This window comes from Staurois parvus, unplaced genomic scaffold (genome assembly GCF_062004578.1).
Source record: "Staurois parvus isolate SC_StPar_1 unplaced genomic scaffold, SC_StPar_1.0 ptg000365l, whole genome shotgun sequence".
Lineage (NCBI taxonomy): Eukaryota > Metazoa > Chordata > Amphibia > Anura > Ranidae > Staurois > Staurois parvus.
In genome coordinates, this window is record NW_028318161.1 from 5,085,011 (window position 1) to 5,152,293 (window position 67,283).

The 67,283-nt window shown below is 43.2% G+C and overlaps 3 protein-coding genes across 3 annotated transcripts in view; 2 read left to right on the forward strand and 1 right to left on the reverse strand.

Annotated features, from left to right (window-relative positions):
- Positions 1–2,111, forward strand: part of LOC149456299 (sulfotransferase 1C1-like) — an 11,718-nt gene extending 9,607 nt beyond the window's left edge. The window contains exons 6-7 of the mRNA XM_089685223.1: positions 466–646; positions 1,398–2,111. Coding sequence (XP_089541349.1) covers positions 466–646; positions 1,398–1,510 — 294 coding nt within the window. The 3' untranslated portion in view covers positions 1,511–2,111. The remainder of the gene's footprint in view (positions 1–465; positions 647–1,397) is intronic.
- Positions 2,112–8,434: 6,323 nt separating this feature from the next.
- SURF1 (SURF1 cytochrome c oxidase assembly factor) lies at positions 8,435–34,993 on the reverse strand. The gene is made up of 9 exons (XM_089685224.1): positions 34,875–34,993; positions 29,765–29,846; positions 17,715–17,839; positions 16,334–16,416; positions 15,496–15,687; positions 11,065–11,137; positions 10,623–10,785; positions 10,075–10,156; positions 8,435–8,758 (listed from the first exon to the last, which is right to left on the reverse strand). Exons 1-9 carry the CDS (start codon positions 34,968–34,970, stop codon positions 8,692–8,694), a joined length of 963 nt encoding a protein of 320 aa, XP_089541350.1. The 5' UTR covers positions 34,971–34,993; the 3' UTR covers positions 8,435–8,691.
- Positions 34,994–34,995: 2 nt separating this feature from the next.
- On the forward strand, positions 34,996–45,786 carry SURF2 (surfeit 2). The gene is made up of 7 exons (XM_089685225.1): positions 34,996–35,133; positions 36,022–36,170; positions 37,629–37,732; positions 40,953–41,126; positions 43,212–43,327; positions 43,408–43,531; positions 45,155–45,786. Exons 1-6 carry the CDS (start codon positions 35,059–35,061, stop codon positions 43,486–43,488), a joined length of 699 nt encoding a protein of 232 aa, XP_089541351.1. The 5' UTR covers positions 34,996–35,058; the 3' UTR covers positions 43,489–43,531; positions 45,155–45,786.
- The last annotated feature ends 21,497 nt before the right edge of the window (positions 45,787–67,283 follow it).

Below are 67,283 nucleotides of genomic sequence, written 5' to 3' on the forward strand. Positions count from 1 at the left end.
GATAGTCTGATGGATTGGGGTAGGGAGTTCCAGAGGATGGGTGATGCCCTAGAGAAGTCCTGGAGGTGGGCATGGGATGAGGAGACCAGGGAACTAGAGAGAAGGAGGTCTTGTGAGGAGCGGAGAGTGAGTTTTGGGTGGTATTTGGATATTAGGTCGGTGATGTAGTTTGGGGCAGAGTTATGGACAGCTTTGTACGTCAGTGTTAGCATTTTGAATTTGATCCGTTGGGCAATCGGAAGCCAGTGGAGCGATTGTCAGAGGGGGGTGGCGGAAAATCATGCAACATTTTATTTACCTTTTTGGCCTCATTGATTTGGGCATTACAACCAACAGGTTAAAGGCTCATATCTAAGAAACCTTTTTCCTACTGATAGTAAAATCATCCCTATTCAAGATAATACTGATATCTTGTTCTTTGCACAGCATTATCATTCATTTTCTTCATATATTCTGATTACGCAGAACCCCTCACAGGAGATTCGGAAAGTGGCAAAATTTCTCGGTAAAGAATTGTCAGATGATTTAGTAACCAAAATTGTAAAACTCAGTTCCTTTGAACACATGAAGAACAACCCCATGGCCAATTATTCTGAATTCCCTAAGGAACTTCTTGACCAGTCAGATAAAGGCTTCATGAGAAAAGGTAGGTTGTGGCTTTGATAAATGGGTGCTAAGTGTAAGGGTTTTTGTTTACATAAAAAAAATATTCTGTTTGGTGGCCTTAATAATTTTATCCATTCTAACTTCAGGACTTTGTTGAGCCACAAACAATTTTTTACCTATAATTTGTATTACATTTAATTTCACCATGAATACCAAATAAGAGACTGCCCTGACTGCTGTTTCTGTAATGGTACTGCATGCAGTCAAGAGGAAGATAACCAGCAGAGATATCCATTCTCATAATGCCAAAAGCACCTGGGGATAGCCAAGGCCCAGCTCAGACACCAGCAGCCTACTTGTCTGCTAGAATTTCTGGCTACTGTCAGCTCTTCATAACACTGGAAAACCTAAAATTGTGTTGATGCAGAAAACATGCACAGGACAGTTCACTTCCCAAAATACACATTAGATATTTATAATTACAGAAACAAATTGTATTGAAAGGGAAGTAGTAGGAAACATAGTTGAATTCAGTCAATGGGTGGGTGAGAATTCCAGAAGTGGATATCAGGGAAATTATTTTCAGCTGCTGGACCCTTCATGTATGTGTAATTATGGTTTTCTGAGTGCAGCTATCAATGAAGAACAGAAGCTGGGGGCTAGGTGGACTGTTCCCTCTGCATTGTATGGACTTACTTATTTTCTACCAGAGTGTTAAACCGGGTGAGGGGGTGTGGTACAAATAAAATTGTTACTGGCTTTTCAAAAATTTTGTCTTTCTGGGTTGGCAGGTAAAGTTGGAGATTGGAAGACATTGTTCACCATCCAGCAAAATGAGATCTTCCAATTAGATTATGAACGTCAGATGAGTGACACCACTCTGCAATTCCCAGATAAGAAGTGAAGAATCAGTATGGATGCTGCTAACAGTTAGGATGAGTCCTTGTTTTAGGCCTGCCTATCGGTTGCCTTCAATGCATTTCTTCCCACTTCATTTAGTAAATTCATTTATGTTCTTTCATATCTCATACAATGGAAATAAGACAATAGTTATTATTTTAAAAATGTGTCTCTGGTTTTATTAAAACAAACTGTAATGTAATGGCAAAGAGAGAGAATAGGTTAATTCTGTACTCGACACCTTCACAAATGATATATTTTCACCCAGCTCCAGCTCTTCTGTTGGTTCAAGGTTGCTCAGCTGTCACATGCTGTGAAGGAGGATGACACAATAAATGGTGACCTTATGTGACTAATACACGCAATGCTGTTCACCTCTTCTGTAACCTTGGAACATTTAGGGCCTAAGCCAAAATGAAAATCTGTGGGGAGGATCCAGGGTATTCATACAATCTGTAAACAAAAATCTCTGTAATTTCTCAATGGTTTCCTGACAATAGGAGATAATGTGCAAATCCGCAGCTCTGACTCCTCACTTTATCCTACCTGTCACATGCTACGTAAAGCATATACAGCAAAATTATTAAAAAATTATTAAATAAAAATGACACTGTGTGTTAGTCTGTCTGTAGCATTAAAAAAAAAATTTTTGTTTTGCCCCCCAATAACGGTTTTATGACCTGTTGATCCTACTTGTACATCTGTTACTTTTCCACTACCTGTAATAGGGTGCCAAACTTCGGTTGACATCGACTAAATACATTTTAGGTACAAAGTCTGTCCCCTGCCAGCAGCTGCAGAGTGGGACCCCTTCTCCCTTGTTGGAACATAGTGATCTCAATGAAAATGTCTGATACAACCAGGCCTTTTTTTTCAGCTGGAACTTGGTGGAATTCAGTTTCTCTGCTTCTGGCTCAGGCCCTCTGCTCCCTTCTCACCACAGAAGCCAGGCAGAAGTCCGGCTTCTGTGTTTACATGTGACATCTTTTCTCCCAATAGCTCCCACAGATCTGATCTCCTGCTCGGCCAAACACTATACAATCGAACTGTACAATCTCCTTTAGATTTACCAAAATTATATAGGACAATACAACTATCTATACAATCACACTGTATCCAGTCAGGCAGACCTTGCAGTATATGTTGATGGTAAAGCCAAAGGACATTGTACAATCAGATTATATGCTGTGAAGGTGAGTGTCTTTCTCTCACTGGGAAGGGGGATTGTATGTTAGTGGAAGGCTCTGTCGGGTGGGGTGGTGTGTTGGTCAATGTCAGGCTTTCTCCATGTGTGGGGGGTGGTGTGTTGGTCAATGTCAGGCTCTCTCCATGTGTGGGGGGTGGGGTGTTGGTTGGTGGCAGGCTCTCTCTACGGGGAAGGGGGGGGGGGGGGGGTTTGCTGGTCGGTGGCAGGCTCTCTCTCCAGGCAGGGGGGAGGGTTGCATCTGATTTTTTTTTTCTTGCTTAGGGTAGCACAAAACCAAAATACACCACTGATGTCAGTACAGAGGTGGGTGAGAGCAATTTCCTGGAGGGAGGAGGCCATGTGCGGGGTATGCGCTAATGAAGTAAGCTGGTGAATTACTTCCTGTGTCTTAACAGTTTTCACTTCCTAAATCTACATACCAGGAAGTCCTGAGCTTTTCTATGGATCAAGCTGGAGGCTGAGGTAATGCCATCTTAAAATAGTAAGAAAGCTTTATCTTTTCTACAAAAGAAGTACATTACTGGTTTATTGGTACATAGGAAAGCTGGAATTTAGGGAAAAAAGGTGAACTCAGCCTTTACTTAGAACAGGTGTGTTTGTGCAGGTGAAGACAATACAGTCATGTAAAAAATAAGTACTTTCCATGTTCCATATTTGAACAGGTAAGCATTGGATCTTCATTCAAACCATTCCTACTGTCACGAGTTCCTCCCACACGCCACGCCCACAGCGACTAGCTAACCGAGGCGCGCACGTGCAGCCATGACTTGGGGTAAGAGGGAATAAAGGGGACTTAACTTTGAATATATAAAACCGTATATAAGACCAGCCATGATGTACTTCCACAGCCCGCACTACCTTTTGGCCACCACCAGAGGGAGACTCCACTCCAATCCAGATGGCTGACCACACACTGGCAGATACAAATCTTCTATACAATTTGGTGCACTAATTAGAGTTGAGGAGCAGCCTAGCAATCACACACCCTTCTAGGGTTCCTCCAGCTATCCTACAAGCCAGAACCCCGGTGTTAATCACTCTCCCACTGTCCACACACCCCCACACCAGACACACCACAAAAGGTAGCCTGCCACCACCCAGCAGTTTATCTGCAGAACGGTCTACTGAGACACCCCACACACACAGATCTCCGTCTGGCAGATCTGTTACCTTTTACAATCTGCACGCAATCTGCCCACACGCAGTGCAATTGCATACAGACTGGCAATGAGCTTAACTGAGCGTATAAAGGCACTAAAATACAATATAATCTAATCTCTCCAATCCAATCTCTCCGAAGATAGGAGCCCGTGCTTAAATACACAGAAGTCGCTAATTAATTTTAAGATGTAATATCCCAAAAGTGGGCAGTGCATAAAATATAAAAAGTTACAGAAATACAAAAAATACAAGACACACAAATGACTATTCACTATAAAATAAAAGGGAATAAAACAGAATAAAACTTTACCAAGATTTACCCTGCGACTGGAGCAAGGCGGGGAGAGTCAGCAATCCGTCAGTCAAATACAACCGACTCCATACGAATTACCCTGTCCCATCATCCGGGTACTCAATTTATGGGGATATGGACGTAGGCGGGATATTAGTCCTCGGCCAATTGACCCTGGGGGGTATTCCTGTACCCGCCCACAGGATGTTCTGGGTGCTGACCTGCCCAAATTCAATCAGACCAAGACCGGCTTGAATCACCAAGTCGGGGATTGGATTTCCGACACCAGCGCATCAGTCCGATCGCGACAGTACCAATCACTGTTCGACTGCAATCCAGCGCCACCTAACCATTTCCTGCACTTTCCTGGCATTCTACCTAAGCCACAAATATGGTTTTAATATGTCAGTGTAACCCACAGAGTGCCCCGTCAGAGGGAAGTATTTTCATCTCTCTGCAACTAATATTTTAGCTTTTATGAGAGATGAAACATTTCCTTTGATGTAGGTATATTCTTTTAGAGCTCCCCAGACAGATCAAAGACCCCCTGGTGTCATGAAGCCGAAATGTCTGTGTTTCTCTTTTCAGCTTCAGGAAGGAGGCCAAGTCTGATTATGTATAGGTGACAAAATCTTATTAGCATCCAGGTGCCACTTCCAGCCTGAGGAAGCTGCTCTGTCTTTTCAGATGTTAATTGATGACCATCTGTGTCTGAACACCTCTGACTGAATATTTCTTTAATAACAAGGAATGAACTAGATTTACATGGTCATATTCTCTATAGGTCACATCTTGTCTACTCAAATCTGTACATTCATGTCACATGTATGTCACACCTACAAAAAAAGTGACTTACCTAAATAATTTTTTCAACAAAAATATTGATAGATGTAATGATGTACCCATTTAGCCAGTATTGTCCCCTTAAGCAGAAATTAAATCTCTTGCATAAATTGCCCAACAGTCTCTGACATCGACAGTGAAAGTTCCAAGATGTTTGATTTCCTTCAATCAAATGGCCCTTTCTAATTACCCCATCCCCACCCACCCATTTAATTTAAAATCAGGGATTTTACTAGAGCAGTCAATAACATTTAATTTCTTCTTTTTAGCCATTTCTTGATGGATTTGCTAGTGTGTTTTGGATCATTATCATGTTGAAAGATCAATTTCCGGTTTAACTTCAAGTTTCAGACAGATGGCCTCACATTCTCATGTGGAACACTTTGATATTATGCAGAATGTATAGCTGACTCAGTGACTGCAAGCTGACCAGGCCCTGAAACAGCAAAACACCTCAAACATTCAGTTTGTGAAAAACATTTCTACTTTTACTGTGGCCAAATGACACTATGTTTGAATCATTGGTCCAAAACACGTTGTTCCAGACTGGTTTTTGGTCTCGTGTATTTGCCCTTCTTTGCACATTTTTCCATCTTCCCATTTGTTTTTGTCGGCCACTAGAACAATTGCTCAGGCCTGGAATAGCCTGTCTGTCCCTCTTCAGGGGGGTGTGGGACCGTATTACCTCTTTGATGCTCAATGAACAGATGTCAAGTATCCGTAATGACTCCCAACGGAAATTCTTGAAAAAATGGGAGCCGTGGTTGACATATGCTTTTCCCACGCTCCACCCGGCTAGTTTGGGTTCATGATGCTGTACGGTATTGGCGTTCCCGAGATTCCTGCTTCGGGTCTTGTTTTCGTCTTTACTCCTTTTTTCTCTTTCTTTTCTGTTTGAATCTGTGAGGCAGTAGATACTTGCATTTGACTGGTATCTTGTTGGTGTTATATCACTGTTCTTGTATTTTATGTGCCTTTACTGGCCAATATGTGGGCATTTTACATTGTTGGTGTTACAGCACTGTTCTCTTTATTTTTTATGTGCCATTGATAGCCCCTGCGCAGGCATGTCTTTTGCTCTAGTTTTCCTTTGTTAAATTGTTTAAAAGAGTTAATAAAAATCATTGACATACAAAACACGTTGTTCCAGAAGGCCTGGTCTATGCCCATATGTTCAATAGCAAACTGTGGTCTTGCTCTAATGTTCTTTTTGGACAAAAAAAAAAAAGCTTCTTCCTGGCACACTTCCCATGCAGGTTAAATTGGCATGGCCTTTGATTATGGACGCATTCACTTTGATACTATTGCAAGCATTATCTCCGAACTTTGTTACAATAAACTGAATTCTGGGTTTTTTTTGAGCGTTAATGTAGTATCAAATGGCTACCTTTTGGATTCAATTTGCAGGGCCAGTTAGACCTAGACCATAAAGCAGTTTGAAAATGTTTCCGCGAAATTATTTTCTTTACATTGTAATGAATTATTTAAAAACTGCTGTACTTACGTTAGTGACAGACTTTGCCCATAATTTGATTTTATCTATTAGAATGTATCAAGATCAGCAAAATATGGAAATATTTGAACTCATCCCATCACCCCTCTGCACACACTGACAGTCTCTCACCCCTCTACCCTATGCACACAAAACAATGACGGTCTGGTCTCTACCACCATCACCTTTTTGCTATATGGACAGACTGTCTGTCTCTAACGCTATCAGTTTCCCACTGCCACGTGTACAGATGGGCAATCTCTACCGCCATATCCTCTCTGCCATGGTTGCACACTATCCCCTTTTCTGTATGTACTGGTGTAACAACAGGGGTCGCAGAAGTTGCAGTTGCGACTCGGCCCCTGCTCCAGGGGGCCCTGGGGACTGCCTTTCAACTCCTGTTCTTTAAAGCAGAATCCTCCTGTGTATGATGAATGTGCTTGTTTCCTTCTACTTTGCTGAAAGAGTTAAAATCCACATCCTGTATAGAAAAATTGTCTGATGAAATATATTCTCTCCCTTTGTGCAGCCCCCTCCTCACATGCATTGTGATATCTTATCTAGAACTGAACACAAGAAGAAAAGAGAACAGGACAAGTTGCAGCTATTCAGAGGCCGAGAGCCCATCTCTCTGTGTCTGTCCAGTCAGTGCTCAGTGTAGGGCAGACAAGGAATTGCCCTTGGCAGACTCTGTAGTCCAAACCCTGTACAGACAGGTAAAATGTGTTAATGTAACCACTGTTCACCAGACAGCAGCATTAACTTTCCCATGATGGATACTAAAGTCTTGCCTGCAAAATGCACTGGGAATGATTAGGACACTGACTGCCTGTATTATTTGAGCATGTGTAATGGAAATGTCCTTCAGTGTGCATTAAGCCAAACTTTTATTTATTTATTTTTTTTTGCATACAGACAAAAGAGAGAGATGAACACCTAAAGAAACCAGGGCTGGTTCACACCATGCCTGCAATGGAATTGCATGGGAACGCGCTGTGCGTTCCTGTTCAATTCACACTGCATGCAAAACACACTCCATTTGCAATCTGCAGTGAGTGTTGAGAATAAGTTAATGACACCCCAAACACAGGTCGCAAGTGCGGTGTGTTTGCCCACACCAGATCGTATAGTACTTTTATTGCAGTGCATTTTAAAAAGTTGTGCATGTAATACTTGTGGTGCGGTGCAATTTCTGTCCATTCAAAATGAATGGGCTGAGATCGCACTGTGCAAAACTGCATGTGAATTGCACAGGAAGTGCAGAGTGTCATATGAAGTTTCTAGTGTGAACTGACACTGAACTAATGGAGTGAGATTAAATGAAGATGAAAAAAGAGGGAAAGAGAAAATGAGAGAGAGATAAATAGAAAGAGAAAAAGAGAGAGAGATGGGGGAGAGAAAGATGGAAAGAGAGAATGAATGATAGAAGTAAAGTTTGAGAATTTGAGAGATAGAGACAGCAAGAAAGGAGTAGAGAGCAAGAAGAAAAGAGGGAGAGGAAATAGAATAGGAGAGAAGAAAGAGTTTAATTATTTCACTGGGGGGGATGGAAATAAAACGTTGTAATATATTCTTGCAAGCGTTTTTACATTCTACAGTGGGGTCTGCTTACAAGTATTCAAAATAATTGGAGAAGTATATCTAAATATGGACAGCTTCTGCAAAAACTTTTGAATTACCCTCTCAATATGTAAACAAAGATCTGAAATAACTTTGAGTATGTTGGCGCACGGTGGGTGGTAGTGGGGGGGCCCCAGATCAATTTTTACATCGGGGCGCACAAGCTTCAAGTTACGCATCTGGCCGAATGTACACTTTGTCAGTCTCAACCACCATAAACTTTTTGAACTGTACACCTTTTCATGGGAAACGGTGAAAACACTTTAAGAAATGTGCATGCTCATTTCACACACTGTGAAAATTAAGGCTGATATTGTAGCTTACCCATGTTTATACATGTTTACTGTTTTCTGAAACCCAAAATGATCACAATGTTATGTCTTAATCAGCACAAAGTCAATAATGACAGAATATATAATTTAGGATGTACAGGAATGATACATAGTGGTAATTCTCTGTCACCTTCCAATAATCAGTCCTTTTCCATTCTAACTACGCATCAGAGATCTATGCCAGTTCACAGCCACATCCTGTATTGTATTTACAATTGTTTTTTACAATATTCAACAGCTAGAGTGGAACCTTCTGTATGAATTTCTTGAACCACAAGTATGTAGTGGCAGCACAGAGACCATACCTGTAAAAGAAAAGAATCATTCCACAATTAATGAGCTTGGCTGGGCTCAAACGAATAAATAAAGCCTTCCATAATATTAAGCTGCTGAGGAAAAATCCTTTCTATTCTGATACAATGGACAAGTTGGGGGGGGGGGGGAGGTGGGGACACTTTTTTTTATTATTATTATTATAACTAGTACATAAGCTGCACTGGCTGGATGCCAGGGCTTTGCACCAGTACAGTAGTTCTTAAAGCCGTAGTAAACTCAGTGGCAAAAAAAAAAAAAACAGAACCCTGAAAGCTAATGTCATATGTCAGTATGCATTGTATACTAGCACATTATGACAGACTTACCTTAAAATGAAGCCCTCCAGCGGCACACTGTCACCGCTAGCAGGGCTTCAGTTTCCATCTTCACATAGCCTTCATTCCGGGTTCAAGTGTATGCGCATGGGAGCCATAGCCGTGGCACAGCACTCTGAATGGATGGCATGCTGTCCCTTGAAAGTGCAGTGCACATGTGCCGGTGACGTCACTAGCTGCCAAAGTAGTGAATATCTCTTAAATGGTGCATGTTTAGGAAATATTACAGGAACCTACAGGTAAGCTTTATTATAAGCTTACCTGTAAGTACGAGTAAGCTGTGTTTACTACTGCTTTATCAGTTCTGGATAAAACATATACTCCCAGTTGTCAGTGCTTTTACAGATTTACATCTGGCACCTGACATTTCTGATGTTGTCAATGGAAGAAGCCTTCTTTACGGTTATGACATTGGGCTAACTGACTCCATGAATTTGTTTCATTTCAGCAGAGTGGCTAAATAGTTAGAACTTCCGCTTGGCGGTACAGGGTCATTGGTTCAAATCAAAACCACGGCAAATCAAAATCACTAATCTATCACCTTACGGAATATTTAGTACCAATGCATATAGTCTGATAAGTTCAGCTATTGGAAGACTTTTATCTGGGACTATCTTTTAACTGATGAACATTTCTATAAACGTACATGGATCATTGTCTTGTATGTTAACATTTAGCGCTGCATACCCAATATTTGAATTCACGGCACCACCTGCCTGAAGTTTGCATGTTCTCCCTGTGCAGGCGCGGGTTTCCTCTGGATACTCCGGTTTCCTCCCATACTCCAAAGACATGCTGGTAGGTTAATTGGATCCTGTCTAAATTGGCCCTAGTATCTGTATGTATGAATGTAAGTTAGGGACCTTAGATTGAGGGTTAGGGACTGATGTGAATGTACAATATATATGTAAACCGTTGCGTAAATTGATGGTTATAAGTTATAAGTAACTGAAAAAAAGGGATATACTTACCATGTAATAATGTACTGCATGTGCTCATTCCTCAGCGTTACCCTAGTCTGTCCTCCAATGGGTCCACTGGGAACTGTGCTGGCTGTGATAAGACACAAATAGTAGTTCATTGCACACTCTCAAATATATGTATAAATAAATGTGTGAGGGCAGATGTTAGTTATCTAGTTACAGGTGTGAAAACACCTTTTTCTGATTAACATAATCCAATCATTATGATGCGTGAAGTCAACTCACACCTACAACTATTTGATTCAAGCAATGAACACAAGGCCCAAATCCAAATACCATGATAATTGGATTTTGTTAATATTTAATGAAATGTTGTTGCATAAGAAGCTTTCCTTAAGCAGAGTACACACTAAAAGGTTTTTTTTCATTCAACCCGTTCAACAAGCAATGTTAGTGCAGCAATCTCCCCCGCTGTGCCTTTGTGTTCTGACAGAGGACTCATTGTGCAATGTCTCTGCTTCCAGCATGTTGGGGGGCATTCTCTGTGATGACACAACAAGGATTAATCTCACCACATCAAATCTTGTTGATCTTACCAAAATTGGCATCAATAATTATTGGCTCTGCCCCAGTCAGTTTTGCCATGGCTTCCACATCTCGGTAATACCATCTGTTTCTCTCAGGATCATTTTGCGGAACAAATGGCTGGCGCTTCTCTGAATGTCTCACAATACCAACCAAATCCACTTCTCCTTCTACCTAGAGGAAAACAGACAGAGGACCGCATCTTACTATCCTCCTGCTTTGTATATATGGAAAATACTTTATTGTATATTGTACAAGACACTTCTTCCTGCCTCCTTCATTGTATAGTGTAAAGGACACTTGTACCTTCTTCCTGTATTGTATACTGAACTCATACTGTAAGCTCCCCCTCTCCTTTCCTACTTCACTGCATACTGTGCACCACTCCTGTCACCTCCCTCTGCAAAGTATCCTGTACTCCTTTTCTTATGCATTGCATATTGTGTTCCTCACCTGCCCCTTTTTCCGTGTCTCAGGATTAATCTTCTTTTTGGGAACAAAACCTCGATTAACCAAGATTGTAACTCTGGAAGAAGAGAAGGAGAAACAATTTGAATCTCTAGACTCCTAACTCAGTGTATCAGAAGTTATCATTTATTTAGCTGTAATAATATAATGCAAGTGGCTGTGTAGCACTCCTATGCGAAACACAATATTTTGAGCCCCTATTAAAAAAGAAAAAAAAACAACAAGCTTTGCTCATCTGCTTCAAGCTCTATCACTGCCCTGTGAGTCTTCCGTAGTGGTCAAGCATCAGTCCTCTTCAGAACTGAATGGTGCCCAGCATCATTCTACCCTCTTCCTGTGAGCCTTGCTTGTCAAGGACAACTCCTGGGGTAGCATCACCAAAGCACCCTAAGGGGAAAGCTACAGAAAACATTAGGAAAAACATGTCAGCTTTTTATCCTCTCATTTGATACATTTTTGTTTATCCAAGATCCCAGATTTAAAACATTTTAAAAATTCCTAAAGCCACTTGCACACGGGCGTCAATTTAATGAAGTTTACTCATGAACTTGTTGACAAAGTCCTTGAGTAAAATCTGTGTGTAAAGACCTGAGTAATGTTGAGTACAGCTGAGTAAAGGTGTGTAAGCATATAGACGAGTAAAATTCTTCATTGCCAGTGTTGTAATAATTGGATTTTTTCTACATACTTACCTCTAAAATCCATTTCTTGGAGTGCATCACGGGACACATAGCAGGCTATTCATGACTATGTGGGTTATAGGCCACCTATAGGTGAATGGACACTGGGCAACCAATCAGAGAGGAGGTCCTCCCCTATATAACCGCTCCTATACAGGAAGTACTTCAGTTTTTGTAGCAAGCAATGAAAATTCCAGAAAGAGGGGCGGGACCTCTGTGTCCCCTGATGTACTCCAAGAAGTGGATTTTACAGGTAAATATGTAGAAAAAAATCCAATTTTCTTTATAGTACATCATGGGACACAGAACAGGCTATTCATGTGGGATGTCTCAAAGCAATAAGAAATTTGAGGGGAGGGTGACACCATGATAGCCACCATCAACAATCCATCAGGACCTACTCAGCCCTCCGTAAAACACTTCGGCCAAAGGCAGAATCCTCTGCGGCTCTGACATCCACTTGGTAGACACTTCTGAATGTGTGAACTAAAGACCATGTAGCGGCCTTGCAAACCTGAGCCACTGACGCCTGATGGCAGATTGCCCAAGATGCCCCCTAAATCCTGGAACAGTGTGCCTTCACCTGAAAGGGTGGAACATTACACTTTAAACCATAGGCTTGAATAATCAATTGATGGATCCAAAGAGATATAGTCACGTTGGATGCCGCCTGACCCTTTCCTAGGCCCCTCTAGCAGCACAAATAGAGCATCTGACCTCCTGACCTTTGCTGTCATCTTCAAGACCCTTGAAGACCGAACCACATCCAAGGTTTGCAGAGATCTTTCTCTTGCTGACTGATGCCTATTAAGGCAGAATTATGTCCTGGTTGAGATGAAATGTAGAAACCACCACCAAAATCACGGATGAGGTTGCAACACCACTTTATCCTGACGCAAAACCAGAAATGGTTCTCTGCAAATAAGAGCTGTCAGCTCCAACACCCTTTTCGCAGAAGTGATTGCCACTAGAAACAACAGTCAACAGGACCAGCGGAATCTAATAGGTTCAAATGGTGGCTTTTGCAAAACCTCCAAAACCAATATCAGGTCCCAAGGACACACAGGCAACTTGACAGGAGGAGCCATAAGCATCACTCCTTGTTAAAAAGTGCAGACCAAAGAATGAGATCAGAGTGGATCAGAGGAAAGGCACACATCAGTGAGAATTAGTTCCAAGGAATCACTAAGGTGTCTACCCCTGGGCCCGAGTGACGCGCAAAAAACCGACCTTGTTGTTGAACCTGGATGCCAATAGATCTACATCTGTGCAACCCCATCGCTGGCAGATTTCCTTGAAAACATCGGGATGCAAAGCCCATACCTCTGAAATCAACTGCCAGCGACTGAGATAATCCACCTGCCAATCTTCCACACCTGAAATGAACATTGCTGACAGATTTGGAACATATCTCTCTGCCCAGGTCAGAATGTATACAAATGGAGAAACAGAAAAAGGGCGCACCGACCTAGTGCATTATCGTTTAAAATAATTTATTAAAGAAACAAAAATAGGTATCATACTGACAATGGACATAATAACACAGGCATGTCAAACTGAACAAGATGTATGATCCAAACAACATCTGAGTCCATACGATAGAACCCTGGATGACCAACTGGCTAACGCGTTTCGAGGACACAACCTCTTCCTCAGAGCCCTGTATGATACCTATTTTTTGTTTCTTTAATAAATTATTTTAAACGATAATGCACTAGGTCGGTGCGCCCTTTTTCTGTTTCTCCATTTGTATCCAGTGTATTCGGACCACCCCGGTCTGTTGAGGGCAGCAAGCAGTGCATATTCCAGAAAATTCCAGAACATTCCTATTGGGTCTACTGAGTCCTTTCCTAGCGCAGGAGTAAAGTGTTTGTTGTTTTGGATTTGCCAGGTCAGAATGTCTTGGTGGTTGATGTATGCAACTGTTGTGAGATTGTCGGACTGAATCCTTACAGGCCATCCCTGAAGCCTGGATGTCCAATACCTCAGAGCCAGCCTCACTGCTTGAAGTTCCAGGACACTGATGGGAAGAACCCTTTCCCTGCACTGTGGCCTACTCCAGAATGGCCCCCCAACCTGAAAGGCTGGCATCAGTGGTTACCAACTTCCACACCACTGGCCAAGAGGATCTTCCCTTCTCAAATTCTGAGTTATCAACCACCAATTCAGGCTCTGCTGCACTTCTGGAGACAGAGATATGCAGTAATCCAGGGCGGTGATCTTTTTGTTTGAATCAGACAGAATATACCTTTGCAGTGGTCGGGAGTGGAATTTAGCATAAGGAATAGCCTAGAACGAGGACCACCTTCCCCAACAACCTCATACAGAGACGAATTGAAGTATACCTCTTGGCCTTCAAACTACAAACCTCGTTCCTCAGGGCGCAACGTTTCCCTGGAGGCAGAAATACCTTTTCCTGAACCATGTCTAATTACTCCTGTATTCAATTATATTGTAACTGTACTGTTTGCCCTCACATTGTAAAGTGCTGTGAAAACTGTTGGCGCTATACAAATCCTGTATACTACTACTACAACCCAACCCCATATATAACCACATCCCTATCAATATATCCCCACCACATTTATAACCAAATTCCTCAATATCATACCTTCACACCATATACCAACCAAATTCCCATTATTATACCCCCAACCGATATATAATGACATTCCTATTACTATAGCCTCCCCACATATAATCAAATTCTCATTACTACACCCTCCATCCTGTATATAACCAAAATCCCATTATTATAATCCCCACCCAATATACAACAATCAGCCATAACATTTCCACTGACAGGTAAAGTGAATACCATTGATTACCTTGTGACAATGGAATCTGAAAGTGGGTGGGATATATTAGGCATCAAGTGAACATGTTGTCCCTGAAGTTGATATGTTGAAAGCAGAAAAAATAGGCAAGCTTAAGGATTTGAGCGACTTTGACAAGAGCCAAATTGTAATGGCTAGATGACTGGGACAGAGCCAACTCAGGAACTGCAGCTCTTGTGGGATGTTCCTGGTCTGCAGTGATCAGGACCTACCAAACATGGTCCAAGGAAGGGAAACTGGCCAACTGACAACAGAGTCATGGGTGGCCAAGACTCACTGATGCACATGGGAAGTGAACACTGGCCCATGTAGTCTGATCCAAAAGAAGAGCTACTGTAGCTCAAATTGCTGAAAAACATAATGCTAGTTTTGAAAGAAAAGTGTCAGAACACACAGTGCATCACAGTTTGTTGTGTATGAGGCTGCATAATTGCAGACTGGTCAGGGTGCCCATGCTTACCCGTTTCCACAACCAAAAGCGCCTCCAATGGGCACGGGAGCATCAGAGGTAGACCAAGGAGCAATGGAAGAAGGTGCTTTCTAAGTATCGACTTGGCCTCCAAATTCTGTAGATCTCAATCAAATTGAGCATCTGTGGGAAGTGCTGGAAAAACAAGTCCAGTCCATGGAGGCCCCACCTCGCGAGTTAGGATCTGCTATTGACAGCATGGTGCCAGATACTACAGCATACCTTTATAGGTCTAGTGAAGTACATACTGCGCAGGGGTAGTTCTGTTTTGGCAGAAAAAGGGGACCTACTAAATATTAAGTGGATGGTCATAATGTTATGGTTGAATGGTGTATAATCCCGGTATTATACCCCTTAGCATGAAATTGATGAAAATCCGTCATCTTCCCCTGGCATGTCAAACCTCTGGCAGAGCTATAAAATGACTTACCCGAGGTCAGTACAGTAAAATGGAGTGACCACATGGGCCCCACTCTCAGTGTTTGATGTGATCTGCCCAGCTTCTCGAGCCTCCTTTTCTGGGTCCATGAGTGTGCGGGGCTGTATATATAGCTCCTTGGAGTGATCAAAGTAACCTCTAACTGTCACAGGACGATACTCCAATCTTTTCAGTTCTGCTGCACTAAAAAGACACATGAAAGTGAGCCAATAACAGAAGCAGATAAAATTATTTAAAGCCCTTCTTATTGCATTGCTACCTGGAGGTCTGGAATAAATCACCTGTTACTAATTTCAGCTATGCTACCTGCCAGTATAGTGAATATCATCTGTTACAAATCTCAGACATGCTACTATTTTGAGGTTTGACAACATCCCCCTTTACTATTTATTACAGTGGTCCTGCTACCTGGAAGTCGGAAGGACACCACTTGCTACTAATTATCACAGTTGTCCTGCTGCCTGGAGATTTGAAAAACATTATGTGTTACTAACTATCTCAGTTGTGTGTCTACATGGAAGTCTAAAGAATATCATCCCTTAATAATTATCACAATCATGCTGCTATCTGAAGATCATTATCTGTTACTGATTGTCTTAGCTATTTTGCTACCTAAAAGTCTGAAGAACCTCACCCGTGTTTGGTCCCTGTGGGCCAGAGTCTGGGAGACTCTGCATCTTATAGATGCTAGGAGTTGTCAAGGAGCATACACTGCACTCTCTCTGGGAGACACTGGCCTAGATGAAGCATGTGAAAGGATAGTAATAATCCTTTTAGCATCATCAGGCCAGCCATACTTAACTATGTATGCAAAGTCAAGAAGACTCACTCAGTGGAAAGAGGGATCGGTATAGCGTTAACTTGAGACTCTAGCTGGTCTATGAGTTTCAGCTTCCACTTCCGTCGCTGAACCTGGAACAGACAGAAAGGAGCATCATGATAATGTGATACAGTGGCCAATCACCTTTTTTCCTTTCATTTTCTCAAACTGCAGTATAGGAAAACAGTGCATCCAGTGAAATAGAACATCTCAGTAACTGTGACTTTTTTGAAGCCCAACTCCAGGAAAACTATAAGTCCTTCCTTTCACACACAATGCAAGGGTAAACTGCTTATTTTTGTGGTATTATACCAAAGTGGAAGCAACTGGGAACAACAGCAACGCCATGTAAAATGACAGAGCGGTGTAAGCACATGCTGAAGCACACAGTGCGCAGAAGTCACCAACTGTCTGCAGAGTCAATAGCTAAAAACCTCCAAAGTTCGTGTGGCCTTCAGATTAGCACAACAGTGCTTAGAGAGCTTCATGGAATGGTTTTCCATGGCCGAACAGCATTAGAACCGTACGTCACCAAGTGCAATGCAAAGCGTCGGATGCAGTGATGTAAAGCACACCGCCACTGGACTCTAGAGCAGTGGAGACGTGATCTCTGAAGTGACAAATCACGCTTCTCTGTCAATCCGATGGACATGTCTGGGTTTGGCGGTTGCCAGGAGAACGATAATTGCATGACTGCATTGTGCCAAGTGTAAAGTTTGGTGGAGGGGGATTATGGTGTGGGGTTGTTATTCACGGGTTGGGCTTGGCCGCTTAGTTCCAGCGAAGGGAACTCTTAAGGCATCAGTATACCAAGACATTTTGGACAAATTCATGCTTTGTGGGAACAGTTTGGGGGTGGCCCCTTCCTGTTCCAACATGACTACGCACCAGTGCACAAAGCAAGGTCCATAAAGACAAGGATGAGCAAGTTTGGGGTGGAGGAACTAGACTGGCCTGCACAGAGTCCTGCTCTCAACCCAATAGAACACCTTTGGGATTAATTAGAGCGGAGACTGTGAGCCAGGCTCTCTCATCTGACATCAGTGCCCTACCTCACAAATGTGCTTCTGGAAGAATGGTCAAACATTCCCATAGACACACTCCTAAACCTTGTGGACAGCCTTCCCAGAAGAGTTGAAGCTGTTATAGCTGCAAAGGGTGGGCCAACTCAATATTGAACCCTATGGACTAAGACTGGGGTGCCATTAAAGTTCATGTGCATGTAAAAGCAGGCGTCCCAATACTTTAGACAATATAGTGCATATCTGCTATACATTTTAGTAAAAACATATAATTATGTCTCTCTAAACACTTTGGAGCAGGTTTATAAAGGGTGCATTGAAAGGAGCTTGCTAGGAGTGTTGGTGTATTGTAAAGTCAGGCACGTTACCTGCCAGGTGCCCAGGCCAAAGGTGGCGACGGGTATAAGCAGCAGAAACCACTTAAAAAACTGGTCCTCACTGGATTCAGTTGATGCGGAGGAAGTGCAGAGTCTGTGCGATTGGGGCTCAGGACCTGGAGGACACACAGAAAATAAAATGGCTCTGTCCATAAAATTCTCATAAGGATCTGCACCTATACTCTCCAAACTGAAATCTTCAGCAGGGTGATTAATAATATCACACACAAATTTAAACCACATCCCATGGTGGAAAATATGTCAGAAGCCTTTTCTATTACAAAACATATTGTCCTTTCATTCTACCCTGCTGGCAATTATTGAGAATCAGACATTTAAGACTTGAATTTTCTTCATCTACAAAGCCAATGCTTATGTCTTCATATTAAACAAAGATTAGAGGTCCAAAGAAATAAAGTATGCTGTCAGACCACAACCTTTACAACACTTGCTCATTTTCTATGATGCCTGCACCTCACTTCCCCTAGCCTGTTCTTCTTGTCTTTTTATGGACTTAGAAACCACCTGCAGGAGAAAGGCCCTTTGACCCATTCTTATTTTAATTTTTTGTACAGTTGTTAATGTGTCCTCAAAAGGGACAATAGCCATCTTGCATAGCGAAATGAGAAGGAAACTTGAATCTTTAACCAAAACATTGAAAGTCCTCAGTCTGCAACAGGAAATTGGATTAAAAACTTCAACAAGGTTTATAAAAACCCCATACTCTTTTACTACACAAATCCAACTACTCCAAACCATTGTTGGAGAGGTGAAGCTGAGGAGAGAACATTACATCACATCCAGTGGGGGTTTACGAAGCTTGAAGTCTAAGTTCACCTTTTCAAAGAAAATGAAAAAGCGAACTAATACACCCTACATCCCACCAACCTCCTGGAGGCAACTGCACTAGCCTCCATGGGTGATTAGCTGTCACTGCTCAGACAGCAGCCTGGACATTTGAAATCCATGTTCTTCCTCCCTGTCCCTGGGGCTTCTGGGATCAGAGCATTTATGATTAGTCAAAGTGGTCAGGTGTCAACATGTGACCAATCAGAATCGCTCTGATTCATGCGCTAGGGAAATACAAGGAAGAAGAGTGGGGCTTTCAAATGCCCAGAATGCTGCACCACCTGCATGGGCAATTACAGCCAATCACCCATGGAGGTAAGCGCAGCAGGGCCCAGGGGTGTAGGGTGTTATTTCACCTTTTCATTTTTTGTAACATGGATCTGTAACAGGTCTTCTGCTCTTTCCATATTATGCTCGTATGCACAGCATACTTGCAAATTATGGCTCCTGCACTCACAGTTCCCAGCTATCCCTCATCCCTTCCGTCCACTGCCACCAACTTCTTCCAAGTTCTCATCTGCCCACCTCAACAATTAGGTGGCCACTGATGATCTAACTTCTGCATATATGCAGGTCATTGGACCCAGTTCAGTTCTAGATATGTTATAGATCACAAAGCATACACTGCACTGAGAATGCACAACAGCTAGTGTACAATTGAAAAAATTGCCACCAGAATTCCATTCCCAAGAAAATGTAAAGAAACTGCCTGCACCTGTTTCCCTGCAATATAAAAACAAAAATAATTTCCCTTGCTACAGATGAGGTTTTCCAAAACCATTAATTTAAAAAAAATGGCAAAATAAACCTCAGTAGTCAAAGGAACGTCTGATAAATTTAAAGCGGTTGTAAAGGCTCCAGGTTTTTTACCTTCATGCATTCTATGCATGAGGGTAAAAAAAACCTTTGGTGGGCAGCAGAACCCCCCCCCTCCCAATACTTACCTGAGCCCCATAATGATCCAGCAATCCTGGGACTCTCTCTCCTCATTGGCTGAGACTGCAGCAGGAGCCATTGGGTCCTGCTGCTGTCAGTCACAGCCAGTGAGCAAATTGGGGGTAGCCTCTGTGTATGAATAGACACGCAGAGCAGTGGCTCGGGAGCGAGCTTGCTTGGGTGACCCATTAGCAACCTGCTTGCTCTGGGGGCACTCAACAGGAGGGAGGGGCCAGGAGCACCGCAGGGGTACCCAAGTGGAGGATTGTGACAGGTCTGTGAAAAACTATTGCACAGAGCAGGTAAGTATAACGTTTGTTTTTTTTTTTTCTCTTTTTAAAGCCTGCCTTTAATTTCACTTTAAGGGATAGCTTTATCAGACTTTGTTAATGCTACAGAAATATGCCAGCAGAAAAAGATAAAGTGATTGATCAAGTCTGCCCCTTTGATATTTTTTTTTTCTTAAAGTGGAACTAAAGGTAACTGGTGAAAACCTACAAGCAGGCAGCTCTTGCAGAAGAGACACGTTGGCCCGGATTTGCGAAAGCACATATACAGCATCTGGGCGCACTTCCGTAGACTAAAGCCTACTTTTCATTGGAATCCGTCTACTTTTGGACGGCAAAGACATTTACTAAAGAAAGCGTCTAATAACTAGATACGAAAGCGAATTTACTAATGGACACAATAAAGGAATCCATCTAAAAAAAGCAGACATCCTAAAAGCACGTCTAAAGGAATGAAAAATCACCGTAGAAACATGTTCACATTGAAATTTGATTTACCAGTATCTGGACTTCACTTTAAAGAATATATTTCTTTTAAAAAATGTTTTCAGTGGATAAAAAAAATAGATTTTTTAGGGAATGATAGAAATGTGCATGTGCAGAACGAGCGAGCGCCCCCCTCCTGAACCATACCAGGCCACATGCGCTCAACATGGGGGGTCTTTGGGGGGTGGCTAGTGTGAAAAAAGACAGGAGACCGTCTTTGACAAGTCCTTTATTAAAAGAATGTCCCCTGAAGTAGATCCAACGTCAGTCACGATGCCCGCTAATGATTGTTGTATTTTCAGCAGAAAACATGTCCAATTCCTAGACACATTGAGGTACACAGCAGAGGCTCAAGGTATTCCATGATATCTAATAGGGCTGCTGTTAGATATCACGGGGCCCTGTACAATCTACCTGACAGGCCCCCCCCCCCCCCACCACCACCAGAGAAAATATCAAAATAATATTTATGGTAAAAATACACTAAAAACTTTATTAATGTACACAATCCCAACAAAATTCCTGTTAAATCTAAATGATAAAACTGTACTGAGTTAATAAATAAAGCTGTGTGTGTAGTTGAGGTCTTAGGGCTCATTCACATGGATATTGTGGCCTGTAGAGTGTGAATCAGTTGTTTGTTTTTGTGGCTGTCGCCGCTTGGAGCAGTTTGCAGGCAACCTATGTTACACTGTGGAGACACTGCAGGTCCTAATTTGACAGGCATATAGGTGCAGGTGTACAGCCCTGAACTAAGACAATGAGCATTCAGGGCCACTTCCCCACACCTGTTAGATTAAAACCTGTGTTCATACAGCTGCTGTGTCCTCATAGTGTAACAGGTGGCTCCAGCCACATGAACAACCCACTCATTCATGCTGTACAGGCCAGAGGATGTGTGTGAATGGGGCATTTTTTACTTTTTTTTCCTCAGCTCACTAATTTCAATGGGCTGCCGAACGTGTAGGAACATGCAAAAATACTGCAGGCATATTGTTTTAAAACTGTTGCACCTAACCGCACAGTGGTGTGGTGCCATGCATTTTGGTGGCTGTGAATGCATCTGTGTTTACCAGATGTGTGGAGGTGCAATTAAGTTTTCATCATGGTACCTGCGCACATCTGCAAAGGGAATTGGGTTTCTTTGCTATGCAGGAAAATGCATGCTCTTGCATGAGTTTCTGCACCACAAATGGTGTGAACAAGTCCTAAAGGCCAGATAACACTATAGAAACGCAGTCTAGATGTGTTCCAGATGTGTTTTTGCATGCATGTTTTTGAAGCATTTTTAGGGTGCTCCGGTGTGTTCTTGATGCATTTTTTATGTGTTCCAGTGCGTTTTTTTATGCATTCCAGTTAATCTTTCCCTTCTCTCTTTTTCTTCAATTTATTTAGGACATGTGTGTTCCAGTGCATTTTTGTTGTGTTCTGGTGCATTTTACCATGTTCCAGTACAGTTCTGTGCAGAAACAATGCAGCCTATTCTACTTTTTTTTCTGCACCCGGAACGCACTGGAACCGCAAGCACTGATGTGAACTAAGACATTGACAACCATATAACTTACTTTCTGTGCGTTTTGGATGCAGAAAAAAGCAACTGAAACGCATGTAGTGTGAACTGGCCCTAAAGGTTATTATAGGTAAGGGAATGGGACTGACCAGGAATTGTGAATTCAATCAGACTAGTGGTGAGATACAATTAGGAATCATATAATAATGCGAGATCTGAGCTGTAGGTGATAGGAAATGGGACACATTAACTAGATCAGTAAATAAATAGTTAAAAAAAAAAAATAGTCTGTATCGTCAAGGAGCTTACAATCTAAGGCCACAAATTCATACATACACTAGGCCCAATTAACCTAACAGCATGTCTTTGGAGTGTTGGCAGAAACACACCTGAACAGAGAAAGCATTCAAACTCCAGACAGGTGCCGCCATGACTGGGATTAGAACCCATGACTCAAGTGCTGCAAGCCATGAGTGCTAACCATTAAGCCACTGTAACAGAGTTTGAGCTGAAATGTACAATAGTAACATGATTAAAGAGAATGAAGATATATAATTAGATTGGGAAATTAGAACTAGACAATCAAATTATTTGAGATATAAGAATGAAAATGTTTGACATTCGAAAATAGAATGTATGACTTTGTAACATTCATTAGGAAATGCATTAGTTGGCTGATCATTTTTGGAGAAAAAAAGGCAAGAAAATCAATAGAGGCAACAATAATAGCAGCAACCCCCCCCCCCCAAATGCCATTAAAAAACAAGCACACCTTGTTCTTGTTTTGGATTTTCTTTTACTTTCACTCTCACTGATAATGCTATACAGAACAAACACAGGTGTCTCTCCTAATGGCAGCACGGAAAGCAATAAAAACCTAACAGGTATTCTAATTAGTCTCCACTCTATCCAAAACCATAAAAGTTTTACCTTCAGTTATACTTTAACTTATTCCTTGCTATCTTGGCTGCTGGTGCTCTTCTCTCTGATATCCTTACGTACTATGCTAGACTGTTGGCTCTGCATTGTACTTGATGCGACCACCAGCTGGAGCTGGAGTTTGGAAAAGAGACTTTGGTACATAGGTCACACAGATGGAGTGAGCTTGCAGTAGTAAGGCATAAGGGGTAAGTGTTACACATATTATTCCTCAATCCTTAGACCCGATGTGCATTTAAACCTGGCAGTGTGATACTCACCTCTTATCGACATCTTTCTGTAAGTGAGGTCTCCAGAACTGGACACAGTATTTTAAATGAGGTCTAATGAAAGCTCAGTATAACAAAGTCCGGGTCCCCTTCCTTCTGCTGGTGAGCTCTCTATGAATCCCCATTAGCTGAACTAATCGCTTCTCGGCCTTTTGCCTAAGATCAAGTGTAGTATCGACCTTGCCTTTAGGGGTGTCCCTGCTTCCAGCTAGGACGTTGAGAACCACTTGTATCTATCCCAGCCATTTGGTCTGTGTGGGGTACCCTCTACTCGGCCTGGTAGGATCGTCGATTAAATTCGGCTTCACCTGCTTGCTGCTCTTGGGTTTGAGGCTTAGCCCCCACACAGAACGAGTTTGTGATCTTCCCCCCTGTTCACTCTGCGTTACTACCTCCGGGCAGTAGACGCTCAATAGCCTTTTCAAAGGCTAAGCAAGAGTGAAGCCGCCGAGGAAGAAGAAGGAGAAGGAATCCGCTGAAGATCTCTGGGAAGCCCTCCTGAGAGCTCCTCTGCGACAAGATGGGGAAGAACAAGCAAACCGCCAAGAAGCCGCTGACCGCCGCCGCCCCTGCCAAGACCCCGGGAGAAGCCCCCTCCGCCTCCACCTCAGAACGCTCCGGCCCTGCAGAAGGTCTCCCCCCCTGGAGCCCTGGATGAAGCAGACAGTCGTGTTGCGGCTGAAGGAGGTGGAAGGCAGAGTCCCGGACATGACCCCGGAAGTCTTCGGCAAGAAGATGATCCTGGAACAAGGATTCAGCAAGGCAGAGACCCTGTCGGTGCAGTCCTTCATGAAAGGTATCTTCTTCATAACCCTTGTCTCGTTACAGGTCTGCAGAAGGTACTGGGAGATGGTGAAGACCTCTGGGCCCGATTCCCCTTTCCGCAAATTCGTTGAGAATTCTCCCATTCAAAGGGACGAAAGGCGGATAACGGTGTCTATGAGGAACCCTCACGTCCCCGGAAGAGATATCGCCACCTATCTCCAGAGGTTCTGTGTCGTGTTGAAGGACCCAGTCCGGATACTAGACGCCAACGGCTTCTGGACAGGTAAGTGGGCCGTGTTTTGCAGACTGCTGAGAGATCGTCCCGCTGCAGACCTCCAACACCTGCAACAGTGCTTCTCCCTGGGAACGTCCGCAGGACTCCTACACTACCCGGATCAACCCCAGTCATGCCGCAGGTGCGGACAGCCGGGGCACGAGGGTAAGGATTGCCATGTGCTCTCTTGTAGGTTCTGCCGGTCTGCAGGTCACGAGACCAAGGATTGCCCGAGGTCCAAAACCTGCAACCTCTGTGGACGGTCAGAGCACGTCTACAGGGACTGCCCAGAGAGAAGCAGGACGTATGCTGGGGCCCTGAGCAAGGGCCCTGCTACAACAGCGCCACAGAAGCCTCAGAAGGACCCAGGTAAGAGGAACCCCCCATCCCCCCCCTACCAATCCGGTGTCGGAGGCCGCCCCCCCCCCCGGACCCTGGTCCCCCTGCCCCTTGCCCTCCTGTCCCCCCTGCCCCTTGCCCTCCTGCCCCCCCCGCCCCTCGCCCTTCTGCCCCCCCCCTCCCCCTGCCCAACCCCTCCCGGGCCCGGTTCCGCCCCCCCCCCGACCTGTCCCCACAGGAGGATTTCCCGCCCCTTCCCCCTGCCACCCCTGCCAGCAGCTCTGCGACGGGGAACAGGAAGCGGAAGAAGGAGCAGGCCAGCCCGGCGGCGGAGGACCCCTCCTCCTCCACCAAACGGCCTGCTGTCCTCCAGAATGCCGCAGGTCCCGACCCCGTGGGGGAGGACCTCGACACGCTGGAGGAAAAAGAGGTGGAAGAAGAGATGGCTCTGACCCGGTCGGAGCCAGATCTCTCCACCGACTTCGATGAGGTCCTCAATGAGGTCCTCAACCAGATCGGTCTGAGCCAGGACATTGGTCAGGCTGCAGAGGTCACCCCCCCCTCTCCAGGGGAGGTAAGTACAGCCCCTGCCGACTAACCCCTTCATCTCTTTCCCATGATGGCTGAGATCTCTATCTTTTCCATTAATGTGAGGAGCATCAAGGATGCGTCTAGGAGGCAGACTGTGCTGACCTTTCTCTCCACACAGCAGAGTGATGTCTACATGCTTCAGGAGTGCGCCCTTCCCCCTCTGAGGAGGTACACTCATTTGTCCTCCCAGTGGACCCACGATCCCTCCTACTGGTCTGGGGGTGGCGATTGCAAGTCTGCAGGGGTAGCGGTTCTTATCAGGGGAGGACGTTTCACTGTTGACTCCGTCCATGAGCTCGTCTGTGGCCGCCTTTTGGTCATAGACAGCTCGTGGGCGGGGGAGCCCGTTAGGCTCATCAACGTGTACGCCTCCCCGGAGAAGAACGCGCGGCTGGAGCTTTTCCAAACCCTGCGGACGCAACTCGTCACAACGAGAACAGTAGTGATCGGCGGTGATTTTAACTGTCTGATAGAGGAGGACGGGCGCAGCTCCAGCATGTACGCTAAACTCGATGCCACCTCGAAGCTGCTCCGGGAGGTGATTGCGGAGGCTTCCCTGCAGGACGCCGTGGGATCCGTGGGGCGCGGCTCCGTGAACTACTCATGGAGCCGCCCCGATGGATCTGTGCGTTCCAGGATTGACTTTGTGCTCACCTCTAGGGCAGTCAGGCACCGCGGGTTCTCCATGGTTCCCTGCTTTTTCTCTGACCACAGGGCCATTCACTTCCAAGGTGACCTGGGAGAGGGCTTTGCCCCGGGCCCAGGCTCCTGGAAGCTGAATTGCACCCTGCTGGACGATGAGGAACTGCTAGTGGAGCTCAGGGAAATCTACGGTGCCTGGCGAGAGGAGAAGTCTTTCTTTCCCAAGGTAAGCGACTGGTGGGAGTTCGTGAAAGTCAAGCTGCGCAGCTTCTTTCAGGCCAGGGGACGCCAGCAAGTGTGTGCCAGGAGGAGGGAACTCAGGAGACTGCAGCGTCAGCTGCAGTCCCTGCAGGACCTTCATCACTGTGGCTGGGACGTGAGGCAAGACCTGGAGGACACCAAGAAGAGCTTGAAAAAGCACTTTGAGGAAGAATCCAGGCACATTGTCTTCCGTGCCAAGGTGGAGCATCTAGAGAAAGGTGAGAAGTGTAACTCTTTCTTTTTCAGGAAACTCCACTCAGGACTGGAACACTCCAGAAGGGGAAGGAGGCCGTGATGGAAGTGGTCAGCGACTACTACACCGACCTTTACTCCCCCAAAGAAACAAACACGTCAGCGGCCGACAGATTCTTGTCAGGTATCTCTAACACTATTGATCCTGCAGGTTTGTCGGCCACCAACGCCCCCTTGACGTTGGAGGAGCTGCACTCTGCCGCTAAATCCTTTAGGCGGGGCAGGACCCCGGGCTGCGACGGTCTCCCAGCAGAGCTCTATGTAGCGCTGTGGGACCTCGTGGGCCCGGACCTGCTCGAGCTGTACGAGGAGATGGTGGTGGAGGGCAGGATGCCTCTTTCGTTGAGGGAGGGGATGATCACGATCCTGTACAAGCGTAAGGGGGAGAGATGTGACTTGAAAAATTGGCATCCCATCTCTCTCCTGAACGTGGACTACAAGATCCTCGCCAAAGTCCTGGCGAACAGGCTGAAGGCGGTCATCGGACAGATCATCCACCCGGATCAGACTTGCGGCATTCCTGGCCTAGCGCTTGTCCGGGACACGGTCCAATACATCAAGGACCGCCGTGTGCACGCGGCCCTGGTCAGTCTTGATCAGGAAAAGGCCTTTGACCGTGTCTCCCATGGGTTTATGTGCAGAGCCCTGCGCAGGTTTGGTCTCGGGGAAATGTTTTGTTCGTACGTTGACATTATGTATAACAATATTTGCAGTTCCGTGCAGGTGAACGGCTGGAAAACTGATCCCTTCCCGGTCCTCTCCAGGGTCAGACAAGGCTGCCCTCTTTCACCTCTGCTTTTTGTTTGCTGTATAGAGCTCTTCGCCGAATGCATCAGACGGAATCCAGAGATCGGGGGAATCACCGCACCGGGACCAGACAGACGGGAAGTGAAGTGCTCGCTCTACATGGACGACGTGACGGTGTTCTGTGCCAACCAGCGCTCCATCGACCTGCTCGTCCAGACCTGCGAGGACTTCAGCCAAGCTTCGGGGGCAAAAGTCAACTGCGGGAAGTCGTAAGTCATGCTCTTCGGAAAGTGGTTCCTGCCTTCTTCTGCATCCATGCCCTTTGGCATCAAGACAGACTTCATGAAAATTCTGGGAGTTTGGTTTGGTGTCGAGGGCGCAGCCCTGAAGTCTTGGGAGGAGAGACTAGCCAAGATGAGACAGAAATTTGGACTTTGGAGCCTCAGAGACCTCACCATCGAAGGGAAGACACTGGTACTCCGCAGCGAGATTCTCCCTGTGTTGCAGTACCTCGCCCAGGCCTGGCCCCCACGGGTCAACACCTGTAAGGCCATCACCAGGGCGGTGTTTCACTTCATCTGGGGCTCCAAGATGGACAGAGTGAAGCGGGCAGTCATGTTCAAGGAACCCCTCAAGGGCGGTAAGGGCGTGCCCGACATCGCCACCCAACTGAGGGTGTTCTTTGCTTGCAACTGCATCCGCAGAACTTTGCCCAAAAGGATTATGGACTCTGGCGGGAACGCAATGTCACGCTTCTTCCTGTTGCCTCTCTGGAGGTCCCTCGGGTGGGACACTTGGGACAGTTCCATCCCCTACAACTGGGACACTCCTTGGTACTACTTGGATACCTTCAAGTTCATCAGGGAGCAGGGGCTGCAGGGAGTCAAGCCTGACTTGTGGAAACCAAAGACCATTTACAAGCTCATCAGAGCAAGCGACATTTTGGAGTCGGTTCCAGGCCTGCCTTCAGACACCTGCAAGGTGGTCTGGAGGAATGTTTCTTCCAACATTCTCACCAACAGGCACAAAGACCTGGCATGGATGGCAATCCAAGGGGGGTTGCCTCTCAGGACATTTATGCATGCCAGGAACCTGAGCAGATACAGACACTGCCCCTTCTGCATCATCCATGAGGAAACGTCTCACCACGTTTTCTGGGAGTGCTCTTTTGCTCAGGCCCTGTTGGGGGCCCTGGAACCTGAACTCAAGGACTTTGTACCACAGACAGCCATCACTCACTTTGGGGTGTTGAATGGACTATTCTGTGGAACTTTTTCTCTGGAGGACATTGATGGCGCCTGGCGGGTGCTGTGTTGTTTTAAGGACGCTTTATGGTGCGCCAGGAAGCGCCTCATCCACCAGCGGGAGAGGATGTCCATTGAGGACTGCCGCAGACTGATTCTCAGTCTGCTCAGAGACTATACCTTGATGGACTTTAAGGAGGAAGAGGACGTCTGAAGATCTCCCCTTCCCCCTACTCCCCCTTGCGTGTCTCTGTCCCTTCAATAAAGCTTCGGGCCTGTGTTTTCCCCATTTTTTTCCCCTCCCCCCCACACACCCGATGCTTATTGTAGATTGTAACATTCGGTTTTTGTTTTTGCATGACTTAGTGATATTAGGAAATGTACCGTGTATTAGGATGCTATGGTTTCGGGGTAAGCGGCGTTATGCATGACGTGTTGGTCTGGGGATTCATCCTCCACGCACATCACGTCAGGCATCATACCGCTGAGCGAATGTATTTATTTCTGAATGTATTTATCGTATGCTTGGAACTGTATTGCAATGTGGTGCGCTGCGTCGCAGGACAGGGTGAGATGTACCCCGATTACAAAGTATCATGTTGTTTTTTATACTTCTGTAATAAAAGTATCTTTTCAATCAAAAATTAGCTGAACTAATGTAACACTTTAATGGATAAATTCACCTTTTAACAAAAAATAATAAATGCACATTTTTTTGCAAGTAAAAAATGTGTATTTATTATTTTTTTGTTTGTGGAGCCTCTAAAGCAGTGCACCAGTGATCAGCAGATCGCTAGTGCCATGCAGGTGTCCCCCTGACCTGTCAGTATATCTGCTTGCTCGTACATCCCATATGGGCAAGCAGATACTTACTGACAGGAAGCTTCAATGAACTACCATGGCGCAAAGGCTGCTGGGACTTGTAGTTTTCCCATCCACAAAATACTGTGAATGAGTGATGTGGCCGGGTGGGTGTTTTTTAAATTGTGACAGCTAGCGGAAGGGAGAAGATCCCCCGCTAGCTGTCACAACAGGGATCAGGAGGGGATGCAAGGGCCAGTCGAATTGTAACATGTTACACCCTGAATATGGGTGTAACATGTAACGAAAGGTGAACTTATCCTTTAAGGGATAAAAATGAGATGGGAATTGTTGTTGGGGTATCTACACTTAGACGAAGAAATGTTTAGGCCAGAATGTTTGCCCATCCTGTCTAGCTGGCCCAGACATAAGGCTCACCCCAACCCCCTTTTTTCCTTCTCCACTTTCCTTATCCCTTTGATCTATCTTCCTAGTTCCCTTAGTATTGTCTAATCTCATTGTCCCACCATTCTAACCACCGACTAACTCCATATCCAATTTTCCTGTCAGTTTCAAAACATACTCCTTCTCTTCTCTGCTTTTCACAAGCAAATCCAAACAGTGGGGAAAACCCATAAGTACTTGAGGTACCCCACCCCCTTCTTTTTTCATTCCTTGGAGATAACATGCTCCAAGGATACCGTATTTCTTTGTGAGGCAACACATGGACTCTATTAATACTTCCTAATTGATTGTCTACATGAATCCTGTACTAAGATGGAGTAACTGCTTTCCAGTTCCAATATGTGGGTTACTTTGAGGTTATGTCCCCCTTATAGTGTCACTTACCCCTTTTTAGACAAAGCAGACCAGACCCAGGGCAGACACGTGGGGTAGTCACTCGGAAGACAGACAGGGCAGAGTTGAGGACCTGGAAGAAGGAACACAGCAGCAGGTTAGCATTACACACAGACATGAGAGGAGTGTTACTGATCTGACCGAGAGATGATGCAGAGAAGATGGGAAATCTCTGTCAGCACCTGGGGAAGATAGTAATAGCACCTCCATACAGAGCGGGGAAGATCAAGCCCCTCATCACTGTTTAATTATTCTGCATTTCTAACATTAGACAATTGCAGATCTGAGAGGTGTGGATTGGTGCACACCTGACCTGCTGGACTGCAGATTTTTTGGGTCCAGAATGCTCTTATGTATTTATCAACTCTTTGAAAGCATCCAGAGAGCCGACGGTCACTGACATAAAGAGGAACACCAACCAAAACTATTGGGAAAGGTTAGATTCTGTGTCAGGCTTTTGTTGCTGATTTTGGGTATACAGTACCTTGAAATTTTCCACATTTTGTTATGTTACAACCAAAAACGTATATGTATTTTATTGGGATTTTATGTGGTAGACCAACACAAAGTGGAACATAATTGTGAGGTGGAAGGAAAATGATAAATGGTTTTCAAAATTTTTTACAAATATATATCTGAAGAGTGTGACGCACATTTGTATTCAGCCCCCCTGAGTCAATACTTTGTAGAACCACCTTTCACTGCAATTACAGCTGCAAGTCTTTTGGGGATGTCTCTATCAACTTTGCACATCTAGAGAGTGACATTTTTGCCCATTCTTCTTTGCAAAATAGCTCAAGGTATCTCAGATTTGATGGAGAGCGTCTCTGAACAGCAGTTTTCCAGTCTTGCCACAGATTCTCAATAGGATTTAGGTCTGGACATTGACTGGGCCATTTTAACACAGGAATATGCTTTGATCTAAACCATTCCATTGTAGCTCTGGCTGTACATTTAGGGTCGTTGTCCTGCTGGAAGGTGAACCTCCACCCCAGTTTCAAGACTTTTGCAGACTCTAACAGGTTTTCTTCTAAAATTGTCCTGTATTTGGCTCCAGCCATCTTCCCATCTACTCTGAGCCACACTCTGTGTATCAATGGACACACAGAGCCAGCTGGGGAGCGAACCTGCAAAAGTGCCTGCATAGCAAGCAGCTTGCAATGCGGGCACATTGCAGGGAGGAGGAGTGGACAGTGCTAGTGGGGGACCCTGAGAAGAGGAGGTTCGGGGCTACTCTGTGTAAAGCCACTGCACTGAGTAGGTAAGTATAACATATTTATTATTTTAATAAAAAAATATAATGCAGCATTTACAATCCCTTTAATAACAGCAAGATGCTACTCCCCATGAAAGTATATTTCTTAAGCCTGGACTGCAGTACTGAGGACCTGAGGATCACTGTTCTGAAGGTGAACTTTAAAGGGCAACTCCACTTTTGCGGGGAAAAAAATAGCAAATAAAAAAATTATCTAGCATATAAAATTGCTGCACAAGCCATATTGTACAGTGTTATTAGAAATGACCTTTCTTTTTTCAATCTGCAGCACTATAGTTTTCTATAATGGCTAATTCACACAGACAGAAAAAAAAACGCTTTAGATGCGCATTTTCTGCATGAAAGAAAGATCCTTGGTAAATTACTTGCCTAAAGAACACTTGTTTATACGTATACATGGGTAAAATCCATGCATGTAAAACCTTTTGCTATGTCTGGCTAAACGCAGCGCACATTTTCATATGTAGACGTAGATGTGCATAAGGCCTTACTGATTACTATAGTGCTGCATTTAGATGCACTGAAAATCTGTTGTACGCATCTAAAGGCAGTGCTTTTTCTGCCCATGTGAAAAAGCGCTAAAATGCAATACGGCACCCTGGAAGAGTTCTGTACAAGGATGGTGCACAGAACTACCCCAGAAGTGTCATTTCCTGATGATGTGATTGGCTTGGCACCTGCAGGCATCATCCCCGTATCAATCAAAAAATGGAGCCAGCAATTCCCTGTTACGCAGAAGTGATCTGAGTGGCTGAACAACCACTCGATCACTTCTGTGGGCAGCGGAAGGGGGTTTCCTGCTGCAGATGCCGCCAGCCTGATCGGTCCCAGGCTCCCTGATTGGAAAAGAGAACACAGGACTGATCCGACCAGCAGCATATGTTGATAGGAAAACAAATTAAAGGGACAGTGTAAAAATGTTTTTAATAAAATATATAATAATTTAAAAAAAAATTCAAGTGCTCCATCCCCTTGTACTCACATGCAAATGTGAACGCATACACAAGTCCCACAAACATATGTAAACGGTGATCGCACCACACATGCGAGGTACTGTTTGAATATCAGAGTGAGTGCAATAATTTTAGCTCAGGACCTCCTGTATAACTCTAACCTGGTAATCAGTAAAGGCGTTTAAAGGGTCGCCTATGGAAATTTTTAGGTACTGTAGTTTAGCGCAGTTCCACAGGTGTACGCAATTTTAAAGCGTGACATGTTAGGTTTCTATTTATTTAGCATAACATCATCTTCTAGATTTTACCAAAAACGTGGGTACTATATAGTGTTTGCGTGCAATAAAATTCATTAAAGTGTATTTTGTATAAAAAAAAAATTGCATTTGAAAAACTGCTGCGCATATACTGTGTGACATAAAAAATTGCAACACCCACCATTATATTCTGTAGGACAGCATTTCTCAACCAGGGTGCCTTGAAGTTACTTCAGGGGTGCCTTGGCAAAATGTCTAACAATTGCCCAAAACTGGTATACAAGCCAGCGGGTGGAGCAAGCCTGCCTTTTCATTACACAAAGACACAGGTTTTCATTGTGCACCATTATGACCTTCTAGCCGCAGGCGTCCTGACAACCAATAACTTCATCAGTTGATAGGGAGGAAGTCGGCTGCCTGCACAGGATCCTTGTTTGCCCCTCCCCTGCCCCTCCCCATCAGTGCTGGGGTCACATTAGCTCAGTGATGGAGAAAAGCTGAGGGAGAAGAGAAACATAGGAATACTAGTCAGTACCAGTGTGCAAAAGGGTATTTGCTTTGGAAGAACAAATCACCTCCATCGTTGGGTGTCTTACATGTGTGCATATTGCTGCGTTATATACAACTATTAGAATAGCTTTTCACATTTTAGAATGGGGTGCCTCAAGACTGTCCATAATTTTAAAGGGTGCCTTGACTGAAAAAAGGTTGAGAAACATTGCTCTAGGACCTCTGTTGAAAATTTAGATTTTTACATATATGTGAGAAGTGTCAGAATTGGCCTGTATTGAAGTAGTTAAAATACACTGTCTCACCCTTCTCTGCACATGCTCAGTTGCTGTCTTTTTTTGGCATTGTAGTGAAAACGTAGAGGCTGATCTGCCAAACTCCTAAAGATTTACTGCTGCTCAGGGGCCTTTGCGCTTCAGCAAAATGGCAGCCTCCAGGAAAAAGAACCAGGAACAATACTGGATACAATTTACAGCACACACTAATTTTGGTGGCATAATTATTAATGCAGAATGTATGTTCCTTGCTAAAGAACGCTGAGTTTAAACAAATAGTTATGGGTAAAGTTCCACTTTAATGAAAAAAGAAAAGTTACTCTAATTCACAATCACTCTGCACACATTTCCTCAGAGCAGACAGGCGGGAATCTGTAACAACGTTAGTAGAGATCCCTTCAATGTTAGTAGAGATCCCTTCATAGATCACTCAGAGGGGAAGGGTTTTCTTTTCCTTAACAAAAGTGGAGTTACTTTTTAACCATTTTACAAGTTTACTATAGCCAAATGACGACTACAGCACGGTTGTCCAATTCTGGTAGGGCCTCATATGACATCCTCCCAGAACACGCCTCCCTGTCAGTGATCGCTGTATCCTACAGACACAGCTGATCATATGACTAGGTAAAAAGCCAATCACAGCAGCCTTTTACCACATGATCAGCTGTGTCCAATGAGTAAATACAATTGCTGTCACGGCGTGAGGAAAATACTGCCAATAACTGGCAAATGTCACAGAGCAGATCTGCACTGATGATCAGTGCCGTCCAGCTGTGTCACCCCCCGTGCCACCCATCAGTACTGCCTATCAGTGCAGCATCATCAGTGCCTCCTCATCAATGCTCATCAGTGTTGCCAATCCATGCCTCCTCATCAGTACTGCCTATCAGTGCAGCATCATCAGTGCTGCCTATCAGTGCCGCCTCATCAGTGCCGCCTATCCGTGCCTCCTCATCAGTACTGCCTATCCGTGCAGCATCATCAGTGCTGCCTATCCATACGGCCTCATCAGTGCTGCCTATCAGTGCCTCCTCATCAGTGCTGCATATCCGTGCCGCCTCATCAGTGCTGCCTATCCGTGCCGCCTCATCAGTGCTGCCTATCCGTGCCGCCTCATCAGTGCTGCCTATCCGTGCCGCCTCATCAGTGCTGCCTATCCGTGCCGCCTCATCAGTGCTGCCTATCCGAGCCGCCTCATCAGTGCTTCCTATCTGTGCCGCCTCATCAGTGCTGCCTATCCGTGCCGCCTCATCAGTGCTGCCTATCCGTGCCGCCTCATCAGTGCTGCCTATCCGAGCCGCCTCATCAGTGCTGCCTATCCGAGCCGCCTCATCAGTGCTGCCTATCCGTGCCGCCTCATCAGTGCTGCCTATCCGTGCCGCCTCATCAGTGCTGCCTATCCGAGCCGCCTCATCAGTGCTGCCTATCCGAGCCGCCTCATCAGTGCTGCCTATCCGTGCCGCCTCATCAACACACATCAGTGAAGGAGAAAAAATTACCTGTTTGCAAAATTTTATAATAAAAACAAAGAAAACTTTTTTGTGTAGCACAAAAAATAAAAACCCCAGTGGTGGTTAAATACCATCAAAAGAAAGCTCTATTTGTGTGAAAAAAAAAAAATGATAAAAATGTCATATGGGTGCAATGTTGCATGACCGTGAAAGTGACATTCAAAGTGCAACAGCGCTGAAAGGTGAAAATTGGCCTTTGCAGGAAGAGGGTAAGAAGCAGAGAGAGAGGAAAGCTCAGGGACAATACAGGTATACAGAGATTCCCACACATAGTGTGCCCATAAAGGACAAACACACCCAGTCACTCCGTGACCCTCACCTTCCCCTCTCTCACGCCCCTCCGGCACAGTAACAACCATAATGCGGCCATTTTTCCTCCTTCCACCACTTCCGGGTCACGTGCACCGGTCACCATGGAGGCAAGCAGCAGCTCCGTTGCCGCCATTTTGGCGTAGCCCAGAAGGGTTTCTGCCTCTTGGGACGGGAGAACACGTGTTGCTAGCATGGAGGAGCTGACGGAGGATGTGCGGGGATTTCTGCTCCAACACCCTGAGCTGCAGCCAGTCTCGGGGAACAAAGTGAATAATTGCTCCAGTGGGGTGACGTTGAGGGCTATTTGCCCTGGGGGGGGGGTGTTGATTCGTGCTTCCCCAACTAGGGTTGTCACCTCATCCCTTTAAACCGAACTTATATTAATTACACAGGTTCTGAGGTTCATTTTTTGCAGATAAGGAACTGAGTTTAATTAGCACCTTAATCAACCACATAACCTGTGTAATTAATATGTGTTCGGTTTTAAAGGGATGAGGTGGCAACCCTGTTCCTGGGGGCAGGCTAAGATGTGTTGATGTTGAGGATTACCTGCCTGGAGGGGGCGAAGGTGACATTGGGGGAGTACCTGCCTGGGGTGGGGGCGTTGGGGGAGTACCTGCCCCGGGGTGACGTTGGGGGAGTACTTGCCCAGAGGGGGTGGTGATGTTGGGGAAATACATGCCCCGGAGGGGTGTGACATGTGGGAGTAACATGGGACATGTACGCTGATGGCCAGCCTCGTTGTACTAGATACGTGTATTTTACCTAGGATGGATCCTCCAGTAGAACTGGGTGATGAAATGATGGGATATCACCACATGGCTCTGAATTGCTCTATTTATGCAGATTTTCTGTCAGGTGGAATAACCCTTGCAGTATCTCCAGGACACCCAGGGGGAGATTTACTGGAGCACTCAGAATCTGGTGCAGCTGTGCACGGTAGCCAATCAGCTTCTAACCTCAGCTTTTTGAATTAAGCTTTAACAAAATAAAAACTGAAAGCTGATTGGTTTCTCTTGTAGAGCTGCACCAGATTTTGCACGCTCCAGTTTTAGTAAATCAACCCCCATGGGCCTGACTAGCAGTGGTTCATTATGGTGTTCCCTTCCATTTCCATCCTTTGTAGTTCAGTAATCTGCTCTTCTTCTCTTCAGATCCGTTTCACCCTGACTGGACATGAGCTGCCCTGTAGACTCCCTGACCTGCAGAACTTCACCACTGGGAAGAAATACAAGAATCTGATGGAAGTATCATTTGACGGCAGCAAATATGAGCCCCACATAGTCCCCAGCACCAAGAACACGTATGTCAGCTGGCTTACTTTGTACTGAACAGTTAAAGGAGGACTAAAGGCAAAACTTTTTTTTTTTTCATTTTGGTTAGAGTAAGGGAGTGCTATAACCCCAGTCAGTTTATTTTTTTTGCAATCTCATTTTGGAGATTTCCCTTCACTTCCTGTCACATAGCAAAACAGGAAGTAAGAGAAAATCCCAGCACATTAAGGGGGTTCCTTGTGGCTCCCAGGTCATTAGAACAAGAGTCCCCATTGGAAAATTTCCACTCTATTACTTTTCTCGGGCAACCCAAAGTTTGAAGTTTTCTTTTACTTCCAATGATAATGGTATACAGGACAAATAACGGACACAGACTACCATAAAAATCCTAGTAAGTGTTCTAATTCCTCTCCACTCTCCAAAACTAAAAAAGAAGTTTTGCTTTTAGTTATACTTTAATTGTTGCTACAATTCCCAATGGGGTGATTGCCTCCTTACTTTCTGTTCAGCTATCAGGGTGTCATTGAGAGTTAATCCATCAAATGGGGTTACAGGCAAAAAGGACAACCTGACATACCAGCTGGCTGCATAGTCTATGGTTTGTGAAAAATTCCTTCCCCAGTATCTCTTCTGACAAATAAACTGCAAATAGCTAATTTTTCTATTAAATGTATACACCTAAAGGTAGTGTCATAGCATTATATTTTGGGGATTTGTGCAATAATATAGTTTTTCCGTACTGGGACTTCAACTAAGGTCATCATGGGGATGTCCAGCAGATAAATACAATTCTTTGTCATTCATTAACAAAGAGCAAGCTTGTAAAAATGAAAAGTCGTATTAAAAATTACACTGCAATCAAATACTTAAATTAGACTTTTGCTGAAAATAATGCCATCCTTTTGCATAAACACATTGCTGTTCGATGGGAGGGTAGAACAGTAGTTTGGTTTAGTGGTTAGCACTTATGCCTTGAAGCATTGGGTTCCTTGGCTCAAATCTTAAATAGGACACCATATGCATGGAGTTTGAGTGTTTTTGTGGGTTTACTCCCACACTCCAAATACCTGCTGGTATTGCTGGTGTGTACAAAATTGGCTATGCAAACTTTATCATATGCTGGCTCCAAGCCTGAGCAGTTGGAAAGGTTGAGGAACCACCTGGTGACCTACAGCACAAAATAAATTGGCAAGAAAATTCTATGAAAAAGGTTCTCAAGCATGTCAGATATGATGCCTATAGAATCGTATAGTCAAAAATGACTGAACATCAGAAAAGAGGATCCATCCACAGTTGCAAGTCAGAATTTACTACTTTGCTTTTTCTCAACCTAGAAAAGTGAAGGGTGGAATTCGGTTTGATGTTATTAGAAAAAGGGAAACTTTAGGTATAACAGAACCACCTATCGGAGGAGCCAGTCAGGCTGATATTATGTGTCGGGCTAATGAAAAAAAACATGTTTGAAATGATAGTTATTTTCCTTTCAGAGGGCAGCTGTTCTGTAAGCTGACACTCCGTCACATCACAAAGCGTTTGGAAGATGTTGAGAGACACATAAATGGAAAACGCTACCAGCGAGCACTGCGTAAATGTGAGTTACAGTGCAGATTCCTCACCAGATCTACTTATGATTCCATGAGCAATAGTGACATTTTGAGACCCTTCAGCACTTGCATTGTCTACAGCCTACTGCTTATTGGAACAGGCAGAAGATGATTTTCTGGTTGTGTGTCCTGGGAATATGGCCCTCAGCAGGGTTTTCTCTCTCCCTCTGCGAACAGTGCCAGATCTAGCCTGTCTGATTTGGGGGTGCAGTAAAAATGTCAGGGGGGGGGGCAGAGGATGCAAGGTCAGCAGGACAGTGTATTAGAGTCAGTGGAGCAGCTTACAGTGGGTAAGCAGTTTGCAGGGCAGTGTACAGGGGTTAGCATGGCAGAGGACAGGGGTCAACAAGAAAGAAGATATAGAGGTCAGCAGGGCAGGGGTACAGGAGTCAGCATGGCGGAAGACAGTGGTAAGCAGAGTTGAGGACAGGGGCACTTTTGCAAGGCACTTAACCACCTACCGTCCGGCCGTTGTATATAAACGGCCAGACGGTGGCAGTGCAGGGATGGGTGGCCATATATAAACAGCCTCCCCGCCCCCTGCTTGTGCGCGCTCCCTGGGAGCATGCAGCACCGCAATCTGGTGCCCGCTGTGTCCTCCAGACACAGTGGAACACTGATCGTCGTACGGGACCTCTGTGTGAGGTCCCGATCATATGATCACTGATTAGCCAATCAGTGATCACATGCAGAGTAGTAAGCAAGATGTCACTTCTGACATCATTGCTTACTACGTGTGAAATCTGTGAATGATCACAGAGGTCACATGGCACAAGGCTATTCACAACAGCCTTGTACCATGTGACAAGCTGTGACCAATCACAGCTCACACAGTATTTCTCAATGGCTGCAAGAATGCAGCCAGAGAGAAGGAGAAATTATTGCTTTTACAATCTTTATGGGTGTAAAAGCAATCGGTGTAAAAAAAAAAAATCTTCATCACCCCCCCCACAAGTAGTACAGTATCACCATGGTGACACTGTACTACTAGGGTGACAGTGTGTAAAAAAAAAAAAAAAAAAAAAAAAATACATAAATAACAATATAAAAATATAAAACATTTTTTTAAAAATTATAATTTTTGGTTATAAACTAAAAAGATAACTGAATAAATTTTGGCCAAGATGTATGATGAAATATTATTTATTTGCAAAATTTTATAATAAAAACACTTTTTTTCAAAATTTTTGGACTTTTTCATTTATATAGCAAAAAAAAAATCCCAGTGGTGAATAAATACCACCAAAATAAAGCTTTATCTGTCTCAAAAAAATGCTAAACAATTCATATGGGTACAGTCTTGCATGACTGCGCAATTGTCATTCAAAGTGTGATAGCTGAAAATTGGCCTGGACAGGAAGGGGGTGAAAGTGTCTGGACTTGAAGTGGTTAAGATATCTCTTCCTCCCCATACAGCAAATCGCTGAGATCAGTATTCCTCCACACAGCATGCAGCTGCCAGTCCAATCAGGGAATTTCACAGGTTAGAACTGCAGCCAGCTACACATTGTGCAGATCAATGCTGTGAGGTATCTGATCTCAGCTACATGTTCTGTGGGGAGGAGATCTGTTGAGTGCCTTGTGGGCAGTGTCAGGACAAAGTGATCTAGCACTCAAGGTGAAGGTGACAAACTGCAATGCCAGCCCCCCCCCCCCCAAAAAAAAATAAATTTCTTCTGCAAGCCCAAATTCTACCCAAATAAAAATACAGAAATTCCACATCCTCAAAGTCCAAACCCCCCTTCCAGCACAAATCTTTGCCCCCTAATCCCACCTTCCAGCTCAAATCTCCCCAATCTCTAACAAATCCTCCATGCCCCCAAAATCACCCCTCCTAGCACACATCCTCTTTCCTTCCAAATTCCCTCTCCCAGGACAAACTCTCTCCCCCAAATCCCCACTCTTAGTACTAATTCTCTCCCCAATTCCCTCCCCAGTACAAATCCCCACTCCTAGCATAAATCCTTTACCAAATTCACCCTTCTAGCACGAATCCTCTCCCCAAATCCCGACTCCTAGCATAAATCCTCTTCCCAAATCCCCCCTCCTAGTAAAAATGATCCCTTGTAGTATAAATTCCCCCCATTTGTAGCACAAACCCTCTCGCCCCAAACCCCACTCCTAGCATAAATCCTCTCACCCCCCTTCCCCAAATTCCTCCTAGCACAACCGCCTACAAATTACCCTTCCCAGCACAAATCCCTGCATACCCAAATCACCCTAATAGCACATATTACACCCAATTGGTGAGGAGATGCGGGCTCTGTGTGATCTCCCCCTCCCGTCGTATCAGCGATCCTCCAAACAGCAGGATCGCTATTACATCCCAAGGTACACGGCTTTGATACCCGTCCCCATCTCCTCCAAAGACTGCTCAACTCTTGGAAATGTGGATGGGGGAGGGTATTGAAGCTGTGTATTGTCGGATGTAATAGCGATCCTGAGTAACCTGTTGTATGGAGGATTGCTGTTATGACAGGAGGGGGAGAACACAGAGAGCCCGCATCTCTTCACCGCTCTCTCTTCTCTGCTGCTCCTGTCTGGACAGATTACTTTACAAAACTGCGGCCAGCCTGGAGTGCAGGGATGGGGGGGGGAGCTTAGCGGGCACGGCAATGTACATGGGAGAAGGGTGGGCACCCAGCCTGGGGAGGCACAACTGAAACCACAGCACCTCCCTAGATCCAACTATGTCTATGAAAGGCACATATGGAGCTTTTTTTCCCAGTATGAATACCCCTTCCGCTGTGCTTTCTGACATTCTGGAGATAGCACTAGAGAGCTCCATCTAAACGACTGCTCATCCACGATAACAGTAGTTCTCCGCATCAGGTCTGTCATGTGAAATCTTCATTCCCAAGGTGCCCATGCACTAGGAATGTTTTTTCTTTCTATACAATCAAATTTTTCTAGTGATCTGTTGCAAAATAGTCTATGCTTTCACTCATTTCTTTTCAACATTGCTGATGTTTCATTAATAAAATACAAATGTACACAACCACCTCTGTAAGATTACACTATAGATTGTTTAAAAGTTTTCTTCTGCAGTCCTTTCCTCAAATGAACCCAGAGTCTTTTCTGGTTGTGTTGTGTCTTACAGCTACCACACATTCTACAAGCATAAGATATGACTGGATTAAAGAAAAGTTGCACAGACCATAATGCACGTAGCTAGTTTTTATTAAGTCAGCGTGACCTTTCTTTCAGATGAGGAATGCCAGAAGCTGGGGGTGGAATATGTGCCTACTTGTCTCCAGAACAAGACCAAGCAACGAAAATTCAGGGATGATGGAGAAGCTGCCAAAAAAAAACTGTGGGAGCCAAATGATAGCAGTGGTGAAGACAGTGACTCTGGTGACAGTATGAGTGACCTTTATCCAGGTATTAGTAATTACATGCTGCTGCAGCCACTGAATCCACTACTCCTTGCCGTAAGATCCAACAAAAAACTGCAGTCTTCCATGTTTGTAGTAAAACTTGCATCAGATGTTAAGATGGCGCCTTTTGTATGTTAACACTTCAAGGAGACCTGTAGTTAGGGGTTATGGAGGCTGCCAATGCCTGCCCCTAATTCAGAAAACGCTCCTTTCTGGGTTTTCAACGTGATCCATAGGATTCAGAAGTCACTGACAGATCAGGGTTTCCCCACTTCACCCTGACTTTTTTAAAGGATAAGTTCACCTTTGGAACATATATACACCCATATCCTGGATGTAACATGTTAAAATTTAACCATTTCATATCTGCACACCTTTTCTGGCTAATGACTGACACAGTACTGAATCCAGGGAGAGCTAGGAGCTGGAATTTTTGTGTCACAGGGCCCTTTTACACTAGAAACTGCATGTGAATTGCACAGGAATGCTGGATGGTTCCTGTGCGATGCACATGCAGTTCTGTGCAGTTTGATTTCAGCCCATTCATTTTGAATTGGCTGAAATAGCACCACACCAAAAGTAGTCCATGCATTATGTTTTGAAACGCACTGCAAACAGATTGCATGGTACTTTGTACCATGCAAACAGATTGCATGGTACTTTGTACCATGCAATCTGGTGTGGGCAAACGCATTGTGTTTGTAACCTGCGTTTGGGGTGTTGTAAACTTTGTATTGACACCCACTGCAAAGGCAGTACAATTGGAATGTGGTGACACCGCATGGGAACGTGGAAGCCTAAACATTTCTATCAGTAAGGCCTGGTTCACACTACTGCGGCCTGAAAGTTGTGCGACTTACGGAGCAGCTTTGCCAGGTGACTTCCTGGTGATTTGTGGCAACTTACATACCACTTTGATGTGACTTTCATGCCATGCGACTTTGCCTGTGGCCAATAAGAATGTAATGTTGGATCTAAATTATATCAATATAAATGAGGAGGGAACTTCCATTAAAGTCTATGGGCACAAGTTGGATAGTAGTCGCCTTGAAGTAGTACAGGAACCTTTTCTAAAGTCGGAGTGACTTCATTAGTGCTAATTAAGACAACTCTCATTGACTAACATGGGATTTCACATGTCATGCAATTTGGCGTCTCAAAAGTCGGATCCCAAGTCACGGCAGTGTGAACTGTTCCTAAATATTTACTTTATAAGTCACAATATTTGTTAAGGTTTTGCCACTCTGCCGTCTGATACATCCAGCATAATTTCAGTGCACAACGTTACTTAATTACTCTGATAACTTTACTAGACCCCTCAATCCAGAGCCCAACACCAGACCTACCCATTTATCCTATTCCCAATCTAGAGGACAACACTTTACTTTTTATCATATCCACAATCTAAAGCATGACACAAGACCCTTTATTATATCCATGTCTGAAGCACAACATTGAGCCTGATCCAACCTTTTATCTGTTTCTCTAATCTGGACCACAATGCCTGACGCTTTTTGTATCCTCAACACTTGACCTGGCCCTTTGTAATTATGATAATCTAGTGTACCTCACCTGACCTGACGTTTTATTCATATATCCAGTTTGGAGCACATCTAACCTGACCCCTTTATTCACATCTGGAGGACACCAGGCCTGATATTTCATTCATAGCTCCAATCCAGACCACAATACCAGACCCCTTATCCTTACCCCATGAGGAAGCACACACTAGGCCTAATCCTATATACCTAGTCTGGATCACAACACTTGAACCTTTATCCTATTGTAAATGTTTGGAGATTAAATCTCTTTTCCTCCAGAGGTAAAGAGTTCCCCCCTTGTCCTCTGTGGTGACCTCAAGGTGAATAGCTCTACACTGAGTTTACTATATGAATCACTGATGTATTTATACATGTTGATCATATCCCCCCTTAATCTCCTCTTCTTGTGCTTTTCCTTGATACTCATTTAAATTACCCTTTACTAGGTGGACCTCTACTAACACTTTTATGTGCTACTGCTGGAGTGTCAAAGTGAAGCTTTTAATTGTATAAATTATTCTCAACTGGAAAAACATTTTTTCTTGCAGCTCGCATATTCACAAAGAAAACTATAGGTGATGGAGAAAATGGTGACTTTCAATCAGAGAGTGGTGAAGAGATGGAAGTGGAGGAGAGTGTTAACAGCCACAGAAAACGGACACAGGTATTCATGTGTTAGATTGTAGAGCATTATATAATAAAGAATGATCGACAATCTGATGTTTTTTCTCTCTCTCCCCACAGAAGCAGGCAGGGCCGTCCCGCAAGAAGTTAAAAAGTTGCCATAAGAAATCTAAAAATGTCAAGAAGTTCTCAAAAAAATGAATTCCATATCTTTTATGTTTTATCATTTTTGTCTCCTGTCATTTACAGTTGCAAGAAAAAGTATGTGAACCCCTTGGGATTACGTGGAGTTTTGCATGAATTGGGCATAAAATGTGCTCTGCACGTCTTCTAAGTCACAACAATAGAAGAACACAGTCTGCTGAACATAATACTACACAAACATTAGATGTTGCCATGGTTTAATTGCACATAATATGTAAACATTCACAGTGCAGGGAGGAAAAAGTATGTGAACCTTTGGACTTAATAACTGGTTGACCCTCCTTTGGCAGCAATAACCTCAACCAAACGTTTCCCGTAGTTGCAGATCAGACCTGCACAACGATCTGGAGTAATTTTGGACCACTCCTCTTCACAAAACTGTTTCAGTGTAGCAATATTCTTGGGATGTCTGGTGTGAATCGCTCTCTTAAGGTCATGCCACAGCATTTCAATCGGGTTGAGGTCAGGACTCTGACTGGGCCACTCCAGAAGGCGTATTCTGTGCTGTTGCAGCCATTGTTTTGTTGAATTACTTGTATGCTTTGGGTCATTGTCCTGTTGCATCACCCATGCTCTGTGGAGCTTCAGTTGGCGGACAGATAGTCATACGTTTTCCTGGAAAATGTCTTGATAAACTCTGGAATTCATTTTCCCATCAATGACAACAATCCGTCCAGGCCCTGAGGCAGCAAAGCAGCCCCAAACCATGATGCTCCCTCCGCCATGTTTTACAGTGGGGATGATGTTTTGATGTTGGTGTGCTGTGCCTTTTTTTCTCCACACATAGTGTTGTGTGTTCTTCCCAAACAACTCAATCTTGGTTTCATCTGTCCACAGTATATTTTGCCAGTAGTGCTGTGGAACATCCAGGTGCTCTTTTGCAAACTTCAAACGTGCTGCAATATTCTTTTTGGACAGCAATGGCTTCCTCCGTGGTGTACTCCCATGTACTCCATTCTTGTTTAATGTTTTCCTTATTGTAGATGTGTCAACAAAAATGTTAGCATGTGCCAGAGATTTCTGTAGGTCTTTAGCTGACACTCTGGGATTCTTCTTTACCTCATGCAGCATTCTGCGCTGTGCTCTTGCAGTCATTTTTACAGGATGACCACGCCTAGGGAGAGTAGCAACAGAGCTAAACTTTCTCCATTTGTAGACAGTCTGTCTTACCGTGGACACATGAACATCAAGGCTTTTGGAGATACTTTTGTAACCCTTTCCAGCTTCATGCAAGTCAACAATTCTTGATCGTAGGTCTTCTGAGAGCTCTTTTCTGCGAGGCATGGTTCACATCAGACAGTGCTTCTTGAAACCAGTAAACCCAAAACAGGTGTGTGTTTTTTAAGGGCAGGACAGCTGTCAGCAACACATCCAATATCATCACACTGATTGGAGTCAAGGTTGGCTCACTCCTGGCTCCAATTAGCTCTGGGAGAAGTCATTAAGCTAGGGCCTCACATACTTTTTCCTCCCTGCACTGTGAATGTTTACATGTTATGTGCAATTAAACCATGGCAACATCTAATGTTTGTGTAGTATTATGTTCAGCAGACTGTGTTCTTCTATTGTTGTGACTTAGATGACATTCAGAGCACATTTTATGCCCAATTCATGCAAAACTCCACGTAATCCCAAGGGGTTCACATACTTTTTCTTGCAACTGTATATTACTGGTGCCAGAATGCTATCTTGTCCTTTAGAAAACCTTGGAGGAGGACACAAACAAATTCCAGTAACGGAGGACAGTTGGCATTAATCTACAGATTATTTCTCTTGATCACCACCAGACATTTTTGTAAAGCCCTCTGTGCTGCCATATTGTGAATACATTGTCTTAAATACAATCTTTGAAATATGCCAAACCATTTTTGAGTACAAATTTGCACATCTATTGCTGTTTTTTTTTTTCCTGAGTGTTAACTATTCAGGCAGCAGGAAAGTAGCATTTTCAGCATCAAGCAGAAGGTGAGGCAGGCCTGTTCACACACAGACTGGGGTTACCTCATTACTCACTTGTTACCTACTTTTTCCACAAAGAAAATTAAGATGTATTTTCTGAAAATACCAGTTACATGACTGCAATGCTGGTTCACTGGTTTTAAGGCCTTTTCTACATAATTATTCCAGGTCTGTGATGCAAGTATTGTAACCACTGAGTCAGGATGACCCAGCCATCTAGCTTTTTCAGGAGAGATCACTAATTGCTGCATGCAATATGCCAGGTTTCTTGGTGTCAAATCAAATTTCTTTTGCCCCAGTAGAAATTCTTGTCTCAAATAAAAATTACTGACCGTGTGTGTATGTTTTTGTTTTGTTTTTTTTCCCCCTCTCATAAACTGGTTAGCATGTCTGTTATAATATTGTGATCTAAATGATGATGACCATGGCCTGCATTGGTGGAACCATGATGAGCACTAGTGAGGCTGCCTTGTGTAAAATGAAGATGGATTTCCACAGAGGCACTATGACACACATTACCAGCATTAACCTACCAAAACAGTATCTCATCCAAAACATGAGCCAGAAAGGTTGGGTTGGATTTTAGAACTCCGGTTTATGGTATTTTTGCTTTGCTTATTTTGGAACTCTCTTAAATTTGTGAAAAAAAAAAAAAGGTTTATTCACACGGCAGTATCTATGACAGAAAATACACTGCTCAAAAAAATTAAAGGAACACTTTAATCAGTATAGCATCAAGTCCATTAAACTCCTGTGATATTGATCTGGTCATTAAAGTAGCAGAGGGGGTTGTTAATCAGTTTCAGCTGACTTGGTGTTAATGAAATTAACAACAGGTGCACTAGATGGGCAACAAGGAGATGACCCCCAAAACATGAATGGTTTTACAGGTGGAGGCCACTGACATCTTTTACCTAGTCATCTTCTCTGACTGTTTTTCACTAGTTTTGCATTTGGCTAGGGTCAGTGTCACTACTGGTAGCATGAGGTGACACCTGGACCTACATAGGTTGCACAGGCAGTCCAACTCTTTCAGCATGGCACATCAATACGTGCCATTGCCAGAAGGTTTGCTGTGTCTCCCAGCAGTCTCGAGCATGGAGGAGATTCCAGGAGACAGGCAGTTACTCTAGGAGAGCTGGATAAGGCTGTAGAAGGTCCTTAACCCACCAGCAGGATCAGTATCTGCTCCTTTGTGCAAGAAGGAACAGGATGAGCACTGCCAAAGCCCTACAAAATGACCTCCAGCAGGTCACTGGTGTGAATGTCTCTGACCAAACAATCAGAAACAGACTTCATGAGGGTGGTCTGAGGGCCCAATGTCCTCTAGTGGGCCCTGTGTTCACTGCCTGGCACCATAGAGCTTGAACACCAGAATTGGCAGGTCAGCCATTGGCACCCTGTGCTTTTCACAGACGAGAGCAGGTTCACCCTCAGCACGTGACAGATGTGAAAGGGTCTAGAGAAGCCATGGGGAATGTTATGCTGTCTGTAACACTGTTCAGCATGTCCGTTTTTGTGGTGGGTCAGTGATGGTCTGGGGAGGCATATCCATGGAGGGACGCACAGACCACTACAGGCTAGACAATGGCACCCTGACTGCCGTTAGGTATCGGGATGAAATTCTTGGACCCATTGTCAGACCCTACGCTGGTGCAACTGCAAGTCTTTTTGGGTATGTCTCTACCAGTTTTGCCCAGCTAGAGAGTGAAATGTTTGCCCATTCGTCTTTGCAAAATAGCTCAAGCTCTGTCAGATTGGATGCAGAGCATCTGAACAGAAATTTTTAAGTCTTGCCTCAGACTCTCATTTGGATTTAGGTCTGGACTTTGATTGGGCCATTCTAACACATGAATATGCTTTGATCTAAACCATTCCATTGTAGCTCTGGCTGTATGTTTAGGGTCATTGTCCTGCTGGAAGGCGAACTTTCGCCTCAGTCTCAAGTCTTTTGCAGATAGGTTTTCTTCTAAGATTGCCCTATATTTGGCTCCATCCATTATTCCATCAACTCTGACCAGCTTCCCTGTCCCTGCTGAAGAAATGTATCCCCAAAACATGATGCTGTCACCACCATGTTTCACAGTGTTAACCTAAAAAGAGCTTCCTTTTGGTGGTATTTGATCACCACTGGGTTCTTATTTTTTAATCTATAAACAAAAAAGGCCACAAATTTTGAAAAAGAAAACAATATTTTTTACTTTTTGCTACAAGACCTATCCAATTAAAAAAAAAAATCACATTTCTTCATAAATGTAGGGCAAATGTGTTCTGCTACATGTCTTTAGTAAAAAAAAATCCCAATAAGCGTGTAATAATTGGTTTGTGTGAAAGTTATAGCACCTACAAATGGCTCTATATACAGAGCACTGAGGAGATGGGCAATGGGTGGCTGGTGAATGGAGAACACTGAGGAGATGAGCAATGAGTGTCTGGTGAAGGGAGAACATTGTGGAGGTGAGCAACGGGTGTCTGGTGAATGGAGAACACTGAGAAGATGGGTGATGGGTGTTTGGTGAAAGGTGGAGAAGAGCAATGGGTATCTGATGAATGGAGAATACTAAGATGAGCAATGGGTATCTGATGAATGGAGAATACTGAGAAGATAAGCAATGGGTGTCTGGTAAATGCAGAACATTGAGAAGATGGGCAATGGGTATTTGGTGAAAGGTGGAGATGAGCAATGGGTAGCTGGTGAATGGAGAATAACAAGGAGATGAGCAAAGGGTGTCTGGTGAATGGTGAGGATGGGCAATGGGTGTTTGGTGAATGAAGAAAATGAGCAATGGGTGGCTGGTTAATAGAACACTGAGGAGATGGGAAATCTGTGTCTGTTGAATGGAGAATAACAAGGAGATGAGTAAAGGGTGTCAGTTGAATGGAGAACACTGGGGAGATGAGCAATGGTTGTCCGGTGAATGGAGAATAAAAAGATGAGTAAAGGGTGTCTGTTGAATGGAGAACACTGGGGAGATGAGCAATGGGTGTCTGGTGAATGGAGAAGATGAGCAATGGTTGTCAGGTAAAGGGAGAACACTGTGGTGGTGAGCAACGGGTGTCTGGTGAATGCAGAACACTGAGAAGATGGGCAATATGTGCTTGGTGAAAGGTGGAGATGAGCAATGGGTGTCTGGTGAGTGGAGAATAACAAGGAGATGGGCAATATGTGCTTGGTGAAAGGTGGAGATGAGCAATGGGTGTCTGGTGAGTGGAGAATAACAAGGAGATGAGCAAAGGGTGTCTGGTGATTGGTGAGGATGGGCAATAGGTTTCTTGTGAATGGAGAAAAGGAGCAGTGGGTGGCCGGGTAGCAGATGGACACACCTAATGCTTTCAGACTATCTGGGAACAGAACTTTCTTCAGCCTGGACCCTGCACAGATTAGACAACACACAGAATTAGGAACATGTCTTAGTTTACAATGACTACACATGGAGCCCTATAGACATATTCTGCTTCTAATTAGGAAGATTGAGCCCTCATGCATACTGGGTGTTTTTACAGCCGCTGTTTTTGGCTTTTGATGTTTTTTCTACAGCCAGTAGACCCCCCAGCATGTTATCCTATGTGTTTATGAACACATAGACTGTAATCAAAGTTTTTTGGCAGGAGCGGTTTTTGCTGGAAAATAAACCCAGGACTAGTGGGTTTCTATAGGAGTTTTTTAGCTGTAAAAACACTCTAACTCTGAAAAACGCAATAAATTGCGGCAAACCGGCGTTTTTGGACCATAAAAATTTTTTTTTTTTTTAAAGAAACCACTAAAAATGCAAACACGGAAAATGCCACTAAAAAATTAATGCAAAAACGCACGTTTTTTAACGTGACTTTACACAGCTAATGTTACCAGCGTTATTATAACACAAGGTGTGCATGGAGCCTTAGGAGTTCTGCTGTTCAATCTGCAGTCCTCTGATACTTGTACAACCCCCGGCCCCCAGCAGTCTCCTGTAGTATGTCTGCAATCTCTGCCCATGGGATAGCCAAGTTAGACTGAGCTGGTTTCAGGACATCACACTGACAGCCAATAGGAAAACTCCACATTTCCCAGGCAGGCAATGGAAGGGCCTTCTCTGCAGTGAAGAAGAGTCAGAACAAGTATAGCACATGAGCACAGATTACAGTGACTTTTCTGGGCTTTTATCTTTTCTTTAAAACCAACTAGCAGGGGTGGCCAACCTGCGGCTCTCCAGCTGCTGCAGGACTACAAGTTCCATCATGCCTCTGCAAGTCAGTAACTTCCCATCTTTGCAATGCCTCATGGGAAATGTAGTTCCACAACAGCTGGAGAGCCACAGGTTAGCCACCCCTGATAGGGAATGGTTAGGGGGGGAGCTTTACTCATTAAAGCTCACCTTTAATGGCACAGCTTAAAGGATAAGTTCACCTTTTGGATAAAAATAATAAATGCACATTTTTTTTGCAGGTACAAAAATGTGAATTTATTATTTTTCTCCAAAGGAACCTGTAAAGCATTGCACCAGCGACCAGTAGATCGCTGATGCCATGCAGGTCTCCTGCAGACCTGTCAGAATATCTGCTAGCCGTTCAGGATGTACACGCAAACAGATATTCTGACAGGAAGCGTGATATAACTACCATGGCGCTGTGTTCATTGAAAACTACAAGCCAACAGCTGCTAAGGCTGCCGGGAATTGTAGGCACTCATTCACAGAACTCTGTGAATGAGTGATGCGGCTGTGTGGGCGGAGCCCCGAACGGCCATGCTGCTTTCAAATCTGACAGTGTGGGCGGAGCCCCGAACGGCCATGCTGCTTTCAAATCTGACAGATAGTATAAGGAAACGTCTTGTACTATCTAGTATCAGAGGGAGTGGGAGCGGAGGGGTGTGGCTATGGGAATATGTTACATGTTCCAAAGGTGAACTTATCCTTTAGCCCCCTTTCATTCCATTACACATTAACCCCTTACCCTCTGGAAGATTTACCCCCCTTCATGATTAGGTCATTTTTTGCTATGTGACACTGCACTTCTTTGACAACTGAGCAGTCATCAAACCTATCCAAATGAAATTTATAAACAAAAAAATGTAAATTAAATAGAGCTTCCTTTTGGTGGTATTTGATCACCACTGAGCTTTTATTTTCTATTATATAAACGAAAAAAAAGGCCAACAATTTTGAAAAAAATATTTTTTACTTTTTGCCATAAAACATATCCAATGAAAACATGAAAAAAAAATCTAATTTCTTCATAAATTTAGGCCAAAATGTGTTCTGCTACATGTCTTTGGTAAAAACAAATCCCAATAAGTGTGTAATAATTGGTTTGTGTGAAAGTTATAGTGTCTACAAATGGCGGTATATACAGCAGGTAAAATAAGTATTGAACAAGTCACCATTTTTTTCAGTAAATATATTTCTAAAAATGCTATTGACTTGAAATTTTCAACACACGTCGGTAACAACCCATGAAATCCATACATACAAAGAAGCCAAAACAAATACCTTCAGAAATTAAGTTATGTGTAAAAAAATGGAATTAACAGGGAAAAAATATTGACAAAATATTGAACACGCTAACTGGAATTTACTTAATACTTTGTACAAAATCCTTCATTGGTAATGACAGCTTCAAGACACCTCCTGTATGGAGAAACTAGTCGCATATGCATTGCTCATTGGTCAGGTGTGATTTTGGCCCATTCTTCCAGTCTTCAAATCTTGAAGGTTCCGTGGGCCTCTTCTATGAACTATGATCTTTAGTTCTTTCCCTAATGTATATACCATCATTTGTAGACGCTACAACTTTCACAAACCAAACAATATACACTTATTGGTATTTTTTTTACGAAAGACGTAGCAGAATACAATTTATGAAGAAATCTTTTTTTTTTATATTGGATATGTTTTATAGTAGAAAGTAAAAAATATTGTTTTTTTATCAAAATTTTGTTTATTAAAAAAAAACCCAGTGGTGATCAAATACCACTAATAGAAAGTTCTATTTGTGTATAAAAAAAATGATATAAATTTCATTTGGGTACAATGTTGCATGACAGCGTGATTACCAGCGAAAGTAGCGCAGTGCGGAATAGCAAAAAAAATGACCTGGTCATGAAGGGGGTAACATTTCCCAGAGCGTAAAGTGATACTAAACCCAGGAGCCTGCGTTCACTATATCTGGTCTCCCACAGTACACAGAACATGTAAATGCAATTATTTTAGTAAATATAAACTGCTAAATACCTTTTCTCATCAGCAGTTAGAGCAGTCTAGTGACTTCAGCGGAGTACTGGTTAAAGCTTGTAGGAGCAATTTTCTTTCTGTTCTAGGAGGATGTGAAACCCCTGACCCTCTGTCTGGACAGTGCTGATTGGCCCTGTGCTGATCACATGCACTTTCCCAAGAGAAAAAAAACCTCTTTAGCGCTACACACCAAATTGAGCATGTGCATGTGACTACGGATTCAGTTTGTATCAGGTGGTCATTTCAACAACAGGAGGGTAGAGAAGAAAGGATCAAACAGCCTTTTTACACAATGCAGAGGATTAACCCCTTAGGTTCCACAGTGAGTATTACAAGCATGCTTTACTGCAAATACAGACTGATTTTACTGCTGTGGGTTTAGTAACACTTTAAGTGGTTAAAAGAAAACTAAACACAATAACAAAAATGTAATATATTGGAGCTTGCAGTTGTTAGATGATGGAGCTGCATTCATTTTCTCTCTTTTTTTAGCAAATACATGTTGATCCTGCCAGAAAAGCATCACTGTCACTGTACTGATGTCTATCTTCTATAAACTGATAATGTGCAGTGTCAGTTTTCCACCACACATAGCATTTTGCTTTTAGGCCAAAAAGTTCAATTTTGGTCTCATCTGACCAGAGCACCGTCTTCCACGTGACGCAACTCTTTCCACATGGGAACTCAATGGTGATAGCGTCTCGGAAGGTTGGCGGAAACAAATGGAGACACTTGATATGCACTGAACCTTAAGGAGCAGCTGCCATTTCAGCACATGGATCACCTGATATTGTGAACTTTTGGAAGCGTTTTGGACGGAAGAGCGGTAATGTATGTGTCGCTCCTACTGGGAAGTAGTGAAGTCCCTTAAAGACACAAGACCTTTTCACATTCCATGCACATTAGGTCCAGCTGGACCGGTAGAAATACAGAATAAGTAGGTCATGTAGTGTCATACAATATTGGCCACATCTTCCCAGTTATTGCTTTCCACATTTACTCCATACCAATAATAAGTATTGCTGGACACTTGCCGCTTAATGACACTGCTCAGTATTCATTGATACAACAGTTCAATATCTTATAGCATTAATAGATGTCTCCAGTCTCTGCCACACTCCATACAAGGACTTGTGTGGTGAATGGAATTTCTTTGATCCCACTTGAGATACAATTATTCATTGGATGAACTTCCTCATATAAATCCTGTACAATAATATAGACTGCCACACTGATCCAATAGGACCTGGCCCTCAAGCTTAGTACGGCCCAATAGGCCAGGATATTTTTGATGTATTTTAGTGCACGAGTCCTTTTTGGAATGCCAGGGCCTCAGAATTCCTAGACTCACTCATGGGGGATACCTTAAATGTGATTTTCTACCATATGAGCAGTGATTTGCTGCGGTATGTAACCCATGTGTGACCCTACATGCGTCTGGACATTTATTCATTTTTTGTTTATTCACGATCTTTATTTGTTGCAATCACAATTATAGCCGCTTGGAATCCATGTTGATGTTTTAATCAAAACCTAATAATAAAACTGTTTGTCTTATTATACTTTGCACTCTGGATTATTATTTTTTTTTATACCTTAGCCCAGCGAATATTTGTCACCAATAGTAACCACTTTGTCTACTCTTGGGGCAGTTTGTTTTTTGCCCATCTTCTTCCATATGTTTGCTGTGTCCCCCACATAGCTTCTCACAAACTGCAAATTTCTTATGGCTTTCTTTCAACAATGGCTTCCTTCTTATCACTGTTCCATAAAGGCCAGATTTGTGGAGTGCATGACTAATAGCTGTCCTGTGGACAGATTCTCCCACCTGAGCTGTGGATCTCTGCAGCTCCTCCAGAGTTACCATGGGCCTCTTGGCTGCTTCTCTGATTAATGTACTCCTTGCCCAGCCTGTCAGTTTAGGTGGATGGCCATGTGTTGGTAGGTTTGCAGTTGTGCCATACTATTTCCATTTTTGGATGGTGGATTGAACAGTGCTCCGTGAGCTTGGGATATTTTCCTAACCCTGCTTTAAACTTATCCACAACTTATTCATTTACCTGGCTGGTGTGTTCCTTGGCCTTCATGATGCTATTTGTTCACCAATGTTCTTTAACAAACCGCTGAGGGCTTCACTGAAAAGCTGTATTTATACTGAGATTAAATTACACTCTGGAGGACTGTTTACGAATTAGGTGACTTCTGAGGGCAATTGGTTCCACTAGATTTTAGTTAGGGGTACCAGAGTAAGGGGGGCTGAATACAAATGTACACCACACTTTTCAGATATTTGTAAAAAATTTGAAAACCATTTATCATTTTCCTTCCACTTCAGAATTATGTGCCACTTTGTGTGTCTATCACATAACATCCCAATAAAATGCATTTACGATTTTGGTTGTAACGTGACAAAATGTGGAAACTTTCAAGGGGTATGAATAGTTTTTCAAGGCACTGTAGGTAAAAGCAGAGCACAAAGTAGGTAAACTAGGAAGAAAAAACACGGGGGGGATCCAATCCGAGGGGGGATAGATATTAACTGTTCAATCAGCAGGGCCCAGCTCAAAGAGAGCTTTACCCTCCTCAGATATTTTGGAACTCTTCTAATAGATATGAATAGAGATTACCTGTTTGTATGCATTTTGGGCTGTGCTTCAACTTCCCCTTTAGTGATTTCACTTATATTATTCAACAGGTCAAATCTGTAAATCTCATTAGACAATATATTAGGTCAATATACTCTCTGTATTGCATTATTTGATGTTCAGTGGGTGGGGCTAGTTACTTCATGGAGTACAGATTTTTTATACATTAGCTGACAATTACCCATATTAAATTTTTATCTTTTTTTTTTTTGAGACAGAGCTTTTGGTGGTATTTCATCACCACTGTTTTATTTTATTTTTTGCTATATAAATGAAAAAAAGACTGAAAATCTTGAAAAAGTATAATTTTTTGCTTAATTTTTGTTATAAAATGTTTTAAATAAATATTTTTCTTCATAAATTTAAGCCAAGTTGTATTCTCTTACATTCTTGGTGTAAAAATAACCCAAAACAGTGTATATTATTTAGTCTGTGTGAAAGCTATAGAGTCTACAAACTAAGGGATATACTGTATATTTGAAAATTGATCAGTTGAGACCCTAAAATGCCAGACGCTGTTATGTCGTATGGCACTTAACAGGATGCTGCTATGGGGTATGGCGATGATCTGGATGCTGGTATGAGGTATCGTGGTAATCAGAACGCTGGTATGGGGTATGGAGGTGATCAGAAAGTTTGTATGGAGTATGGCGGTGATCAGGGCGCTGGTATGGAGTATGGCGTGATGAGGATGCTGCTATGGGGCATGGTGGTGATCAGGATGCTGGTATGGCATATGGGGTGATCAGGATATTGGTATGGGATATGGCGATGATCAGGGCGCTGGTATGGGATATGGCGGTGATCAGGACATTGGTATGATGTATGTGGCTGCACACGTTATTGTTCCTACGCTAGGGCAGTAATCAGGGACACTGGGGCTGGCTGGCATAGCAGTCTGTGAGTGTACATGCAGCCTGACATGCTGCTGAATTGGTTCTCTCTACTGTCACAGTGAGAGCAGAGAGAAGCAATCTTTAGATTCAGTTTCTAGTATTTACTATGTGCTTAGACACAGCAATCACATGGTAAAATGCCATGTGATCACCTGGACACAGCGGTAATGTGATCCATTGTGTCTGGACTTTTTACAGATTGCCGAGCTCCTGGGTGAGCGCCCTGTAAACCACGGAGGAGCCGTCGATGCGGGCTGACGTATAAGTATGTTAGCCGGCATCGTGGTACAGCTTCCTGTCCGCCTTCTATAGACTATGGGTGGATAGGAAGTGGTTAATACAACAGAAAACTGGGGGACTGCCTGCAGCTCATAGAGTCGACTAAAGGACCTTACTCCTGAATCTGGCATCAGATGAGGCCTGAATGCTCACATGGTAGTACTAAGAGAAAGTGTGAGCAAAACGCCAGGTGGAAGCTTTGCCAATCTGAAAAACAGAAATTGTGCCCCCGTAGATGTCACGACTGATGAAACATGTTGGGCGGAGCCTGGGAGTTTGAGGGATAGCTGGCTGTTTGCAGAGTGGAGTGATCTTTGTTCTTGGCTGTGAGTGGCTTATCCTCATGACACGCTGCTGGCTTTCTGTGTAAAGCGATTCTATCTGCAAGACTATGAATGCATTTTTACTTTTTATTGAACCCCTTTACAACAGCACAACACATATATGCAGTGTCTGAAATAGTCTTCAAACCTGGGTGCCGCTTATACAGTTGTGTTCAAAATAATAGCAGTCAGACATCACTAACCTGATCTATCACTGTTTTTGGTAGAAATGATATTTCTACATGGCAAATAATGTACTAGCAGGTGTAGTAGAGTAATAGAAATCCAACAGACCCAACAGTCATGACATGCATGCTGCTGATTCTGTGTAATTGAATCACTAATTTAAAGGAGCATGTTCAAAATAATAGCAGTGTGGAGTTCTATTAGTGAGGTCATTCATTCTTTGAAAAACAGGTGGCAATTATTGCCCTTATCCTTCTCCACCATTGATTCCCCCAGTTGTACTCCCCCTAGTATGTATGATGCATGCATATTCTTAGCCCCCCAAGTGCGTAACCTTACATTTATCAACATTAAACCTCATTTGTCACATGGATGCCCAAATAAGCAGTGCATTGAGGTCAGCTTGGAAGATGGAGACATCCTGTAAGGACGTTATTCCACTCCACAGCTTGGTGTCATCTGCAAATATTGAAATGGTACTTATAATCCCTAACCCTATATAATTTATAAATATATTAAACAGTAAGGGTCCCAACACTGAACCTTGGGGTACACCCCTGACAATCCTAGACCATTCAAAGTATGAATCATTAACCACTAGTCTTTGAATACGATCTTTTAGCCAGTTTTCTATCCATTTACATACAGATTTTTCCAAGCCTGTAGACTTTACCTTACACATTAACCGTGTGTAGAGAACTGTGTCAAACGCTTTTGCAAAATCCAAGTATACCATGTCCACCGCCACCCCTCTGTCAAAGGTTTTGCTCACCTCCTCATAAAAAGAAATCAGGTTTGACAACTTCTGTCTTTCATGAATCCATGCTGTCTTTTGCTTAAAATATTTTTTTCCAGTAAGAACTCATCTATGTGGTCTTTTATTAAACTCTCCAGTATCTTCCCAACTATAGAAGTTAAACTAACAGGTCTATAATTACTTGGTAAAGATTTTGACCCCTTTTTAAATATTGGCACCACATTGGCCTTACGCCAATCCAGTGGTACTATGCCAGTCATTAAAGAGTCCCTAAAAATTAGAAACAATGGTTTTGAAATGACAGAGCTCAATTCTTTATGGACCCGTGGGTGTATGCCATCCAGTCCAGATGCTTTATTCTGTCTAAATATTTCTGGATCATATCAATTGTGAGCCAATGTGGATCATCTAGAGCTGTGTCTATACCATGCCCATTATGGACAAGAGCTCCCTCATGCTCCTTTGTATACACAGAGCTGAAGAAGGTATTTAATAAATTTGCCTTCCCTTTGTCCCCAATCACCCACTATAGATTATTTTGTATAGGGCCTACATGCTCGGACCGGACCTTTTTACTATTAATACATTTGAAGAATTTTTGGGGGCTGGTCCTGCTATCTTTTGCAATCTGTCGTTCATTTTCAATTTTTCCGGCCTTTATTTCCTTTTTGCATATTCTGTTATATTCTTTGTAGTGTTTAAGCGATGATAGTGTTCCTTCATTTTTATATTTAATAAAAGCTCTTTTCTTATTATCTATAGCTTTTTTACCATTGGCCGTAAACCACATAAGTTTGATTTTTAGCCTTTTAAACTTGTTGCCCATGGGAATACAGGTGAAACTCAAAAAATTAGAATATCGTGCAAAAGTTCATTTATTTCACTAATGCAACTTAAAAGGTGAAACTAATATATGAGATAGACTCATTACATGCAAAGCAAGATAGTTCAAGCCGTGATTTGTCATAATTGTGATGATTATGGCTTACAGCTCATGAAAACCCCAAATTCACAATTTCCAAAAATTCGAATATTATGAAAAGGTGCAATATTCTCCGCTCAAAGTGTCCCACTCTAATCAGCTAATTAAGCCATAACACCTGCAAAGGGTTCCTGAGCCTTTAAATGGTCTCTCAGTTTGGTTCAGTAGGAATCACAATCATGGGAAAGACTGCTGACCTGACAGTTGTGCAGAAAACCATCATTGACACCCTCCATAAGGAGGGAAAGCCTCAAAAGGTAATTGCAAAAGAAGCTGGATGTTCCCAAAGTGCTGTATCAAAGCACATTAATAGAAAGTTATGTGGAAGGGAAAAGTGTGGAAGAAAAAGGTGCACAAGAAGCAGGGATGACCGCAGCCTGGAGAGGATTGTCAGGAAAAGGCCATTCAAAAGTGTTGGGGACTTTCACAAGGAGTGAACAATGTCGTATTCTTCTTGTCAAGCCGCTCATGAACAGCAAACAACGTCAGAAACATCTTACCTGGGCTATAGAAAAACAGACCTGGTCTGTTGCTCAGTGGTCCAAAGTCCTCTTTTCTGATGAGAGCAACTTTTGCATCTCATTTGGAAACCAAGGACCCAGAGTATGGAGGAAGAATGGAGAGGCACACACTGCAAGGTGCTTGAAGTCCAGTGTGAAGTTTCCACAGTCTGTGTTGATTTAGGGATCCATGTCATCTGCTGGTGTTGGTCCACTGTGCTGGTGTTGGTCCACTGTGCTTCATTAAGTCCAAGGTCAACGCAGCTGTCTACTAGGAGATTTTGGAGCACTTCATGCTTCCTTCCGCAGGCGAGCTTTATGGGGATGCTGACTTCATTTTCCAGCAGGACTTGGTACCTGCCCACACTGCCAAAAGCACCAAAACCTGGTTCAATGACCGTGGGATTACTGTGCTTGATTGGCCAGCAGACTCGCCTGACCTGAACCCCATACAGAATCTATGGGGCATTGCCAAGAGAAAGATGAGAGACATGAGACCGAACAATGCAGAAGAGCTGAAGGCTATTGAAGCATCCTCGTCTTCCGTAACACCTCAGCAGTGCCACAGGCTGATAGCTTCCATGCCACGCCGCATTGAGGCAGTAATTGCTGCAAAAGGGGCCCAAATCAAGTACTGAGTACATATGCATATTTATACTTTTCAGAGGTCTGATATTGTTCTATGTACAATCCTTGTTTTATTGATTGCATGTAATATTCTAATTTTCTGAGATTGTGGATTTGGGGTTTTCATGAGCTGTAAGCCATAATCATCACAATTATGACAAATCACGGCTTGAACTATCTTGCTTTGCATGTAATGAGTATCTTATATATTAGTTTCACCTTTTAAGTTACATTACTGAAATAAATGAACTTTTGCACAATATTCTAATTTTTCGAGTTTCACCTGTATATTTTGCAGTGTGTTCACATCCAATCTTTTTGAAGAACTCCCATTTCTTTGTTGTGTTCATTGAGGCCAATATTCCCTCCCAGTCTAAGTCTTGGAGAGCAGCTCTCAACCTAGAAAAATTAGAGCTCTTAAAATTGAGCGGTTTTATTTTTCCCATATGTGCTTGCTGTTTTCAGCTAAAAATAAATGAAATCATGTTATGGTCACTGCTACCCAGATGTTCTTTTATATGAACATTTGTAATAAGCTCTGCATGGTTTGAGATTACCAGGCCCAGCAGAGCATCATTCCTAGTTGGGGCCTCTGTAAACTGTACCATAAAATTGTGCTGTAGTAGGTTTAAAAATGTTTGCCCTTTAACTGTTCCTGCAGTACCATTACTCCACTCAATTTCCGGGTAGTTAAAATCCCCCATTATTATCACTGTTCCAGCCATTGCAGCCCTTTCGATCTGTGGAAGGAGCTGATTCTCCGCCTCATTAACACTAGGAGGCCTATAAAAAATTCCAATGATTACCTTTGTAGTATGCACCCCCGTGTGCAGTTCCACCCATAATACTTCAGCCTCATCACACTCTCCATCAACTAGGTCCTCTTTCACACTTACTCTGAGATCACTTTTCACATAGAGACATACACCACCACCTTTATTATTTACCATGTATCTCCAAAAGAAAACATAACCAGGAATATTAATGGTCCAGTCATGTGAAGAATGAAGCCAAAAAATTCAGCAATACCAATTTAAGCATAGTTCTCGTCATGCACCAGAGCTTCCAACTCACCCATTTTGCTTGGCAGACTTTTGGCACTGGTGAACAAACACTTCAATGCATTGACACCTTGTTCATACGTATTTTACATATTTTATATTTTCATACAAATGGTACCAATTCCACTGGTTGTTTGTAACATGGGAACCTTCTTATCATCTGCCATAGCCTTCCCCCCATCTTTCCCCATTCCACCCACCAATAAGTACTGACCCCTGTCTGATCTGTCTACTCCATTATAATCTAATTCTCCCATTCTTCTAGCTAATAGTGTCAAATCATTTGCTTACCTACAAGAACATTGGAAGCTTCCCCAAATGGAGTGATTCAAACTTTTTCAAATAACTCATTTCATCCAAACACTACTTGGAAATATTACTGTAGATCTGATGAACAATAATGGTAAAAGTCTTATGCATTGCCACACAAAGACAAACCTACACTACAACTAAAACAAAAAACAGGAAGCAGCAAGCACCCATAGTTCCACCACTAAATTAATATAAAAAAAGGAAATAGTGCTGCGCTAAAAAAAAACAACCTAAAAATAATAAAATATAAATAAATAATAAATTCAACTCCATATGTGATATATGGTGTAATAATTAGATAGTATCCTTAAGAAAGAAAATGAAATATATAATGTATAAGGTGTACACACACACTATAACAACTGGTGTAAATGAGGTCCACAAAACAACCCCGACACAGGGTATATACCTTAATGGACCAATAACAAACAATATTCAGAAAAAGCAGTGGGTCATATAAATATTGTGCAATTCATTAACATGAATAAAATACGTGACAGTCCATATAAGGTGAATAACAAAAGGATATAATTCTGTGACTCTTCTTTATTATGCACGTATGATATCCATCACTATCAGGCATGCATGCTTACCTCACCAATTGACCCACATCACATAGATCAAATAAGCAGTACTCCAAAAACTCCTTTTCATGATGCATCCTGTTCACTGGGAGCTCCACATCACTGGAATCAATACAGCAGGTATCATGTGTGGGTAAAGAAGAGAGAGGGGCCCCTCATAGTGCAATAAAGTACATTTTTTATTAAAAATTCATTAGAAACAAAAGAAATGCACTCACAAGGGAAAAGCGCTAAAAACGCCCTCAAACAGCATGGGTATTTGGTAAAGGTAAACAAAGATGGCAGCAATCGTAGCCATAACCGGCAATGACGCCACCACCGGTTACGATCGCATTTTTGAACAATTATAATTTTTGGTTATATACTAATTTGGGGTTTTTTGTTTGTTTTTTTTACTAAAAAGATAGCTGAATACATTTTAGGCACGATTTATGAAGAAAGATTATTTATTTGCAAAATTTTGAAAAACACTTTTTTTCACAATTTTTGGACCTTTTCATTTATATAGCAAATATAATACAAATCCCAGTGGTGAATAAATACCACCAAAATAAAGTTTTATCTTTCTCAAAGAAATTCATATGCGTAGTGTTGCATGACCACGCAATTGTCTTTCAAAGTGTGACAGCGCTGAAAGCTGAAAATTGGCCTGGACAGGAAGGGGGTAAAAGTGTCCAGACTTGAAGTGGTTAAGGACACTAATTATTACACCACATATCATGTATTGAGTCAAATTTATTATTTTGTTTTGTTTTTTAGCACAGCACTATTTCCTTTCTTTATATTACTGTAGATCTGACACTTTTGACTTCCTTGGAGTGTAAATGTAAAAATTCCCCACACTCCAGTGACCTGATTTCTCTTACTGAGCTTTAACCTAAGCTCTTGGAGCAGAGCTGGACATTTTTGTCATGTGTTCCAAAAATGTTTTGGCACAAGATAATGCCCTTAAAGTTATGTTTAGATGGTATACGACCCCAGAGCAAATCGCTAAATGTACATTGTCAGCTTCTCCTTTCTGCTTTTGTGGGTACCGGGTCCCAGGTCGATGGACCATATCTGGTGGCAGTGTCTGAAGGTCTATAGGCTTTGGATAAGAGTATATAACCTGATTCACTCTGTTCTCAAAATTGTTATAAAATAAAACCCTTGGGAAGCATTGATACACAGGTCCATCACCAAACAGAAACTGGTTTACTTTATTTTCTTGCCACCCATCAAATTATTTCTAGAGTGTGGCGGCAGAGAACTTTGAGTATAATGGAAATTAAACAGCAGATAATGGGAACTATGATTTCTGGAAAGCTCCAATGTCAAGAAACCTGGCCGTGTCCTCACCACCCTCTGTCCTCTAAACCCCTTTCTGGTCTTCTTCATATTCCTTCTCGCTTTTGTTTTCTTCCTTTGCTTCTTGTTATTACAGCACCTTTATCCTAATGGCTGATTGGATACAAAATATCCCCTTGAGTTTATATGATTTGCAAACACTCCAAGTTTCTCCCCTTCCTGGTAATATTTCTGCCACACCCCTCTTTATCTTGGTACTTGTGTGATACTTGAGTGTGCTACCCATATTCAGGTATGGCTGTACACTTTACGGCTGACTATTTAGTTATTTTGAGATTTGCTTTTCTCTTGTATCATCATTTTTAACACATATACAGTGGGGATCTAAAGTTTAGGCACCCCAGCTAAAAATTTGTATTAAATGTGCATAAAGAAGCCAAGGAAAGATGGAAAAATCTCCAAAAGGCATCACATTACAGATTAGACATTCTTATAATATGTCAACAAAAGTTAGATTTTATTTCCATCATTTACACTTTCAAAATAACCGAAAACAAAAAAATGGCGTCTGCAAAAGTTTGGGCACCCTGCAGAGTTAATATCTTGTACTACCCCCTTTGGCAAGTATCACAGCTTGTAAATGCTTTTTGTAACCAGCCAAGAGTCTTTCAATTCTTGTTTGAGGTATCTTTGCCCATTCTTCCTTACAAAAGTCTTCCAGTTCTTTAAGATTTCTGGGCTGTCTGTCACGCACTGCTCTTTTAAGGTCTATCCATAGATTTTCAATTATGTTGAGGTCAGGAGATTGTGAAGGCCATGGCAAAACCTTCAGTTTACGCCTCTTGATGTAATCCCCCGTGGATTTCGAGGTGTGTTTAGGATCATTATCCATTTGTAGAAGCCATCCTCTCTTTAACGTCAACTTTTTCACAGATGACATCAAGTTACCATCCAAAATTTGCAAAATTTTATTGAATCCATTTTTCCTTCTACTCGTGAAATGTTCCCTGTGCCACTGGCTGCAACACAACCCCAAAGCATGATTGATCCAACCCCATGCTTAACAGTTGGACAGAGGTTCTTTTCATTAAATTCTGTGCCCCTTCTTCTCCAAATGTACCTTTGCTCATTCCGGCCAAAAAGTTCAATTTTAACCTGATCGGTCCACAGAACCTGTTTCCAAAATGCATCAGGCTTGTCTATATGTTCATTTGCAAAGTTCAAACGATGATTTTTGAGGTGAGGACGTAGAAGAGGTTTTCTTCTGATGACTCTTCCATGAAGACCATATTTGTACAAGTATCTCTTTATAGTGGAATAGTGTACCACAACTCCAGTGTCTGCCAGATCTTTCTGGAGGGATCGTGCAGTCAAACGTGGGTTTTGAATTGTTTTGCTCACAATCCTGCGAGCTGTTCTGTCTGATATTTTTCTTGGTCTTCCAGATCTTGCTTTAACTTCCACTGTTCCTGATGACTGCCATTTCTTAATTACATTCCGAACAGAGGATATTGACATCTTAAAACGCTTTGCTATCTTCTTATAGCCTTCTCCAGCTTTGTGAGCGTCAACTATTTTCAGTTTCAGTTTTCTAGACAACTGCTTAGAAGAACCCATGGTGCCGATTGTTGGGGCAAGGTCAGATGAGTCTGGGCATTTAAAACCTTTGACATTGACATCACCTGGTCTTCCCAGACGATGATTGAGAACAATCCATGACACTGGCAGGTCTCAGCTTGGCAAAGGGGGCAGTGCATGCTATAAATTCTGCAGGGTGCCCAAACTTTTGTAGATGCCATTTTTTTGTTTTCTGTTATTTTGAAAGTGTAAATGATGGAAATAAAATCTAACTTTTGTTGACATATTATAAGAATGTCTAATCTGTAATTTGATGCCTTTTGGAGATTTTTCCATCTTTCCTTGGCTTCTTTATGCACATTAATAAAAATTTTTAGCTGGGGTGCCCAAACTTTCGATCCCCACTGTACTTGGGCTCCTTTTTTGCTATACCAGCACTGTATTCCTTTATTAAAATATTCCATAAAAACCTTTGTAAAACAAGATAAAGTTGCAGTTCAGACATTCACCATCTGGCAGAGCCCATGGATTTGTTCACTATGAGTATTACCAGGCCAGAGTACCACATCCAGTTGGGCCAATCCGTAGCTATGAGAATCACTGAAATGCCCTATCCCTGGCTCCTGTGAAGTGAAAGGTGGGGGAGGTGGGGAAAAGCATAGATCACGGTTTACTTACTTATCCCACAGAGCATCAAATAATTCAGCTAGAGGATCCCTGCACCTGGAGGCAAACAAGTTCAGTTTGTTGTTGAACCTGAAGGCTAGGAGGTCGAAAGGCTGGTGTCCCTACCTGTTACACAGGTTCTAGAACAGCTTTGGATCTAGAGACCATTCTTCTTGGTCCAGACGCTGCTGGCTGAGGAAGTCAGACTAGATGCAAGGCATGAACAATTGGCAAACAGCCAAAAATGCTGGACCATGAAGCTCCACCAAGGACAGGTTTCAAGCACCCTTTCTGTGGTGAGACTACTTGTTCCTCACTGATGGTTGATGTGCACCACTACCCTGGTATTGTCCAACTGAATCAGGATCACATGATCCTGCAGCAGGATGATAGGATGCTGCAGAGACAGCCACATTGTCCGAAATTTAAGGCTGTTTATCTGCAGGCGAGACACCTCCAATGACTAAGTTCCTTGCACCATCAGGGTTCCCAGGACTGCTCCCTAGCTCAACAGGCTGGGCCCTGTTATGACAATCTTCCAGAGGATGAGAAGGAATTACTTTCTCGATTCCAGAGCCAAATTCCTGAACCACCAAGCCAGGGCCGACTTGGTCCTTGATTCAAATGAATTAGTCTGTCCAGGGACTGAACTGACTTGTTCCATGAGGATAGAATGCAGCCTTGTAATGGTCTGGACTGAAAGTGGGCAAATAGGTCTACGTTGATAAAGGCTATCATCAGACCCAGGACTCCAATGCAGAAGTGAAAGAGTCAAACAACTCCTGACCTGGAGAGTACAAACTAGTTTAATGTTATCCTGAAGGAGAACAATTCTGGCCAGAGCTGTGTCAAAGACTAAACTCAGATACTCCAAACAAGTAGTTCCAGTGCAGATTTCTAAAGTTTCAGGATCTATCCAAGCCACTGTAATGTTTGGAGAATCAAGGCTATGATATCTGACAAAGCCTTTCCTCAACAGAAGACTGTCCAAGTTTTCCAGCACTGGGATGCAACGAGAGCTAGTACTAGGGCCAGCACCTTGGTAGCCACCCAAGGTGTGGAGGAGAGGCCAAATGACAGGGCCATAAACTGAAAAAAAGTGAAGAGGACTGACAGCAAAGTGTAGGAATTGTTGGTGTGCTGGAAAGATAAGGACATGCATCGACTGCATCCTTGATGCCTACAGATGCCAGAAGTCTCCCTGGTAAAAGGAGGCGATACCAGACATTGTTATTTACATGCAGAATTTCTGAGCTTGAATGATAACATTCAGTATTTTGAGATCCAAGATGGGACAGGTGCTCCATTTGAGTTTGGGAACTGTGTACAGGTTGGAAACCATACAGTCACAAGAACTGGATCAATGACACCCTGACCTAGAAGCCCCTAGAGGGCTACACAGAGTTCTGCTAATCTGTGTACTGACACAGGAAGGTTGGATGTGAAAAACCAGAGGGCTGGAAATGAAACTCTAGCTTGTAGTCCCTGGAAACCACCTCCCGCATCCAGACATTTGAAATGCTAGCAGTCCAAGTGTCTGCAAAGGCCAAAAGATAAGACCCACTTTGAAAAGTGGGGGGGGGGGGGGAACATTCATTCCGAAGGTTTGTCTGAGGGTTTGGCGGATTTAGAGCTCCAGACCTTAACCACTCAATATCCACAGGTTGTATGTCCTCCTTTCCAGGTCAGTTTTCAGTTCTGAAATATAGTTTGACTAACAAAGACTCAGTCATGCAAAACTGTATCCAAATAAATTTTTATAATTTTTTCGATGAATAAATCTTTCTTTTGGCTGTATTTTCGCTTTTTGGAAAGTGGACATCCCAGAGTGCACTTCTTTTTTGGAAATTAAGTAACAGATTGGTATTGAGGTGTACTTAGCCTTTAAAAGTTGCTCACTGAAGCCAAAAGAAACATTATTAGTTAAAGAATGTTCTCTGCAGGATGAAATTGCATTGTGAGCATTGGCTAGACATCACAAATAAACTTAAAGGCCAAGTTCACTTTTTTTTGTTTTATAAAATCCAGCTTCCCTATGCACCAATATACACAATTAATGTACCTCAATTGCAAAAATATTTAAGATCTCTTTGATTTGGAGAGCAAGGCTTTACCTTAGCCTTTGGTAAATGTCTTAGAAATCTTTTTCAATTCCTGGACTGTATACAGAGGAGCCAGTGGAATCCTGGAAGCAGACTACCTGCTGATCTCATTAGTGCACACCTCCTGCACTAACCTCATTAGTGCACACCCTTCACCCATCAACTATTTCCACAGTAATCCCTGGGATTTCTCCCCATGTGAATTTACCTAGCTACCCCAGCGTCACTACAGATGGGCTCAGGCCAAGTGATTGGATAAATGCTGTGTGCTTTGCCATGCGTTTCAGAAACACGCTGCAAATGCGCATCGTGTTTGTGCTGTCATTACGTGTTAAAGGCACCCCAAGTGCGGCAAACACACCATAAACTGTGGTAACACACCGTACTCTGCTCCAAAAAAAAGTTCTGGAGCTTTTCTGGGGCAATTGTTGCGTGTATGGCAGCCCGTTAAGGTGAATGGGCTGCCCTATGCGTGACGAGTGAAAAAGCTCCAAAACTCCCAAAACAAACGCCTATGGGAATTTGAGTCTTTACTACATAGGGATGTGAACAGGGCCTGAGTGTCTCCGTCCACTCCCTCTTATGTACTTGTATAAAGATGGCCATACACTATGCAATCTGATTGTACAATCTCCTTTATATTTACCAAAACTATGAAATAGGAAGACACACCTGAACAATCCAATACATTTGTATCATATAGGCCTTTGTACTACATAGCTGATGGGTTGAAGGTAGGATTGTAATGAGGGAGGTATGGTGGTCTAGAGTGCTGAACACACCCTATCACACCCTCTTCTGTGATGCAACAAGGAAGTGAATGCTGATACATACATCAT

Bases quoted from the DNA above. Each gene is read 5' to 3' on its own strand.
- SURF1 (XM_089685224.1), bottom strand. From the start codon at position 34,970: ATGGTGACCGGTGCACGTGACCCGGAAGTGGTGGAAGGAGGAAAAATG. The intron at 16,417-17,714 runs GTAACGTGCCTG...TGTCTGTTCCAG, and splicing joins TTGGCCTGGGCACCTGGCAG to GTTCAGCGACGGAAGTGGAA. The intron at 8,759-10,074 runs GTAAGTATATCC...TTTCTTTTACAG, and splicing joins ATGCAGTACATTATTACATG to GTATGGTCTCTGTGCTGCCA.
- SURF2 (XM_089685225.1), top strand. From the start codon at position 35,059: ATGGAGGAGCTGACGGAGGATGTGCGGGGATTTCTGCTCCAACACCCT. The intron at 36,171-37,628 runs GTATGTCAGCTG...TTTTCCTTTCAG, and splicing joins GTCCCCAGCACCAAGAACAC to AGGGCAGCTGTTCTGTAAGC. The intron at 37,733-40,952 runs GTGAGTTACAGT...CCTTTCTTTCAG, and splicing joins CCAGCGAGCACTGCGTAAAT to ATGAGGAATGCCAGAAGCTG.